Consider the following 72,089-nt stretch of genomic DNA (forward strand, 5'->3'; position numbering starts at 1 on the left):
GACCTAAATGCATGCTGGTAGAAACCGATAAATTTGATCCAAATGGAGATAAGATGATCAAAGGACCCACCGACATAAGGAAGTAATAAAGCAACGGCCGATATAGAAAAACTCACTACAAAAAGTGTTGGTTAATTAAAGTTGTTTGAATTACGGGGATCTTTATTGATAATTTAAAGCGAAATTTACAACTATTCACTCCAAAATTTATGAGAGATTCCCGACTTACGAATGAGTGGCTGATTGTCAATGATAAGGTGGTTGAAGTGGACCTCTCCTATGAAAGTTACTTCAATAGCTACACAAAAGATGAAAATGCTCGATGCCAACTTCTGCTCATCCACATATCTCATCTCGATGGATCTAGGACATGATCCACCCATATGTGGATACAGCGGAAGAAGGTACGGAGTTTTAACTACGTACAGACACAATGTGTCTTGCGAGTGAGACGGTGATGTTGTTGGTTAAACTTCAACATTAAGCCTAAGATAATCTCTAACAAGTTGGTTAGGATAAGAAAAGGCAATTGATGTAATCCTAAGGGAATTAGAAGTCATCTAGTTCTAAGAAAAGGAAAGACACGTAATAAGGTAATAGGACTAGGAAAAGGAATTCATAGTTCTATATATATGCTCACCAAAGTTGTGGTTGATCATATGAGCAAAATTAGAGCTTGTGTTTAGTTTTGAGAGATTTTCTAAACATCAATAAAGAGAGTTGTCTTTATATAAGCTAAGTTTCATCTTGCAGTTGCCATTAATTGGTATCAGAGATTGTGTTCTGAGCCATGGAAAACGAAACCACCATTGTGGGTGTAAAACAGTTCACGCCACCATCAATACAAGTTCCAATCCTCAACGCCACAAACTACACAGTATGGGCCATGAGAATGAAGGTACTGATGAAAATCTACAAAGTTTGGGAAACAATTGATCCTGGTACATTGGACCCAGACAAAAATAATGTTTCCATTGGATTACTCTTTCAAGCAATACCAGAATGTCTTGTTCTACAAGTTGGTGAACAGGAAACTTCAAAGAAAATTTGGGATGCAATAAAGGCACGTAATCTCGGAGCTGATCGAGTTAAAGAAGCCCGTCTGCAAACCTTAATGTCTGAATTTGAAAGAGTGAAGATGAAAGACACTGATACTATTGATAGCTTTGCAGGAAAGCTATCAGAGATAGCCTCAAAAGCTGCGTCACTTGGACAATCCATTGATGAAGATAAACTGGTAAAGAAGTTTCTTAATAGTTTACCAAGATCCAAGTATATTCATATCATAGCCTCTCTCGAACAAGTCTTAGATTTAAATAAGACTAGCTATGAAGATATAATTGGAAGATTGAAAGCATATGAAGAGAGAATCCTTGATGAAGAAAAAAATGGAGAAACTCAAGGAAAACTCTTGTACACAAACTCTTACCAACAAAACTCTGCGACAAGAGGAAGAGGTCGTGGAAGAGGTGGTAGAGTAAACAGAGGCCGAGGAAGGGGAGGAAGGTTTAACTCACAAGATAGAACAACAAGTCAGAATGATCAAAACCAAGGGAAAGAAAAGAAGGATAGATCAAACATTATTTGTTACAGATGTGATAAACCAGGACACTTCTCCTCTGTATGCCCTGAAAGAATACAAAAGATGGAAGAAACAAACAAGAATGAAACAAGGGAAGCAGATACAGCTCTTTTCATGCACGAAGTTGTATTCTTAAACGAAGGGAAACTAATACCAAAGAACTACGAATCAAAGGAAGGAGAAGGACCCATAACCATCAACACTGAAGAGAATCACTATGATAATCAAGAAGAAGAAGAGAATATTGAAAACACTGAGAATAACGTAGAAGAAGAAGAAGAAGAAAACCAAGAAGCTCAAGCTATCCTACCACTGTGAAAATCAACAAGACAGATACAAAAGCCACAGTATCTGAAGGATTATGTTCTTCAAGCTACAGAAGAATGTGAGATTATGCTACTTTCTGTTAATGATGAACCAAGGAATTTTCAGGAAGCAAAGGTCTCGACTAAATGGACACAAGCATGTAGAGAAGAAATTATTTCAATCAACAGAAACAAGACTTGGTTTCTAGTTGATAAGCCAGGTGGGGTAAAAGTGATTGGTCTTAAGTGGATCTTCAAAATAAAACGGAATGTTGATGGTACTGTCAACAAATATAAGGCAAGACTTGTAGCTAAGGGATACGTTCAAGAATCAGGCATAGACTTTGATGAAGTTTTCGCACCAGTTGCTAGACTAGAGACAATTCGTCTCTTAATAGCAGAAGCAGCATCAAACTCATGGGAAATTCACCACTTAGACGTTAAGACAGCATTCTTACATGGTGAATTGCGAGAAAATGTGTATGTTGAACAACCAGAAGGTTTTGAAGTAAAAGGACAAGAGCATAAGGTTTATAAGTTATCAAAAGCTCTATATGGTCTAAGACAAGCTCCTCGATCCTGGAATACAAAGTTAGATCAAATCTTAAGAGAAATCAGATTTGTTAAGTGCTCTAAAGAAACATCAGTATACAGAAGAGAAGAAAGGGGAACGCTTCTTATGATTGCAGTCTATGTAGATGATCTATTTTTGACTGGAAACTCCCTTAAGGTGATCAATGAGTTCAAGAGAGAAATGTCATCAAAGTTTGAGATGTCAGACCTCGGAAAACTCACTTATTACCTTGGCATAGAAGTCCATCAAGGAGTAGATGGGATTCAGATTAAACAAGAAGCTTATGCAAGGAGAATTCTGGAAGAAGCAGGACTTGAAACTTGTAATCCAACTAAGATACCAATGTAGTTTGGACTTAAAGTTTCAAAGGCACAAGAAGAAGCAGAGATTGATTCAACGAGTTATAGAAGAAATGTTGGATGCCTAAGATACTTATTACACACAAGACCAGATTTGGCTTTCTCTGTGGGAGTAGCAAGCCGTTATATGCAGAGTCCATGCAAGTCTCATGGTGATGTAATAAAGCAGATATTGAGATATGTAAGAGGAACAATCAGCTGTGGATTGAAGTATGGTCGAGGAGGATCAAAAGGAATTGTTGGGTATAGTGACAACAGTCATAATATTGACCAAGATGATAGAAAAGGTACAACTGGTCATATATTTTATCTAGGTGAAGCACCTATAACATGGTGTTCACAGAAGCAAGACATTGTATCCCTCTCATCCTGTGAAGCTGAGTTTATGGCTGCAACAGAAGCAGCTAAACAATCAATATGGCTTCAAGAACTTTTGGGTGAAATCAAAGGAAGAGAACCTGAAAAAGTTCTCATCGAGATTGATAATAAGTCTGCAATTGCACTCACTAAAAATCCAGTGTTTCATGGGAAGACGAAACACATTCACAAAAGGTATCATTTCATACGAGAATGCATCGAGAAGGAGGTCATTAACGTAGAACACATACCGGGAACTGAGCAGAAAGCAGATATATTGACAAAGGCATTAACTCGGATCAAGTTTGAAGAAATAAGACAACTGATTGGAGTACAAGATATGTCACAGGTAAGGTTGAAGCTTAACGGGGAGAATGTTGGTTAAATTTCAACATTAAGCCTAAGATAATCTCTAACAAGTTGGTTAGGATAAGAAAAGGCAATTGATGTAATCCTAAGGGAATTAGAAGTCATCTAGTTCTAAGAAAAGGAAAGACATGTAATAAGGTAATAGGACTAGGAAAAGGAATTCATAGTTCTATATATATATGCTCACCAAAGTTGTGGTTGATCATATGAGCAAAATTAGAGCTTGTGTTTACTTTTGAGAGATTTTCTAAACATCAATAAAGAGAGTTGTCTTTATATAAGCTAAGTTTCATCTTGCAGTTGCCATTAGATGTATTAGTAGGGGGAGGGCCAACTATTTTGGATTGGAATAACCAAATTATAATGAGTAAGGTACTGCAGTTGCCATTAGATGTATTAGTAGGGGGAGGGCCAACTATTTTGGATTGGAATAACCAAATTATAATGAGTAAGGTACACATTATGCACGTACAGTGGTTGCTCTATCTTGGAGTTGTCATGAAAAGAACACTAAAGTAAAGTCTGGAGATTTCTAGACTTGGTTAAAAACACTTTTGCCGTCCGGACAGCGATGGTTGTTTCTTCCTGTTACCCGCGCTCCGTCATTGCCTTGTAAAATGTACATGGCTAAATTAAACCCAATCGGAAATACTAATAATTCATCCGTCCAACATCCAGATTTACGTCTTTTTTGCGTGACTTTTTTTTAGTATTAAATGTATTTGAACTGATCAAACACTTGCCACGAGCACTGCAGACACGTGTGCGATAGACTGTTTTCTGTTTGTGGTTAATCTTGGTAACCTAATGGGTCTAGCTGCTAGATACACGATATCTGCAACCGGAAAAATGAAAGTAGAATACTGAATCATGGGCCATCATCGTTGTAGACTTTTTTAGTCAACGAACGTGCATACCGCTAGTTGATTGTTAATTCAACATTTTACAGAAAAAATAATAATGGTGAGAAAAAATAATAGAATCTCATTTTCTTTTACAAGGTTGTATGACGTTGCGCATGATTAATGCCGCTGCTCATGCATGTATAACAATATACTACTAAGCCTAGTTAGTAAGTTCGCGAATGATTCGCGAATCATTCGCGAATTTTTCCGTATCACGAATTTTACCGTCTTATTCGCGTACGTTTGCAACTCCGAACCCAAGTCGCGTATTATGTGGCATTCCCGGATTATTCGCGAACCGTTCACGAATTTTACGTATTCCGAATGATACGTCCGCTTAATTCGCCATAAATTCTTTAGCTTTTACTTTTCAAAGACTCCACTTTTTGGGCTTTACTGCCTTCCGAGCATACACGACCGAATATTAGACGTGTTGTAATTTTTATGAAACAAAAACGACTGAAGAGATTTGAAGGTGAAGGTGAGAGAGATCTCAAACTCACTAACCAAGCATCTAAACCACCATACGACGTCCTCTTGGATAACTAATGTTGTATATATTATTAATATCATCATATTAAGTTTATTTTTTCTTTAAATAACTCACACATATGCATAAAAATTGGTCTATGACCTTATAAATACAAATTATTTGTTATATATAGATACCGAATTTTCAGAGCCGAACTCACATTTATAAATCGAATTATACACGTACGTATGCCGTTCCGAATTACTGACGAATCACGTCCCGTTGACCGAATTTTGGACCGAATCTGGATTTTACAAAACCGTATAATACTCGTACGTTTGCCGTTCCGTACGTTTACCGAATCCCGAATTGCTAACTAGGCTACTAAGTATAAATGCTCTCGAGGTGCAACGTTTTCCCCCCAGAACTATCTCTGTCACTTCACCTTGAATATTGTTGGTGGTTTTTTATCGAAAATGATATACACCCCGCACGTCCAATTCTACGGATTATCCCGATTTTTGTTTTTGTGAGAAAGAGGTGTTGGGACCCACCTTAACCAATCCCTGCAAGACCACCGAGCCATGAGGGAATTTGATTTTTTTTCCTTTTTCGAGACATTGCGGGACCAGCCCGCGGTGAGTATAGCATTTCCCGTTTTTTATTGATTTTTGCCTCTTTTCTTTTCTTTATTTCAAATCATGAGGTACCCTTTTTATTATGATAATCCCCTAATTTGGTAAAATTTATTATGATAATCCCCTAATTCGGTAAAAAAGATAGTTTAGGTCGCCACATTCCTCACAAAGACAATAACCATAACGTTGAACTTCTTCACCATTTTTTTAACAAAATCAAATGTAGACGTAAATGAATACATTCATGCAGTATTGTTACTGTCTCCGTCAACCCATAATCTTGAATGCGTTCTAAAAATTTGATAATAAACTAAGTAAGTATTCCAGATCAGCTTGCTTCCACCTTGACGAGAAAGAGTTTCCATGGGCATTTTCTACATTACATCCGATCCTCTTGCTTTTTTTTGATCGGTCAATAGAAAAAGATTCATTGAAAAAAAAGTACTTAAAAAGGTACCTCAACCCAATAAATATAGCCGACACGAAAAAAAAGGTGATCGATTTTTGGGATCGATCAACCAAAGAAAAGGAAAAAGAACAAAGAGCCAAGTGAGAACAATAAAAAAGAAAACACCAAACGACTCATATCCAACTCAAAGCGGCCGATAGAAATACGAGTCCCATAAAGCTATCACCATGTTAACCGTCAAGCCCAACATTTTAGTGTTTGACTCCGCCCAAAAATAAGCTTGAATCTTAATATCTCGAATTAGACTTTCCAAATTTCTCTTTTTGTGATTGAAAGTTCTAGAATTCCTTTCTTTCCAAATGCACCACCATATTGCAATCGATAAGTTGTTCCATATATGGTCGAGTCTTTCATCACCCCAATCATGACTCCAAGTTTTTGTAGTTGCCGAAATATTACCATCGTAGCTTCAATTGAAGTTGTATCCTTCGGTTCTGATAAAAAAAAAAGTTGTATCCTTCGACAAGACCATATCAGCTTGCTAGACCGTGATATCAAAGAGTCTGATTTTATAGACACTCACAGTTTCTAATGAGAACTCAAGTTACGTCTCAATTTATATCATCTGATTTAATCTTTATTAATTATCAAATAGAGTGAGGTTGTTAATATGTGTGGTAGTACGTTCGTGTTGTGGATTGATTAAAAAAGTTTTGTGCGTTAAAACGGTTAAATCGATTTTCGCCGGGAATTATTTTTATACCCCTATTTGTAAAAGTATTCCTAAATGGCATATTTTAAGTGAATAGTGAAATGAGCTAGTACTTTTTTAAAATAATGAAGATGAACTAGTATGTTTTTGATGCGTAAAAGGGTCAACTAAACTTCCTTCGGTTATTGAATTGCTTAAATAGAATTTTAGATGGGTCAAAAACTAGACCCTAGAAACTTAGAATATACCTCTTAAGGGCATTTCTAATCTTGATAACACGAGCTATTTATTCTATTTCCACTTTTTCACCACTCCTCAAGGCTTTCTCGTCACCCGATTATCACACCAACAAGCACAGAACCACAGGTGATTAAGTTACAGTCGTCATCAAAATTAGGATCAGAGAAGCATGGCAGTCAAGAAATTCAAACACGTGCGAGCATACATTAGACTATCCTAATTTTCAAAAGACAAAAAATTTACAAGAAAAAGATGTAATAAAGCATAGCCTGTGCCGGGTCAATTTTTTCAACCTTAACAACACAACAATTGTGATTAATTAAAGAGTAGGTCCACTCACAGTTATTCTTACTCAATCTTATGCATTGGATTTCATTATTTTATTTTTCTTATTTCCATACAAAAAAAAAAGTAACATATTTGAAGCTATATCTTAGGGACGTGTTCTTCCTACAAAATTTTAGGGAGCTACTAAAAATGAGTAAACCCAAAAATATCAAACACCTCTCACTATCAATCGAGTTTAACTGTCATAATTTGTTGATTTATGATATTTAATTTTTAAAGTAATAGATGGAGATGTTATACGTTTCGGAACGTGCTCATCTTATCATGAGGTGGAGCCGGTGAGTATAAATAACAAAAAAAAAAAAAAAATCAGCCAACGTAACTAAGGAGAATGAAAATGTAAGTAACAATCCGGTCTAAAGTGTGATGGCGCCACAAGATAGGTATTTATGGGATATTTATCGGGAAGGAGGAACAAAGTGAATGAGAGGTTCTCGAGGAAGAGAGCTATTGTTCCCACAAGACCTCATGGTCGTGGTGGTTCACAGGTCATGGAGACGGCTCCAAATAATTTGTTTAGTTTGTTTCTTGTCGAAAACTTTTTCAGTTTGTTTTTCTCCAGAACACATGACGAATGCGTTATGGTCTTTGTATTAAATGGAAAAGAGAATCCAAGAAAAAAATCCTTCTATAGGGACAAAGTGTTTCAACTTTTTCTGTAATTTCCAAGTAATAATATGCAAGTGTTAATTTGTGGTGGTGATGCGAAAGATTGTCACAATGCATGTCACTGTGCAAACATCGACGAAACGAACAAAAAGGTTGAGGAGTAGGCATCTCGAGAGTAACTAGACTGCCTATATACGACGAGATATATGTAACTCTTCCCTGCGGCATTGTAGTGTTGGTGCTTCCTACACACTGTTATGAATGCTCTTGTTTCCCCAAAGGAAAAAAACATAAATCCTATAATGAACGAAGGCTTTACTGTTGTACTTTTGATGAAATGTATAACGTGCACCTTTGAGGATAATAGTTACTGTTTCAGAACTTCTTCATGGCAGAAAATTCTTGTCAGATCGTTCATATCTGGAATCAGGACATTCGTAGCTAATGTAACATTCATCTTTTCATTTCCCGACCAAATTTATAAATTTTGTAAGTACATGCATAGTAAAAACTAAGAACGAAATATTACTAGTAGTAGTTTCACAGCGACTTAAACAAACCGGGACTAGTACGTACTACTTATTTGACGAAGCCACGATAATTTTGTTGGGTGCTTAATGATCTGCTTTTGGTTTGGACTATTATCTGGGAGCTGGGGCCATGCTTAGCTTTTCTCAAGTATGACATTTATATTGTTTTTATCAAATAATTCAAAATTAAGGCAGCTGGTGAATTCTGTCCGTCCGACTATACTGACTACCTGACCACCAAATTGCCCATCAAAACATCCTATCAACAGAAGATGCCACTTTCGTGTGATCTGTGAATGTCAAGGTGGGCCAGTATTTCATAGGGTGAATGGCTCGTGGCTGAATGCCATTCCAAACCCAAGTTGCAGCTTCTCTGAAACAGTAAATTAGGGAAGGATACATATGATATGACTTTGGAACTCAAATCATATGTATTTCAATACCTTGCCCTTGCAGCTTTTACCTCATATCCCTCGTAAGGATAATCACCCACTCGAGGTCTTACGCTATTGTGATGGATTCTCAATTTGTCGATATCTATTCCAAAGAAACCTCTCTAGTTTGAGACCTGTACCTCTTGTTTCAGGCCTATCAAATTCTTTTCCCAATTTATGCGAATGCTAGGGGTGGGAAAAAAAGACCAATCTAGCTTCATATTACCCATAATTCCCACTCATATAAATACAAATCATTTCTATTTTTAGTTAAACATGGGAAACTTAAATTATCAAATAAAAATAAAAACTTCCCATATTCTTCTAATCCTATAAACTCTAATTAAAAAAATGATCTTTTTATCCAGTTATCACATATCCAACAAAAATAAGGTAAATTTCCATCAACTTGTTCGGATAAAGTTATTTATTCATAAATTTATGCATCTATAACCCATTTTAGAAAATCAAAATCTTTGATTTCTACTCAAAGTCGGTTTTTAGGGATCCATCGTATCCACCGATTCTGGGTTATTTCTTCGCGTCCATGAAGAACATGCAGCAGAATCGGTTTATAAGTTGATTATCATCGGCCGATTCTGGGTAGAAATCAGAATATATAAAGACATCACCAGAATCGATTTATAAGTGCATGAACATAAACTGATTCTGTGAACTAATATTTGTTGAACTTTGTAGTCTTACAATAGGTTTTTATGTACGTGGTTCATGTGCCGATTATGTCACTTGTCTGTTGAGATTCCGATACAAGAATCACTTTTATTTATTTGTCTTATCCAGCGATTCCTAGGGTTTCATTTTCATGTTTATTTTTCTAGACAGAATCGGATTACATGTACAGTCTTATGCACCGATTGTCTAACTAGACTTTTGTTTTGATTGTACTTTTTATAGTTATGGACTTCAATCCTTGAAATTTTACAACCGAAAAATCCAAGTAAGTGAGCTTAAGAGGGAGCCAGAGAAAATCTTTGTCAACAAGTAAAATGTTGCATTTTATCGAGAGACCGAGCCAGAGAAGGCTTTGGAAATTTCATATCAGCTTTCATACGAGGAACTTGGAGTGCTCGACAGGTTTGCAGATAGGAGGAGACCAGAAATTATAGATCGGCTGGATCTTGAGGAGCAGTTAGAAAAATGGATGAAGCTTTAGCAGAAGTTGTTTCTGCCGATGGTGTTGTTGCTGATGGTGATCCTGCTACTCCTAATGTTGTGCTCCAAATACTGCAGCTCCATGATGTTGATGCTCCCCCGTTCTAGCTAATTAAGATATAATAAGTTTACGTTTTTAAAGATTTTTAGTGGTTTTTAATTATCGTAAGACTTGTTTGGACAATTATGGATTTTAGTTTAACTATTGTAAAATGGGTTTATGAACTTAATACACTTACGGTTTTAATTATAATTATGGTATGTTATGGATTTATGGTACAACGAGTTTATGCATGCTTTAAACTTTGTATTTGAAGCACACAATCGTGTATATGACTACACGTTTCACCGCAAAATCGGTTCATATATATCGGTATCCATATGATCTGATTCCTAAAGCCTTTGAAATGTCAGTTTTCTATATCTTTTTCTGGTTAGAATCGGATTACGTGTGCAATAATATGAACCGATTATGGTCGGTGGAAAGTTCAATTTTTATTTATTTTTTGATTTTCAGACGTACAATCGGTGAATGTTGACATCTATAAAGAACGATTCTCTTTGGCGCAAAAAGGCAATCGGTTTACATGGGAATTTACAAGGGTCGATTGTACTCAATTATTTCACTTTTTTCGGAAAAAACTAGTCGTTAGGGTCTTTTTCTAGATAGATATGACTTATTCCCAGATCCAATTTGCCTCAAACTTGCTTATTCAATTCACTCGTACTCAATATACTCTACAAACACACATTCCGTAACTCCAGATACAATCATGGCATCATTTGACTCCGTCGAGGATTTGGCCATAATCAAAACATGGTACGCCGAAAGTCGAGTTGTAGACCTCTCCCCTGTAAAAGTCGAACCCGAAACCTTTAGAGCGAAGATATATAACCAATAAAGGAGAGATTATGGGAATCCAAAGAGGAGAGGTGTTCAAAAAATTCATGATAGGTTAACCAAAATGCGATAGTTGCATTTGTAGCTATCCAACAACGGATCTTTAACAGAATCCATTTAGGCTTGTCCCTTCAGAAATTTGTAAGTATTTTTATGGTTTATTTTACATAGCTAAGTTCTTTGACCTTTAAATCAAACTACACTAACAAACTAAGTTTGTGCTGCGTTTCTATAGAAGGAAGTCGTAAAAGCGCATTACTTGGAGGAAAAGGGAGAAGTATTCACATTTTTTAAAAGCTGAAATAGCGGGGGTATAACAACCACACCCAATAATTTGTTTGGAAATCTGTGTAGACTAAACTCCAATATAATTCCGAGAGCACCAACTTAAAAGCGGGCTCAATCAAGAGATATATATATATATATCCAAGAGATTTATCTTTACTTCTCAATGCAATCAGCAAATCGAACAGAGAAGTTCGTGAGCCTGATTGATATGAAAAATAACTTGGACGTCACCAAAGACCAATGCCCAAGTGTCAATCAAGTTATATCCAACAATCAAGGTCGGATTTATCAACTGATTGAACTAAGCACAACCTGTAATATTTCAATTATATAAACAAATATAATGCGGAAAAGAAATAACACAAACACCAGAAATTTTGTTAAAGAGGAAACCACAAATGCAGAAAAACCCCGGGACCTAGTCCAGCTTTGAACATCATATTTTATTAAGCCGCTACAGACACCAGCCTACTACAAGTTAACTTAGGATTGGAATGTAGTTGAGCCCTAACCAAGTATCACACCGATTAAGGTACAAGCACGTTCCTTACGCCTCTAGAACCAAAGTCGAAGACTTATAAACAAATATGTCTCCCACAGATATGTTTATTCTTTATTCGGTTTTTGTTCCGTCTTTTGATAGATCAAGGTGAACAAGAACCAATTGATAATCCGTTCTTATACTCCTGAAGAGTATCCTAGAAATATCAATCACCTCACAATAACCCAATTATAAAAAGTTATTGCAGATTCACAAGAGTCTGAGACGAAGAACTTTGTGATTACTTTTTATATCTTACCTATCAGAGATAAATCTCGAGTAAATCTTAGAGAAGATAAAAGTCAAATGATAGAACAAGTACGATCAGAATACGCAACTACAGAGAAAATAGTTGGATCTGGCTTCACGAATCCCAAATGAAGTCTTCAAGTCGTTAACCTAATATGGTTTTGGAAAAACTTAGGTTGAAGGAGAATCGACTCTAGTACGCAACTAGGACACGGGAAAGTGTCGGGATTAGGTTTTCCAGTTGCTAGAGTTCTCCATTATATAGTCTTTCAAATTAGTGTTGGTTACAATCAAAGCTAAGATAGATTAGTAACAAAGCATTCAATATTCATCGTTAGATGAAATCCTGATTTACGATTCAAGCTAAGTCTGCTTAGAAACAAAGCAGTCGGTATCCACCGTTATATGGTCTTAGCTTGTTACACACAAAGAAATATACCCTCATTTAGATATGAGTAACCGTACCTAAACGTGTATATTGAGTTGGCTCAATAACAATTAACTGAAGTTAACCATATGAACACTTTTGTCTTAACCACATTCATCTAACACTTCCAGATCAAATATGATGATCAATCAATCATGAAAGATAATCAAATGAATCTAATTTTTTTTCTCATAGAGTTGTCCAATTGTTCACTATCTCATAGAAATATATATAAACAAATTGAAACAAAAATGGATTGATTCGTAATCGTACAAAGTACTTATACAAGAATGAATTCATGAACATTAAGACACGGTTTGAAAATATTGAATTCCTTTAATTCATAAATATTTTAGTTCATGAGTATGAGAATCATACTTGACCGATTTTAGAACTTAACTACTATACTCGCAAACCAGGTACGCGAACAGCAGCTCCGGACCTTGGCCTGTCAATCCGTTCGCAAAAAGCCATCCCAGACCCAACTCAGGTAAAATCGTTCACATACTAGGTACGCAAATAAGGTTCCGGGACCTTCTCAGGTAAAACCGTTCACATACTAGGTACGCAAACAAGGTTCCCGAACCTGAATTATACCAATACAGTTCGCATACTAGGTATGTTTACCGTGTTATATCCAGACATGGCTAATTGTTCTAAACTCTCATTTCAATTACTGAAACATCCTTATAATACGACAATGCTAATCTCACACATACCATTAGCTTTAAGTAATTTTCAAGTGATCGAAAGATCAATACGAAACTTCCCAAGTTAACATCAAATGACTGTCTCACACAAATCATATAAGATGTTCAAGGTAATTTCACATGATCAACTTTTGACTTAATATTTAGTCTCCAGCAAATGAATTGTCTCCAACTAAACTCGTCAAGAATATGATGAACATAGTTAAAGCAAAAAGCTTCCAAAACATATTTCGAGAAATAGATAAGCGGAATAAACTCAGCTCGAAATATCAAACATGTATAATATAAATGTCTATATAGCTATACGACTTAGTCTCATTACAAGATAGAATAGAATATACTTCTAAGTGATAGATAAGTTTTAGTCTCCACATACCTTTTGTTGATAAAGTTCCTTCAAGATCCTTAGTAGATCACCATCTTCAATTGGTGAACGTCGTGAAGTCTAAAGCTCAACTACACATTATATCCTAATCCGAGACATAGCTATAAGTAGATTAGAAATCAAGTATATAGTTTTGATCAACTAAACTTGACAAACAAGCTTAAGATAGCAACGCTTGCGAGTTCGACCGAGCAGTGCTCTAACAATCTCCTCATTTGTCAATTTTAGTGACAAAACTATTAATATATATGGATTACAAAATAAATATTGTAGATTCTCATACATCATGCTTGGTTTCCTTGGATCTTCATTATGATTGAATTCTTCATTACTCCAAGTACTCCAGCGATTCTGAACGTGTTCAAATCAACATCATTATTGTTGAAGATCCGTAGCCATAACAATAAGAAAACATATGTTCTCAATCATTGTTATACAATGTCATGGTATTATTATATAGAATCAAAGTCCAATTGCATCACAACTTTCAAATAATACTATGGTGATATGTATCTCTCCCCCTTAGTCAATACTTCCATCTCACAATGAAAACCACTCCCACTTATATAGTGATCCGTAAACCATATGTATGTAGTGTGAACTACCAAATAATTCTCCCCCTTTTGTCAATATAAATTGGCAAAGGTACGAAAACTACAGGATCATAATGAATTTCTCAATGAGATAATTCATGACTAAAAGAGAACATATCAACTTTGTTTCTATGATTTCACATGGTCGAAACTTAGTGAATTTATCAAGGAGTTTATAAAGATGCAAGATAACTCCTACAATATTCTACAATCGCACTCCCCACAAAGATGTGGCAATTAAGTACAAGTTCAGTTAAGAAATCTCCCCCATTTTATGTTATTCCCGAAAGAACAACATGAGCGACCTTACTTTTACGAGAAAAGAATGATTTCTTTGGACATTAACAAATCACATGGATTTATGTCCAGTAAACTCGAATAAATTAAGCACAAGAGACCTTATTGATTAATTTAATCGGAAACGCTCAACATAAGAAAACTTGCGGAGCCATACAGTACTTTCACATAAGAGTGGATCAGGCAAACATCAATACTGCGGAATTTATCGAAAGTTCATTCTATTTTTATCAATATTTTCGTAAAGACATAATAAACTTAACTTTTGAGCATATATGAGATAATCATAGTTCAAGAACGTAAACACAACATATCTCATAAAATATTTTTGCAATATGTAAAACCAATAAATATTAATACTGCAAAATCATCTTCCAAATAACTTAGAATTTAAATAAATAAATCTAAAAACATTACAAGATGAAAATCGTTGAAATGGCTATGTGTAATCACAATATTTGCTATTCCAAACCCTAGTTATCCTTCTTAAAACATAAGAATAAATTGTTATGAGAAGTTTCCTAGGCAAAATAAAATCAACTCCTAAGAACCAAAAACAAACTCAAATTAAATCAAAGGACACTTTCGGAACCCTCACGAGTTTTATGACCTTTGAGCTTGTGATTGACATCATCAATTGTTTCTTCGGAGAAGGTATCCTCATTAATAATATCTTTAACATGCGTCTTCATGAGAATAAAGTCATAATTAACCTTTTTCAACTCAGTTCGTAACACATCGATACCTTTCATAGTATCAACGAGCTGTAGTTTTGCTTCCTCAAAGTATTTAATAAAATCATGAACAACTTCAGCAGAAACCATCTCATCATGCTCTACATCTTGATGAGTATATGCATAATAGCATGAGACATCAGGATAATCTTCAGAGTTTTGAGATTTGACAGTGTCATCTTCTACTAGGGTTATTTTCTTCTTCCCATTGGATCTGTAACCGATATCCTTGTCAAGAAATCCTTTCATAAAGTTGCAAGTGTGATAAAGAGATGACATTCTTGACAAATAAAAAATAACCTAGAGTGAGAAAACTCAACTCAATAGGATAGGTATATAAATGGTTTTACCGGAAATATAGTTTTAGGGTTTTTTAGAGTCGGTTCGTGACATGTAACAACTGGGTACCCGTACGAACACCAACTTAACACACAAGAGAAAACTTTAGAAATGTTGTAGAGACCCATCCACAAGTAAAATCGTTATACAGAAAAATTTTGCTAAGTGAAAATTTTCTTTCACAAATCTTAGCTCAATAAACTTTATATTCTCACAAGAGAAAAATTTTGGAGCACAAAGGTAACACAAACAACCAAAAATAAATAAAAGAGTAGCTCAACCAAACAGAGAACATTTTTTCCATCAAGTATACCTGACCAATAGCACATCTTACTCAGCAGGATTTTACATGAGTAAGATTTCAATCATTGTCATTAATTAACACAAGTATGAGAATTATGCTCATCAAATGAACAACGTTCTTGGTTAAACCTCTTTTTCCTTCTGATTTTTTGAGGAAACTCTTTTTGATGTGAAAAAGTATCATAAAACTTACTTTCATCAAAATATTAAACCAAGTTTGAATCCTTACCGGAAGAAGTTTTTCTGGAGGAATTTGACAGCCTGTTGATAAGATCTTTGTACCCTTCAATTATCAGATTTAAGTTGTCCTGGCCATCTCCATTGCTGTTTACACCTTCTGGTACCTTTGAACAACATCCCCTTCATTAGTTTGAGGAGGCTCTTTTTGAAATCTTCTTGACCGATTTGCGTTAACGCTCCTATTACAGGTTCAAATGTTAGAAGAGAAGATTGAACTGACTTTCCTGGAAAGTTTCACGGGGTGAGTACTAAAACCGATTGGTTTAGACATACGAATGTCAGATACACCTTTGAGTATTAGGTCTAAGGTGTGTTGACCAATATAGTTGCCATTCAACCTTAATTTGAACTTCTGTCGAACACGTCCTTTTGAATCACAAAAGAGACACACTTTCTGACCACAACATCGTTAGAAGATTTCTTCCTTCCGTGAGATGTGGTGATTCCCCGTTCAGAGGAAGTTACATTTTTAGCAATAGGAAGGGTTTGCAGTTTAGCTTCTGAAACTGAATTCATTAGAGAAACATGTTTACAAGTAGTCGCATTTTCTAACAACTCAGTTGTGACAGAAGCAATTGGTATAGTGGACTCTTTAAAACAAACCTCACATTGAATAAGAGATTTACTCAACGGGTGTTTGATTTCTAAAGTATTCTTCTCAAGTTTGGCCTCGACTAAGGTTTTTTATAGAGTTACTTTGGCTTTTTCTTCACGGAGAATCTTTATTTGAGAGTCACGATCATTAACCATACCAATTAGCATATTGACCTTGTGTTTCAGCCTATTGACCTTAGCGGACTGGATTCTAACTTGTCTTAGAATCATTGCACTTTCTTGGGCTGCTTCCCTTTCTACTTCAGAGTCAAACTCGTCAGTAAGGTAAACAAGGTAACACTTATCAATATTTTCCTATTTCATGGGAATAATATGTTCATCTATATTTGAGAGATAAAAGTGTTTCTCTTTAATAGATTTCATAGAAACAGAATTTTTATTTATGGTGATGCGTTTTTCATAGATAACACTTCTGTCCATAGAGTCGGATTGCTACAAACACAGACTTATGAGGTTTTAGCGTGTTTGCCTGCTCTGATACCAATTGAAAAAGCGGGGGTATAACAACCACACCCAATAATTCGTTCGACAATCTGTATGGACTAAACTCCAATATAATTCTGAGAGCACTAACTTAAAAGCGAGCTCAATCAAGAGATATATCAAAGAGCTTTATCTATATTTCTCAATGCAATCAACAAATCCAACAGATAGAAATCTGTGAGCCTGATTGATATGATAAATAACTTGGATGGTACCTAAGACCAATGCCCAAGTGTCAATCAAGTTATATCCAACAATCAAGGTTGGATTTATCAACTGATTGAACTACGCACAACCTGTGATATTTCAATTATATAACCAAATATAATGCGGAAAAGAAATAATACAAACACCAGAAATTTTGTTAAGGAGGAAACCGCAAATGCAGAAAAACCCCGGGACCTAGTACAGCTTCGAACACCACACTGTATTAAGCCGCTAGAGACACTAGCCTACTACAAGTTATCTTCAGACTGGAATGTAGTTGATCCCTAACCAAGTCTCACACTGATTAAGGTACAGTCGCGTTCCTTACGCCTCTAGAACCACGCCGGATTCTACGCACTTGATTCCCTTAGCTGATCTCAATCACCTCACAATAACCCAACTGATTAACAGAAAACGTTATTATGGAATCACAAGAATCTGAGATGATGAACTTGGGAATCAAGACTGATGGTTTCTTAGTATTCAAGCTAAGATAACTTGGGAATCAAGCAAACACTTTAGGTATTAAAAATATAATAGAATAATATACACTGTGGACCGGTTCTGGAACTGTGTATAATGACTTGTTCGTTTTGGAAAATATGCCATGTGAACAATAAGCAATATGATGTTTATAAAAACACTAAGAGTTTAATCATGATGCACACACATAAGTGTTTAAGTGATCAATGAAGTCTGAAATAAATCTGTTTAAGAGAGTCATAGAAATGTTAAACATATTTAAAAAAATCAGTCTTTGAGCATCTGATAAGTTTAACGGGACAGTTGGTGAGACGGTTCGTGAACTTCAAGGCTAGTTCACGAGTCAAGTTTCTACGGTTCGTGAACCGGGTTCGCCAACCTTTACTCAGATGAAGAACTCACATGGACACGGTTTGCGAACTGGGTTCTCCAACCGTTATTGGCTTATGAACTCAAATGGACACAGTTTACCAACCGGATTCGCCAACCTTAAGCCCTTCATATCAGCATTAAAAAAATCAGTTCACCACGTTTTACCAACCGGGTTCGTGAACTGTTCCCAACTGAACTTGTGATTTTCGAACAGTTCACCAACCTTCCTATAATTCTGAAATTCAGATATATATGGTCTGCAAACGGGTTTGCCAAACTACCCTGAACAGAAATATCTAAAGTTCATGAGACTCTCTCTTACGATGTTTGAAACATTCCCAAATGATAAATCAATTGTATAGGCTATTTTTAATTGATCCAAGGAATTTTAACATTTATGCTAGAATCATATTTTGATATTTTTAACAAGAGAATAAGCTTGACTCAAAATTCATTTTTTTTGTGAACCTATTAGAAGTCATAAGACATGGTATCAATAGATAGAATGGTGAGATACTGAGTAAAATAGAATCAGTCTTCACATACCTGATATAAAAGTTATTCAAATATCTTCGTCGATCTTCAGTCTTCGAGGGTGATGTCTAACACTCAACAACCAAATTCTAACCTAGTCCGAGTCTTGACTTGTAGACTAGAAATCAAGAAATAGTTTTGATCTAACATTGATAACAATCTTGAGATAGCAAAACTTGTAGGTTCAACCGAGCATTGCTCTAAATCATACGTTAACAGAATCTATATGTCCTTCATGAATGAAGATTACTAACCCAGAATCGGTCCAGGTGTACATGAACATAAACTGATTCTAGTTGATGTTTTGCACACAAAAAAAATATAAAAAAATAATCATTTTTTCGATGTTTTGAAGTTCGATTAACATTAGCTAATTTCACACCTAAATTAATTAACCTTAATTAATCAGGGGTAAACTATGTATTAAGAAAAATAGATGGCTAATGGGTTTTGCGAAATTACTTCCAAATGACCTTTTTTTGTCTTTTGGTGATAGGGCTAAAAAAAGGCATAAGCCTCTGTTTGTGGGCAAAAACGGTTTGCTAGTTTTTGGTAAAAAAAAGTGGTGAAGTACGCAAATGCTCGATGAACCTTTAAACAAATATATTGCACGGGAGTACTTTGAGTTCGAAAGACTAATCTGTAGGACTATGGCCTAAACCAAGATAGTGGTTGTACCAGATTCAACTCGGTCACAAGGAATGAGAAGGGTCAGTCTTAGGGAGGGAAGCTAAGAATGTGCGGATATCAATGGAGATTGATCAATTGTGAGTGATGTGTTGAACTTCTTTGAAGATGATTTCCTTATGTAAGACGAGAGAAAACTTCTGTGTGTTTGATATGGTTGTTAGACGACTCATGTCTGGTGAGATGAATTCATTTCTTGCTAAATTGTGTTAAGTCATCCATATCGATCGTTGATTAAGGAACCTATTTATTGCAACATAGATTTTTTGTAATTTGTGACAATTGAAGGGAGTGGAAGAATGGGGAAGTGGGAAATCGTGTGTGAACCAGTTCCGGTTTACGTGAGAGACTTGGTTGATTGAACATCCACTCATTTACTCCTTCAACTTCCAGTACGACTTACTCACATTTCTTATCGTTGATGTATTGCACATTGCACGTGTTGTAGGCCGCCATACCAAAACCCTAATGAGTATCTCCTCATGTGATATGAATTGATGTCTCATGTGAAAGTCTGCCTTGTAGACGTATTTTATGTGGTCAATCATTGACCTAGTTAGACTATGAGTCCTAACTGATGAATTAAACATAGTTCGTAGTTCAAGGTTATGATGGGTGAAGCATGAAGTGTTTGCTGGAACAACAACATGCTTTGTGGACCATAGAGTTGAGTCTGATGGGTTACTGATGATTGTGGTATGTCATTGCACTAGTTGAAGCAACAATGATAGTTGAATGACTTGGATTGACAAGTGTAGGTTTAATGAGATTGGTGGATCGATCATAAACCATTATGTTGATGCATCAAGCATTTAACAGGAAGTCATATAAAGATGATCGTATAAGGTTCATCTCGATTCACATATCATGAGTCATCGAGTGACAATGAGAGATTATAATATTAAAATAATGGTCGAACCAGGTTGGTGAACCAACTGAGTGTTGATTGATGGAACAATAAAATACTGATAGCTGGATCAATATTCAAATATTGATAGTTGAATCAATATTGCTTTGCAGGGAGATTGATAGTTGAATCAACAAATATTAATAGAATACTGGTAGCTGGACCGAACATCAAATTATTAAGTAAAATATTGATTGTTGGATCAACATAAAAATTATTGGTGCTTGAACCTGTTCAGAATTATGTTCTGCAGAGCATTAGGTTCAAAATCCTAATTTTGATCGATGTATGATCTACCAATGATAGAATGAGGATCAGCAAATGGATGAGAGAGCGAGCGACCATTATGGTGATGAGTCGACCATGTGGGGCTCAGGTGCTCGGTTGAGCATTCACCAATGTCATTTGCAGAGTAGTTGGTGAAAGAATGGTTAATTGATGTTTAATACTAATTAAACTAGTGCTTTGTTGAGCATTAGGCAGTAAAACCTAATTATGGAAGAGGGAGGACTGACCAAGGGTGTAGAAACTGGCTATTGGTCGTCGTGGGACCAATTGATGGTGTATGGATGATGGTCCAAGTTGTTGGAGAGAGTTTAACCAAATATGGACTGTAAATGATTAATCACGTCATTAATCATTGATGGAGATGGGACTGACTTTTGGAAGTCGAGGAGCCGACCAAGTCCGTCCATGGTGGCATCCCTGTATTGCCATGTCATCCGCATATCATTTCTGAGAATTTTAGTATTTTCAGATGGTCCATCGAGCATTAAGGAAGAATTTGAGTTTGATTGAAACTCTTAATTTTGGTCGAAAGACCACCATTTGGATATATTAAAAAATATTTTTTATGCTAGAAAGTCATAATGGTTGCAGGACCACTTGCTTTGCAAACCATATAATCCATGGAGCAAGATTTGAGAAGATATGGAAATAAGAAGTTTTGATCAAAAGAGGAAGTCCTTGAAAGAGGAAACCAAAATAATAATAAATTAATATTATAATAATAATAACGGGTACCTAGCTCAGCCGGTCATCCCCGTTCCCCAAAATTTCATGCGTTCCAGGAGGTCCCAGGTTCGAGCCCTCAATGGCGTAATATTGCAGAAATTAACATGAAAGGTAGAGTTAGTTTGCCCCTCCTGTAACACAATCTCAACCCCCAATCCGCTTAGGCTCCCTTGGCTAGGTTATCCATGAGACTCGCTGGTAGGCTAGCACAGTAACCTGTTCAATTAATGTAGTAGTATGTTGTTGCTGCTTGGCTTGTTAGGCTTCCAACTAGTTAATGTAATTCTCTTTATCCAATAATAAAATTAAAAGGAAAAAAAGAGTGGGGAACGGCCAGCCGGCCATGTGGGGCCCACCGCACGGTTTTTTTTATTTTATTATTATTCTCTCTTCCTTTTTCTTATTCTTTAAATTATTGGATATGAAACAATAAATTATCAAATACAAAATTCATCTAAAGGATTTACATCAGACAAGAAGCTTGTTGGGAGCCTAGCCACAAGCTGGACTCCAACCCTTTATATACTACCACACTTAACTTATGGAAAATGAACTCTCCCATACGCATCGAGGGTGTGGAGACAAAAAGAAGAGATCAAGGAGAGATGATTTGATCAGATGAAAACCACTAATCCAGAGATCGCATTCTATCGCCTGGAAACCCCGATTAAGTGTGAACATCATTTCTTATTTGATCCAGCTTTCATGTCCTAGTTCTTCCATATATCCAGATGCTCCTTTGAACATCAATACTAAATATAGCCGTGCATTTTACTCGAGGCGTCCCTTATGCCTGAAGGTGAATTGTTCAGAAAAAACTGGACGAAAATGGTTAAGCATTGTCCATTACTTGCCTCACAGGAGCCCTCCGGTTATTAAATATAACTATACCGCTACTAGGCTTGTAAAACAATAATTAGGTGGTTTGGTTAAATACATGTGCAAGAAGACAAGTTGACAGGTATAGGACGTTATTTCTTTCATCGTTTTCACATTGATTTTTCATTCGTTGCAGATTACACATTGCACATAACATATGGCTGTAGTTTGGTAATGATATCTTATCTTGTTTGCTCTTGATTTTCCCTTGTTTTTGTTTTTCTCTTTCCTTTTTAGGGCAGCAGCAAAATAAATAAAAGTGAATTACAATTTATTTACGTTCCGCTCAAACAAACTTTATTATCGGAACACTTGACCACATACAAAAATATCGTACAAATATAAGGGAAAAAATCCTTACTACACGTGGATACATAGTAAGTGTATTAATACATCCGGAAGTGTTCAAGCTTATGGCTCCATTGGTTTCCCATCAATTTTAATAAGAAGGAAGTCAAGGATTCCATAATTTATATGGGGTGGTACCAAGTCTACTAGAGGTTGGTACCTTTCCATTGATCCAATGATCAGGATCGTCAGAATCTTTTTGTCTTATATGGAATGGTATCTAGTAGGGATGATATCATCCCATATAAATCATGAAGGTTTCAATCCCCATCATAAAAGTTTGTGTAGTTTAAATGTACGGGAACATTATTTGAATACCTTCAAAATCTATCCTTTAAAATATACTTTTATTCAACTTAAAAAATACCAAAAAAGTGATAGTAACTAGCACGAGTTGTTTCCAAAAGTGAAAACAAATTTCTCAAGTTGACTCCAAAATTGGAAGCAACTTTCTCAAGTTGACTCCAACTTTTTTATCTTTTTACCCCTCGAGGGTATTTGTATAAGGTCGGTCAAAATGGACAGTGTTTATAACAATCTTTTTACCCCTCGAGGGTATTTGTATAAGGTCGGTCAAAATGGACAGTGTTTATAACATTCCCACTAACTGTATAGTTGGGTTTGACGGGTTAAATCTGACAGTGGAGCCCGATCGACTAGCTAGGTTGGGCTAAGGATCTGGATCCGGATTTTGTGTAGAAGAAAATGAATAAATAAATAAATAAAAATACACCCCCAAAAATAAAAGTCTCTAACTAAATTTCTGACATGAGGTAAAAAGTGTACCGAAGTTTGCTGAAATAAATTATCCTAACGATGGAGAGCGTTGCTATTGCATAAAAACATACTAAACCAACGTGTGAGGAATTAACAACATTTTCATAACCAATGAGTTCAGTTCACTAGTATGAAAATGCCATTTTAAAAACCGTACTAGTGGTCATTTTATGGGACCCAAATAAAAGCCAGTAGAAGCAAAAAGAAAGGGGAAAGTTTCTACAACTAGCTAGCAAATCTGGTTGATCGGTGCTGCTTGAGCAACACTATAAGTAGACATATCAGAGATGGTCAGAAACGTAAGAGAAACCCTAGCTAATTCATATACAACTAGCTAGATTATAAGCAAAGCACATTTGGTCAGCTAAGTATTTGAAGACTAATGGCTGACAACAGTGGAGTTCATCTTCTTCCTCCACCGAGTCCATTAGGTTCTTATACGGGGATTTTAATAAAGTGCCACACTTCCTATTTCATGTTTAAGAAAATGCCACCGTTCTTTTCAAAGTTTATTAAGTGCCACACTCTTGAATTTTCTCGTCACGTTTTTTTGAGAAAACAGTTAATTGGCGTTAGTATCCGTTAGTGCATATGTGGCATTAAATCAGCAGCGTAAAATGACATTGAAGTCCCTGAATCAGTAACTGGAACGAGTTAGCCAGTGATTGAGCAGAGAGTTAACTCGCGACTCGGTGCAGTGAAGAAAACGAGTTAACCTGAATCCTATTCCTATTTCTCCTTACTTTTTTGCCATTGATCCACTCAAATCCAAGATCATCAAGCTACTTAAAGAGAACTGTTGCTGCGCTTTTGAAGAGGAGAGCCATTGCTACAATGAATGCCCACTGCAAAACCAAGAATCCTACAAAGAACAATGCAAATCAGAAATGCATCTGAGAATATGTAAAAATTAACTTGAAAAGACAATTAACATGTAATCTGAAAATTAGTTCTAACTAATATTATTTTCATTCATAAAGCAAGATTATCCCATCAAAATAAAACTGATTTCTGGTACATATACATGTCCAGACCAGAATCAGTGTCTAAAGCAACCAAAAAAACTAACCATCAGTTAGATACTTGTCCACAACATATCTAAAACAAACAATAAAGCACACACACTTCTACTTCCTAGTCTTCTTAGCCTTGGTTTGCTTTCCCTTTGTGACAGAAAGATGTTGACTGACAGATCCAATACCAGCAAAATTCTGACTGAAATTTTGATTATCTTGTGTAGATCCATGAGTGTTAGGTCCTGCTACTGGTCTTCCTTGAGTGCTAGGTCCTGCAGATGACTCACCAACAAAAAATGATGTACCTCTGGATCTGTTCACCTTGGCTTTACCCCTTGCAGTGATACTTTCAGGCTGATCTCTCTGTGTGAAGGTGCAGTTTGTAGCATCATACTCAGTGCTTGGCTTGAATCCAGTTTGGTTTTTACCAACATCACCACCAGCACAGGTTCTCTTGTTGTGGCCAGCAATAGATCCACATTTTCCACACTTCCTTTTCTTCACCACAGTTTCAGGTTCATCATAACTTCTCTTCCTCTTCTTTGCTGGTCTTCCAGTTTTTCTCTGATAAGGAGGAGGGTTTACGTTGACGTTCATGGTTGCCTGCCAGAAGAAGAGAAAACAAATGAGAAAGTTAAAGTAATGAAACCCTAAAGGGTTTGATTCTTAAATAGGGAAAAGAGAAAAATAAATAACTAATATCTTGAAAACTAAATGCACCATATTCAATAAAGTTTATAAATATACCTTATCTTCCCATACCCATTCAGTTATGTCTTCTAAGGGTGTGACAGCATTTGCATATGTGGTCCTATAATACTCCACAGAATAGTAAGGAGCACAATATGTGGTCCTAAAGAAAGGGGAAATAGACAATAAGTTATAAACATCAAAGGGTTTATACTTCAATACCTTCTTCATCATCTTCTTCACCGCTGCTTGAATCACTACTTTCATCTCCAACTTTATATGTCTTGACAATATCTTCATAATCAATATCATCCTCTTCATCACTGTCATATATTGGCGGAGCATTTGGGTCTTCAATGGGGTGACATTCATCCACAATAGTGTTCTCTAACACCACATTATCCTCATCATCATCACTGCTAACCCCTGCATCATTGTTGTTCACTGCATCAATCTGGTTCACTGCATCAGTATTCTTGACCGCATCAACCCAGTAATCATGGTTAAAGTTTTCAGTCACTTGAATTGGTACACCGCTAGAACCCACAACACTGGCTTGACTAACGCAAGAATAACCCTGAGATTCCATTTCATTTAACAGATCCACAAACAATTTCCTAGATACTCCTCCATTTTAGTTTTCAAACTTTGACTGAGCTTGCAACCTTGGTGATCTCCTTACAGTTTTCTGGTGATCTCCTTACAGACTTTTCCTTTGAAACTGGCTTTTTAGCAATCCTCTTATGGGACTTCTTTGGAGTCTCATCAATTACTGTCACTGGTTGTTCCATTGCAGCCTCAATGAAGTCATTGCCATTACCGAATTCAGAATTTAATATCTTCAAATGCAAACATATAAATCTTTTATCATCAGGTACTGCATGCTCCCAGAACTTAAACAAGTCCTCATTACTATCCATAATCTCAGGCAAACATGGTTCTATCATCCAATATAAACTAGGAATTTCATTTTCAGTTAGGCGCAACTTAACACGCAACATCTGCTCAAATTCCTTGAGGTCAATTTTTTCTCTATCCATGTGAGGGAAGAACAAAGTCATATTACTTTCCATAACCAACACGCTGATGTCTCTATATCGATAATATGTTTCATCACTGCATCATAAGTAAACAAATGAACTTCAGAAATTGAACTCATGCTTCGATTCACTATGAACTTTACTGAAACAATCAAACCCTAATTAAAAATTACAAGAAAATTTCAGAGAAAATTTAACCCTAACTAAATCAGAAAACAAACCAAACATCAAGTCATGCTTAGATTCAAAACCGTAACATGCAACAACATCGATTTAAGTAACAAAATGAAAAGAAGACAAAAAAATATGAAAAAAGAGATGGGTTTCTTCAGAAATTGAAAAAAAACGAAGTTAGGGTTTTAGTAAAACATACAACTGGTTGTTCTTCCCGTTCTTTTTCTTCTTCATCTTGAACTTTACAAAACCCTTCACTCAGATTCACAAACTAAACCAAATCCCTATGTAGAACCCTAGTTTTCTTTAACCTAAGTTTCTCCGCTGGAAAAGAGAGACACGGAGAGAACGAAATGAATGAGAAAGTAAAAGCCTTGTTGTGGTTTCATTCCGTGAAGGATAGGATAGTAAATTAACACACTGCCACGTGTAATAATCTCGTGATGTTATTCTTGAGCCGTCGATATATAGAGAGGTGTAAGAATCTTGACCTGGTCAGCGAACTTTTGACCAATTAGGTGGGTCCGGACGGAAACACTAACAGTTGTGGCATTTAATAAACTTTGAAAAAACGGTGGCAGTTTTTGAAACATGAAATTGGAAGTGTGGCAGTTTGTTAAAATTCCCTTCTTATATCAATACTGAAAAACTTCAGTTCTATGAAACAATAAACACGGAAACTCCAAGTCGAAAACCCGTGGTCTGTCCCTCCTCTCGCATGAAAGCATGACCCAACACCATAAACACCCTCTTATTAATCCACGCTTTGGGAGAAGGTTTTGTGAAGGTCGAGATTATCCACGAGACTCGACCGTCTATGATTATAGCAGGATTGAACAGTAAATTAGAATACTTATGACTTTCGGAAGTAAATCATACGTGTTTCAATACCCTGCAGCTTTTACTCCTACTAGGATTTTGGTGCCCCTCGTAAGGATAATCAGTTAATCAACCGATGCGAGGTCTATTTTATAGTACTACCTTCGTTTCTGGAAAAAAGTGTTACTTTCACTTTTTCAATTTGATCTAATTTTATACTAAAATGAAAAAGTAAAAGTAACATTTTTCCAGAAACGGAGGGAGTATTACACAATATCTTACCAGAAAAATGTCAACTCTTCAAATAACTGATTTTTTTTCATTTTGGGTTTTTTATTTATAGTTTTTGGAGTTTTTGTTAGTTATTTTCCTAAACAGGTATACGACATTATTTCTTTCATCAATTTCACTTTGAGTTTTCATTTATTGCAGGTTACACATGCAGATAACATCCGGCTGTAGTTTCCTAATGATATCTTATCTTGTTTACTTTGCTCTTGATCTATTTTTTTACTTTTTGAGCAGCTAAATAAATAAACTTCAATGTTTTCTTTCTCGATCAAACAAAATTCGATATTAAAAAAATTCGAAAACAAGACTCCTTAAAGCCAAATCAGAATACAATGTAAAAAATTTAAACAACTCACTACGTATCGAAATAAATAGTAACTATACTGTCTCATTAACACCCCAAAAAAGGTCCCTTACACTCTCACCGTAACATTCCTGACATGAGCCTAGCAGTGTTTCAGAAGTGTGCTAAAATAAATTATCCAAGTGAGAGAGAGCACTGCTGGCTGCTGCTATATGGATGATTATCGATTGCTTAAAAACACACTAAACCAACGTACGAGGAAATTACAAACATCTTCGTAATAAATGAGTTCAGTTCACTACTATGAAGCTGCCTATTTTGAAAACCGTTCGAGTGGTCATATATGGGACCCAAATAAAAGCCAGTAGAAGCAAAAAGAAATATAATAAACGGAAAATTTCTACTACTAGCTAGATAATCTGGTTGATCGGTGCTGCTTGAGCAACACTATAAGTAGACATATCAGAGGTGGTCAGGAACGTAAGAGAAACCCTAGCTAGTTCATATACAACTAGCTAGATTATAAGCAAAGCACATTTGATTAGCTGTATTTCAACACTAATGGCTGACAACAGTGGAGTTCATCTTCTTCCTCCACTGAGTCCATTAGGTTCTTACATCAATACTGAAAAACTTCAGTTCTATATTATGGGTGTGCTTGAATTAGAAAACCCATTTTCAGAATCTCAAACTCTCGATTTCCTCAGAGATGTCTTCATACCTATTAACACTAGATTTTCTTCCATGATTCTCACTGATGAGAAAGGTGTTCAGAGATGGAAAAAGATTGATACCATTCCTGAAAATCATCTCATCATTCCAACCCTTTCACCATCATCAGAAGATCAACAACTATATGATGAACAAGTCCATGATTATCTTGCGAAAATTAATTTGAAACCATTTCCTGAACACCTTTCTCCATGGGATGTTCATCTTATTACTTATCCCACTACAAATGCAAAAACAACCTTAGTTTTCAACCTACACCATGCACTTGGTGATGGTTATTCAATTATGGGTGCACTGTTCTCTATCTTTAAAAGTTCAGCAAATCCTAAACATCCTCTTAGATTTCCAACTGCTTCTTCAAGAATGAACGAAGTTAAGACAAACTATTCTAAGATTTCTGGTTTGGTTACAAAAGCCAAAAACACTCTTACAGATTTTACCAAGAATGTTTTAGGTGCTTATATATTGAAAGACGGTGAGACAGTTCTCAGATCGACCACCCCAAGAGTTGAGTATGAACCTATTTCAATCACCTCAGTCACAACTTCCATGGATTATATCAGAGATATTAGGTCCAAAGTTGGAGGGGTACGTATAAATTTGTTTTTATTGATGATTCATTTATTATTTATTTTTATCTTTTTTGGTTTTACATGATATATGTTGATAATTCGATGATGTGGTTGACAGACAGTGAATGATATCACAACTGGTTGGATATCATATGGGCTTCATTTATACATGAAGAAACTGGGAGAATCTGGTGACGGAAGTTCAAGATGTACTGCTTTAGTGGTCATGAACATGAGAATGTATAGGGGTTTTAAAAGTATCGAAGAGATGTTAAAGGCAAATATTTGGGGAAATCACTTTGGACTCTTGAGTGTATCACTTCCATCTTTTGTTAGTGATGATATGGAAAGTGTAGATCCTCTGGATTACATAGTTCAAGCAAAAGAAGAGATGCTGAGAAAGGCCAATTCTTTTGGTGCTTTTTTCACTAGTAAACTACTCCATTATATGGGAAAGGTTACTGGCCCTGAGGTGAGAAACCCATCCCAAAATTTTTGTATTTGAGATACTTTTTTGTAGCATATACTGGATAAAAAATTTACCAATAAAAAAATTTGAGTCCCCCTCAGACCTGCCTTCTGTCAAAGGTTACTGAACCTTTGGTAAGGGAGACACAAATCAAGTCATAATTTTGGCCTCTAACTCAATGTTTCCCAAGCTTACTTCATGGATGTGTATGCAGGGACCAGCCAATTTCATTTATTCAAATGTGAGGAACAAGAGTATTATGATCTCAAATATGTGCGGTCCAGTAGAGAAAGCAGCTGTAGCAGGCAATCCACTCAAGGGTTTCTATTTCATTATACCAGGGATGCCTCAGGTATTTAAGAATTTAGAAATCTCATGATTCAAGCTTTTTTCACGGGATTCAAAAATAGATACTACTTATTTACTTTATACCTTGGCTCCAAATAGATTGGTCGTACTCCATTAGCCATCACGGACAGATTTTTATCATTGGTCGTAATCCATTAGCCATCACGGACAGGTTTTTATTATTATGTGTAGAAAATATTAATTCGTCTCGACTCTTAACAAATTTGTTAAACTGTAATTTGACAAAACTTCATTTGTTGGTGCAGAGTCTTACATTTACTATTGTAAGTTACATGGGAAAGCTAAGACTGGTGACAACTTCAGAGAAAGGATTCATCGATGCTAAATTAATGAACTCGTGCCTGAAAGAAGCATTTCAAAAAATGTACTCTGCTGCATGTGGCGAAATTCCAGTGATGGAGTAATCTAAGATAGCCATCCTTCCAATTAAAAGGTTATCAAGTCAAACAACTAAATTCCTGAGCCTCAATATTTGTTGCTGTCAAATATGCCAATAATTTATATGTACCAAAAGTCGGGTAGACGAATATTGTATTTCTTTTGATGCATTGTGTAAGCTTTTCATCTTTTCAGTGAATCTAAATTGTCAATACATCTGTGCTATCTGTGTCAAGCTTACCTCCCTGCTCTTCAACACACAATTTGTAGCAAAACCCAACACCTTCTGGTGCTTTAGAAAAACTCCCTGCTCAAAAATATTAATATAGCAGGCAGCACAAGAATATTAATAGATACAAGAGAGAATAACTTGCAGCAAAATCAAGTCATCCTAAGTTGATAATATTTTGAATCCTCGACTACTACATATACTGAAGAACTTACAAACAGCAATGTACAACACTAAACAGAAACAGTTAGCTCCTCTAAAATCCATGAAGCTTAGACACAAGTTTCTTCTACATGATTGACGGCAAGAAAATTAGTCAACCTCAAAGGAGGACAGACTGTAAGATATACAGTGTGCTTAGAGTAAGATGGAACATGCCAGTAAAAATAATATGTTAAGCTCTTTAGGTGTTTTACTTGTAAATATTTGATCACCTCATGTAACCAGCCTAATTACTCAACTGGACCAAGTTAACTGAGCATCAGTTTAATGATAGTTTCATGGTAGTTAAATATTCACTCAATACAGCCGAGCTTTCCCAGGGTTAAGCAATGATTCTGACATCATCCACCCCTGCATGAAACAGAATGGTCATAGTGAGCACCATCTTCAGATACACATAAATATCAGGGGGTCTACATAAACACATTTATGACCATGTTTTATTATTTGCTATTATGAACGGATTTGCTTTTCGTGAAATTCTCGAATAACAAGTAGTTGAGCAAATCATAACAAGTAGTTGAGAAAATCAATAGCTGCATGAAAATAACATTTTAAGGTACTAACTCTAGTTAAGCTATGATGTAACATTAAAAAAATCCATTACAAACATTTTAACGGGTTTTAAGTATTTTAACCATACATTTCGAATACCCTTTTACTGTTTTAATAGGTATCTAGGTAGCCTAGTTAGATACATTAAAAGCAATTATCTTCTCTGCAGACATCACATTACTAAGCCAATTGCAGACTCAGAATTTTGTACTACGTGACTAATGCAACAAAAAAGATAAACGAACCGTGAAAAAAACAACCAAAAAAACCACCCTCTCACAGACACGTGGGACCCAAACCCACCCCCTTATCAATCCACTGAATCATGGCCCACTTGTCTGTGAGAGGGACGGTTTTTTTGGTTGTTTTTGTCGCGGTTCGTATAGAACCACTGCTTATACAATCACTCGTCTAAAAAGTTGAGCTGCTGGAGGAGCCTATCACTTTTCCATGTATCAAACATTGGTATGAAGCAGCAGACATTTTGACCATCAGAAACTCAATGCTGATGAGGAATACAGTTTCCTTGGATTGAATATAAGGTTCTTAATATGTTATCTGTGTCACTAGGAGAGGGTAAAATTCACGGACCCATACTCATAGACTACTCCCACATAATTATACTAACCTAAATTTAGGTGTGTTCACTTTACAAAACTTCACAGAAAAGCAAACTATCTCTTTCTCCTCAATTCTTGGTGTTAACCATCTTTTCACTTTATATTCAACACACTGCTTAAAGGCTCTTTCCGGAGTTCTGGTCAAGCTCTCTAGCAACAAAATGTCTCGGCTCTATGTACTCAACTTAGTAATCTACAAGGTGAAACATAGTATGCATATTGTAGATATGTGAGTATGAAATTGCAACATCTAAGGAAATCCTATATTCTAGTGATTACTTCATCCCTTCCATGCATGATTTCATATACTTGTAAACACTATATAGAAGAAATGCTGCTGTCTTCTTACCTGTTCGGCAGCTTTTCTCTTAAATAATCCATATGATGCTGAGACAACCTTGCAAGACTCGGCAATTTGGTCTAGGTCAAAAGTTGTGGGCAGAGGATGTTGTGTAGAGAAGTGCCCAAGAAAGTTTGTACTTTCAGATGCAGCATGCTTCACAGAAGACTGCTCGCTTGATGAACGGATAAAATGCAGAAGAACGTGAGCCTGTAACACCACATAAGGTTATATTTAAAATTTTCTTGAGGATAAAAAATACCATGATAACTTCAAAAACTGCCCAGACACATACATGGAAAGCTGCTTTCAGAACGTCATCTGACTCTGCCTGATCCTTAAGCAACGCACAAACATTACCCTTTGAAGGATTGTATGTGACTATATACCTCTCTTTCTGTCATAACAGTAAATAACATGTTCCCATAAGAAACAAAAAATAAATACTGTTTGATTCCAAACAAGATATGAGGAAGGGCTATATGAAAAAAAAAAAAAAAAAAAAAAAAAAAAAAAAAAAAAAGAAAGAAAGAAAGAAAAGAGGGCTTCATAAATGGTACCTCGAATAGAGGCACTAGTGCAAGGTATGAGGCTGGCTCTTGGAAAGCATCCTTAAACCTCGATCCTGCCATAACGTTAGTAATAAACTCCTATCATAAATTAAAATACTAAAATGAACATCTAGACCTACTTGAATTCAACAGATTCAAATCTAGTTTAAATGCATACCTAGAAGAATTGGCTTATCTTTTATCCATGGCAAGGTAAACACGTTTTCCTTCAGATTTCCTTCCTGCAATGATGGTACATGTCCTACAAACAGATAATTAGAAGAAAAACAAAAGATTTCATCAGATACTAGGAAAGATATTTGCCTATGTATAAACACACTTCAGAGTGGAAAAACAAGTAACCTGTTTTAAGGAAGGACTCCACAGCCACAGAAAATCTTGTTCGATTCAGAGTACGCAAAACAACAGACTTTACCTGGCCAAGATTATGTACCAATAGCAATGAGCATCCTTGAATGTTAAGAGGAAAGGAGAAGATTATGAATATCGTAAGCCATACCTCTTGATATGAACTAAGAACATATCCACATGAGAGAAGGGAAAATGTGGCCACCAAAGATGGATTTCTTTTTGATATGATGATGCTCAGCCCTGTTCCCAACTTCAGAAAACAAAGTTCAAAACAGGATTAGTTATAATTCAAAATATTTTTCATAGAATATTAGAGCAAGTACGCATTGTTACTAAGAGGACGAAAAAACCCTGTCTGGTCAGAAACCTAGACAAGGATATTTCAGCAGAATCACAGGGAAGTATGACATGCAACAATACTAAGGAATATCGTGTATATGATCTCGGAAAAATTTGGCCATGGTGAAGAGGGAGAGCATTCACACGGAGATCTCATTGAATAAACTAAGTGGAGTATGGCTCTGGGTGTGCAGCATTAATAAATCGGGGTGTTTCAAGGGCCCAGCACCGGAAAATAGAATATCGTAATATAGCATTACCAGGTCTGCAATATTTCCAACACATTCTCCTTTGGCCGTTACATCCCCAATGTTCTCCCCTTTAGCAAAAGCTTTATAGATTGGAGTCCGAGTTGATGTTGAAGTCACGGCAGCAACGTTCTATTAAAAATTCAGGGAAGGATTAGAATGATAAATTAATTTATTAAAAGCAAACATCGAGTGAAGGAAACCAAAGGTAAAATCATACAAAAGTTCAGCCGAGTTCAACCTTAGCAACATTAGCAGCACAAGCCAGTGGAAGGAAAAGATGTGGCACAGCTGCAGTTGCTAACTCTATCCCAGCCCCTAACTCCATTAAGAGATCCCCAGCAAAACGAAGCTGCAAAAAACATGTCCCTTAATCCACTTAAGACAAATGTGTATAATTCGCTTTTACATTTCGGTGCCTTTCATAAGGAAAAGCATGTGACCTAAAATATATGGAACATAAGTTCAAGGAGCAGTGACCACCGAGAGACCGGATGAGGTGGAAATTTTACCTGTTTCAGATCATTGTCAAATTTCTTCCCTTGCCTTGCAAAAAGCATTTTTCCAACACGGCCTGCTCCATCCTACAAATCCACCAGTAAAACTATTAAAAAAGATTAGATGATAGTCTCATGTTGACATTATTTAGCAAAAGGGAAGAACTTTAATTCAATTTAAGTTTAAGAAATTGAAGGGAAATTGATTTTATACTCCTTGTTGGAAGTGACATCTGAAGGAACGCAATCAATGTTATATCTTTCACTGGCTAAAGCTTGGCACAATCTTACCATGACCAGAATTTAAGAAAATCCCGTCTCACATAGGTGACAGAACACAACTTGTTGATTAATACAATCCACTTCCTCCTTTGCATTCACAAACATCCAGTCCCACGCCATTAGGGGATAGAGGTTTTCCAACTCTGAACACCTAATCCGTAGAAAGTAACTCTTGATTCAGAGTGTGCCTCGATTTGGTACCACTCTTGCAGCCTCCTGCAACCTTTTTCTTTCTTTTCTTCTTGGTAATTTACCTTCCCCTCACTAAGACATGTGAGTCTCCATTCTCACTACATGTAAACTTATATTCTAAATTTCCTCTCTTCACCTCATTAGAAGACGAGTAACAAAGTATCAGTTGCAAATCTTGACGGGTACATATTTCAGTTCCTCTGGATTGGAAGAGGAGATGAGGGATGAATTCTAGCTATCTAACATTTTAGCACACTTTTGTCAAATATGTTCTAAATTTCCTTTCTTCACCTCATTGGAAGACAAGTGACAAAGTATCAGTTACAAAAACTGATGGATGCATATTTCAGTTCCTCTGGATTGGAAGAGGAGATGAGGGATGAGGTCTAGCTATCTAGCATTTTAGTGCACTTTTGAAAATTATATTCTAAATTTCCTTTCTTCACCTCATTGAAAGACAAGTAATAAAGTATCAGTTGCAGAACTTGACAGATACATATTTCAATTCCTCTGGATTGGAAAAAGAGATGAGGGATGAACTCTAGCTATCTAGCATTTTCAGCACACTTTTATGTTAACTCGAGAATCTGAAGAAGCTAAAATTTCATAACAAGGAAAACAATGCATTCCCAAAACACGGAAGCATAACAAATCTTCTTAACAAACTTTAACTGAGTTTTACGTCTTAATGTGTGAGTAGTTGTTTACCTTGAGAATCCAGTTAATAGAAACAGCACCTGATGCCGCGGTATTTCTAGAAACTCCAACAGAACTCAACAATGATTGTGTCGTAAAAACACCCATTGCTCCACCAAAGAAATGCTAAAGAGATCAATGTAACAAATTTACAATTAGAAAATTGTAACAAAACCTTGAAGCACTAGATGCTAAAGTAGCAAATCAACAGATGATCATAATAATCAAAAGCTCATAATTCTAGAGAATTGGACTTTTATTATCGACAAAATGAATCATCGTAAAGTAGTACTCATACAGAAGATATTATGAATACCTTTAAAGCTCTCCATGTCATATATGGTACATAAGATGGGGTAACACTGTCTGGAAATCCTTCAGGCACCACATAAGATCTTACAAACGACATCATTTCCTGAATCAAAAATTCGATTTAAGAGTCCATGACATAGTATCTTCTTCCTACTTAAACAAGAAAGCCACAAAATATAATTCTCTTGTGAATTTGTTATGGGAAGATGAAAACAGCAACAATCTGCAAGGGCACTGCGAATTCTCCACCATATCATGCAACCGATATCCCTTCGGAAAGCCTTCTTAAGAATTACATTGACCATTTAGAATTAATAACCATACCCTAAACCCAATTAAATCTACCATTTTGTGACAATTTCCAATCATCAATTCACCCAACGCCTAACTCAAGAAGTTTCCAATTTTCAATTCCTAACATGCATATATCTAACTCTAAGACAAACAAATAAATAAGAAGGCTTGAATGCATAGGAAAACAGAAACTACAAGTGAAATTGCAACAGGATAATACATAAGTACTTTCAATTGGCAGTTTAAAATGAAGCCTAGTTCTATAAATCAATGGTAATTAAGAATAATTGGGGGCCACAACAGAACAACATAATCTATGACCTAATTTTTGTTTTACATTAGACCTTCCCTTTTCCAAATTTCAAACAATCAGACACCAATTAAGTGAAATTCAATTACAAAATAAATTTAAAAAAAAAAATAATAAGTAAGAATCTACTCACAACAAAAGGATCTTGAGGAGTAGTTTCCAAGCTAAAAGAACGCAATGAAGCTTTCTTAAACCTTCCAGAAGATCCATCAGTTTCTGCAACATATTTCCATCGCCTACCATTTATTTGTTCACGACAAATAACTCTTAAACTCGAATTAACAAATTCATCTTCAACAACAACATAATTACTACTACTCTCTTTCTCTGAGACAACCAATTTCTGAGGTGAAGGTGAAGAAGCAAGATTAGCACTTATCCGAAGTGTTTCACGAACAAGTAATCTAGTTTCTTGTGAATTCGTTATGGTTTGTGTAGAAGATCGAGGAATTGGTGCCATTCGATGATTTCAATCGATTCAGAAGAAAAAAAAATCAAAATGTTTCTTCTATAGATGCTGGATCAGGAAATATAAATAATATATGTAGAGGCAAAAGTGGAAGGAAATTTGACATTGGAATCATCGAATACGTAGCATTTTCTAGGGTTTAGCAGGTGGCTGTTGAGGAGAGTAATGGTGGACGGAGATTTATATGTTTAGAAAGAGAAAAAGTGTGGATGACTGGATGGGAAGGAAGATGAAAACTGAAATTTAGAAAGAAAGAGAAAAATGAGGAAATATTTCAGCTTATACGGACAAAAGATCTCGCCAACTTGGCTATATTGTGTGGGTCCCTGTCATGTAAGATGTACGTGAGACGTATTTTTAACTATGGTGGCCCAACACGGTGGAAGGCTTAGGTTTTGTGTTTGAAGATTGGGATTTGGGAACAACTGTCCACATGCGTGGTTGAGGAGTTGAAAAAAGTCGATGAAGTAGCTGATTCGTTCTAACCCTAATGCTGACGAGGATGGGGGATCTTCTGGTTGTATCACATTCTGTGACGTCTGAATTGCGGGCAGAACCTGGCGAATATGGGACAATTTTATTTTATTTTGGTTTTGGCACGATCCAAAGTCGTTAACGGGAACCCAAATAATCATGTTACAGGGGCTAAAGAAAATATTTGAGAAGCTGATATGGATAAAAAGGGTCATTAGATGGTAATTTCAAAAGCTCCTTATCAAATTTTTTTATAATGACTAATTAACCGTTACATAGTTTAGTATTGATAATCAAGTTTCTATTATATTTATTCTAAAACAAAATCAGTTTAGTTTTAATCTTTTAGAGGGAAAAAAAGTGTAGAGGAGAAAAAAAAAGAAAAAAATTTGTGATATTTTTGGAATCCTAGGTTTTTATTCACTCAACCAAAATGAGTGATTCAAGTGACAAATTTGAGATGGGTGAATGTCTATATGACCATGTATACCTCTAACTTAGAGATCCAATTAGCTTTTTGTTGCTCAAAATTGTCTAAAATACATAAAAAGATCAAAACTTTTAGATTTTCAGAGAGACTTAGAGTTGGTGTTTTTCACATAACCAACCGTAAGTGTTAGTTACGGTTCGTAATTGATGAACTACCAACCGTAACCGGTTGAATTTGGGAAAAATCCAATCGAAAAACCAGTTACGGTTGGTGTTTGTCTCTGTCTCCTCGAGATGAACCATAATTTAGTTACGGTTGATTTGTTCGTAACCTTCATTCCAACTGTAACCAATTACGGTTTATAGATAGAGTATCGATACCAACCGTAACTAGTTTACGGTTGGTATATCAACTAGAATTTTGACCCGTAAAATGTTTTTTGAGAACAAAGTTCAGGAAAATTCTATTGTTGGTAATGGTGGTAAACCTACAAACCTTAATTAATTTACTATTGATAGGTATTAGCCGTAGAATTTTTGTGAGACATAAAGGAAAATTTAGGGTTCTTAATGGTGGTGTCCTCACCAACCGTAAGTGAAGTTACGGTTGCAAATACAAATCGTAACTGGACATTCTTTCTTAAATTTTCTCGTCTACGGTTCGTAGTTCATCATTTACAAACCGTAACCGCATCAAAAACTAAACTTACGGATGGTAATTGAACTATAACCAATCGTAACACACATGAACCCTAGTTTTGAACTTCAATTTTCATCTTCAACACTAATTTGCAATTGAAATTTAAAATTTCTAGCCTAAATTGAACACAAAATAAACAAAACCCTAAGTGGGATTCTCAAAACATATCTTATATAAGTCATTCTTGTTAATTTGTTTGATGGATTAGGGCTTTGAAATTGTTGTTCTTCAACTACTGGAGGATGTGGTTGATTATACTCACTACAATCATTGAAGTAATGCCGATCTCCTTTGGCTCATGGAGAAGAGAAGAAGAAAGAAAACAAATTTTCAATTTAGCTTTGATTTAGGTTAAAAACTGGAGAGGGTAATCAAGACAATTTACAGTACCATTTGGACACTCTCTAACCAACTAGATAGACATTATTATCATGGTTCAGACCCTCTAATGATTTCATCAGCCCCTATAACGGGTTACAACCCAAAACCTTGTGATTACATACTAAACCAGAAAACAAAAGAAAAAAAGAAGGTTTAGTCTAACTCATTCGACTAGGTACAAATTAGTTTTTTTATAAATTACATTTCTTTGCGCTAACATCAAACCTAGACAAATGATTGTGCAACCTCCTCAACAGATCCACAAAATCTTCACCAAGTTCCCCAAATGTCATGAAAGCTAAGGTGCCAAAATCAAAACCTTGAGCCAAGCATTTATCAAAGTATTTTTTATGTTTACGCGAAATGGCATTCCTCAAAGCTAAACCTGGATGAAAATCACGAATTCCTCCTCCAGTGAAGTCAGATACCCCAGTCACATCTAAACAGACGTCACGAACCCTATCCCAGTTGTAAACCAGAATATCCGCAGGTCTCAGCGCCTCACCCTCATTAGATAAGAAACCCAAAGCGACTTCCTTCCTAGCAGGCATCCCAGCACGATAACACATATCAGCAGCAGTGTCTCCGACTAGGTCATGCCAAAATTTGATCCTCACCTTATGAGCACAGTGCAAAGCGTGATCTCCAAAATAATCCATGTCCCGATCACAAAATGTACAAAGACTAACCACCGTAAAAAGGGAAATACCCAAAGGATAACAAAGAACTGCACTAAGTTGGCGCGCCCCAAGCCTTTGGTTGAGCCCCTCAATGGGTAGAGCTTTGAGAAAATCTGAAGCATGATTGGACTTGTTATATTGCCAGAGGGCACAGTCGCGAACAGTTATGGAGAAATTCTTGGGAATCTCTTTTATGACAACCTCAAAATACTTAACCGCTCGAAATTTCATGGGATGAGCGACAGTAAGATCGATGTTGACACCAGGACATACTCGTGAAAATAATTCCATAGACCGTTGAAGACCAAGGTCAAAACCCGGTAGAGAAGTGTTGCGCAAAATAACATATTGAAGGGGATGTGTCTGGATCATCGAAGTTAAATAACACTAATGGATCGCATCATCCATAAAAAATAAGCCCAAACCAACATGCCTGAGAAGTAAAGAGATAAGTCGAAGTTGTAACAACCCCATACCAGGTCCATCATTCGTAATAGTATGACGCACATGTTGATCCAAGTGTGAATCAAAGATCGCATAAAAAAATATAGCCTAGAAGCCCCTACACAGCTTCTCAACAAATGTAGTCCACACTGAGGACCCTCCAACTTCTTCACCGCATCCATCAACTCCATAGTCTTGAGAACCTTGGCCTTGACTAAATCGTTACAATACCCATGATCAAGGCTCACCGGACCACCCAGTAATTTAACCTCATTTGCAGGTCTTCCAATCTGAGAAGGAAAGACATCAAGACTATGTGGATTAAATGAGGGCCAGAAAACTTTTGTCTTAGTGATATTTAGATGGAGGCTGAGCGCCCCTCCCTCAAATTGGATAATGTTCAGTCAGTCATTCATAGCATCACTGATTCAACATCGAAGAAATGAAAAAAGGTTGTTCACTAAAATTTGATCAAGAGTCCTAGAGTGCGCTATTATGCACACATGTAATTTATGTCACATGTGTAAAACAATGTACACTTATATCAAAGGTGTACCAATATGTACACATCTAATTTATGTCATAACCAACAGTCATCTTCAATAACAGTTTAGCACTATTCCAACTATACATGATTTGCTATACCAATTCAAGTGACCCTTTATTTTTTTTATTTTTTTTAATGCAAAAAAACAATTCATTGATTAAGTAGAAGTATTACAGCTGATAATATATCACCATTAACCCATTCCAGGATATCTTGGGGATAATTTTCTGTGAAATAAAAATCCATTCTACTGATTCTAACTTTCTTAGTTATTTTATCATCTACTCCATTCTTAAGCCTATTAACTGACCGACACTTAAAATTTTCATGACTTTCTAACATAAATTTAATGTCAAGGATCGCTCCTTGATTCATCCAATGAACATAAAGAGTTTGTTCATGTATTGACTTAACTAAGACCTCGCTATCATACTCAAAAATGGCATTCATGTAATCTCTTTCAATTGCCAGCTCCACTGCAGCTTTCATTGCTAGACATTCCAGATATTCCACCTCTTGATCAGGTATCATTCCTCCATTGATGAATGTTCCTTTTGCACCAAAACTGTTTCCTGCAAAATTCCGCACTATTAGCCCAATTCCTCCTGTAAGATTTTTCTTTAAGAAAGAAGCATCAATGTTAGTTTTCATGTAATTTATGTCTAGAGGATCCCAGTTATGAACCTGCAGTTGCAAATTATCACTATCCACAACAATATTTGAATTAGATAGTGTACAACTATCAAGCATAGTATGTATTCTACTAATTGTTAACATTTTGTTGGGTTTAAAGTTCTGAAAGACAAGATCATATATGTCCTTTCATATGCCATAAAGTTATCATAAGAAAATTTTGTCTATAAATCTTGTCAGTTTGTGAACTCTTGCCTGGGTAATTACCTGCATCAAACTAGCTTATGATCTAGTGCATTAGATCACCATAAGTAGTTAAAACATTACTTACATTGATGTTTACTCCAAGTCAAATAGATGTAGCATAGGGACACTCTAAAAAAAATGCTCAACTGATTCTATTCTAGCTTTACATATGCTACAATGAATATCTATGTCCTTCTTATATCTATAAATTTTGTCTCTAGTTGGGAAAATAATCTTGAGGCATTTCCAGACCAGCAATTTAACCTTATGTGGGGACTTGTTATTCCATAGAGCTTTCCATATAGCATTAGGAACCGACTAAGGAGGAATATTACCGGAGTTGTGACTACAAGGGACATTGTTAGCACTTTTAACAGAAAAATTACCATTTTTATCTGGTAGCCAGATTAAAGCATCTGAGCCATACCTAGGAACCTGCATTGCTAAAATTTTAGTAGCAATATCATGAGAAAAAGTAGTAAGAATGGGTTGAGCATTCCAAATTCTAGTTCCAGACAGAAATAAATCACACAGAAGAGTTGACGTAGAAACATCTTTTGTACTAACAGCAGGAACAGGGGGTTGGTCAAGACCAATAACCCATTTTTCCAGCCAAATATTAGCTTTAGTACCAAATCTGACTGACCATAAACTGTTTTCCTTAATGATCTCTAAACATCTGTTCAAACCTTTCCAAATCCAAGAGTTATTGTCATTAAGCTTGTTCAAATGAAGAAAATTACTATTCCTAAAGTACTTAGCTTCAAGAATTAATCCACAGTTCTTCTTCCTTAGAGCTAATCTTCCAAGCAAGTTTCATATTAAAGCCTTGTTGAAATTTTCTAAATTTTTAAAACTAAGTCCCCCCAATTCCTTGGGTTTGTTCATACTTGTCCAAGCTAAAAAATTTATACCTTTATTACCTTTGTGACCCCACCAAAAGTTCATCTGGAAAGTGTCTAACTTATCAATAATGGTTGTAGGTATTTTAAAATAACCCATCTGATAGGTGGGTAAAGAGTTAAGAACAAATTTTACTAAAGTAGACCTACCTACTTGATTAAGAGAGATACTAACCCATTTCTTGAGCCTAGCTTCAAATGACTGAGATATATGATCAAAAGATTTAACTTTTGAATGACTAAAGATGAGGGGGCACCAAGGTAAGTTTCTGAATCATCAACAAGAGTCATGTTGAGCTTCTGAGCCAAATCCTCACATTCACCTGGACTGAGATTATTACTGAAATAGACACAAGACTTGTCAAAATTTACAGTCTGACCAAAAACACTACCAAATTTATGCAAAATGCTTAAAATACTATTAATATTGTGAATGTCAGCTTTTACAAAAATAAGGATATCATCAACAAATAAGAGATGAGATATAGAGGGAGCTCTTCTAGCCACTTTGATACCTGCAATATCCTTGTTAGTCTCAACAACCAATAAACTTCTAGATTAGAATTGCATTCATAAAATAAACAAATACGGAGACAAAAGGGTCACCTTGTCTAACCCCCCTAGATGGCACATATTGACAAGGAGATCCATTAAGAAAAACATTTATACTAGTAGTTGAGAGACACTGATGGGTTAAACCACGCAAAGATTCACTAAACCCAGAATGAGATAGGACTTTCAAGAGAAAAGTCTATTCAAGCTTGTCAAAATCCTTGGATAAGTCCAATTTCAAAGCCATAGTACCACTTACACCCTCCTTATGCTTTATTGAATGAATGACTTCATGAGATATTATGATGTTATCATGAATAGCTCTTCCAGGAACAAATGTTGTTTGATAAGGAGAAATTAGTTTCCTAAGAAAATGTTTTATTCTATTAGCTAAATTTTTTGAGATTATCTTGTAAGAAACATTACACAGACCTATTGGTCTAAAGTCAGCTGTCTTTTGGGGTTCTTGTACTTTAGGGATAAGACAAATATATGTTTTATTCAAACATTTTGGCATATAACCAGATTCAAAAAAAAAAATGTACCACATTAATAACATCCTTACCAATAATGTGCCGTTGTGTTTGGTAAAAACCAGCTTGGAATTCATCAGGTCCAGAAGAACTTCAAGATGGCATAGACTTAACAACATGAATAATTTCCTCAGCAGTTGGAACGAAAACAAGAGAAATGTTGTCAGCATCAGATATAACACGAGGTATAATATCAAAATCATATTCAGAGAAAACAGGGTTACTAGTGCATGCATACTAAAATGGTTTGTAGGAAGATTTGAGATGTCCTACCTATCAGTATACCAGTTACCATTAGCATCAAAAATAGTAGCAATGTTATTCCTATGAAGTCTCTTTTTCACCATAGAGTGAAATACCTTGTGTTGTTATCCATATCAAGAACATGTTTATCTCTAGACTTTTCTCTGTAGAAACTAGTCTGAATATTGTACCAGTTTTCTAGGTCTTTAGTTAGAAATTTAACTCTCATAAATTGACCTTCTGAACTAACTTTTTTTTGGGAAATATAAAGATGATTTTGAATGTTATTGGTGTCTTTTTGGATATCATCAAATTCCAACCTATTTCATTGAGAAAGAGATAACCTATTACTTTGAAGTTTGTACTTAAATTTGTCAGCAGGACTTCCATTTACATTAACATTCCAAGCACTTTTATTGACCCTTAAAGGTGTCATGCTGCATCCAAGTTCCAAAAAACTTAAAATGTCTCCAAAGTTTCCTAGGAATGGGGTCAGTAATCAGCAATATTGGACAGTGGTTAAGCAACATGATTTAGGTGAATAATTTTAGCCTGTGAAATGCAAATACCAATCATTATTTCTTAAGTCCATATCTAGCCTAGCCTTCTTGGGTCCAGTATCATAACCGTTGCTAGTCCAAGTAAAATCTTTACCTTCATACCCTAAGTCCATTAAAAAAAAATTGCTAAGAAAAGACATTGTATTAGACCAAAAAGAATTACAAATGAGTTGTCAGGAAATCAGGGGTGATTTCCCACCACTCATTACTAGACTTTGAACTTCTAAAATGTTTAGCAGCTTTATCTGCTTTAGAGTTGAAATCTCTACTAAGATGACTAGATTGAATGAAAGAAAAGGAGTTTCAAAGTAAAAAACAATCATCTAGAATAGTAGTACTGAACCAACATAAGTTGTTGGTCTTATTTTTTAAGTAATCCATGACTTTTTTTTGCATCGCTGTAGAGGAAAATGGAGTAGAGATTTTTGATTTTCGCCCATTTTATGGCTTCAAGTACAGCCAGACACTCCGCCTCTTCTGGATTCCTTGCTAAGCAATGGACAGTTTTGCATCCCTTGTAGCTCCCTGAACCTGTAGTTACATAAATACCAATACCAGTATTATTAGTATTTTTATCATATGAAGCATCACAGTAAACTAACCAACAATCAGCAGGTAATTGGTGGGTAGATAACGGAAAAGAAATACTACTATCATTAGTTGAAGAACTACTAGTAGAATGGGTAGATTGAGCATTCACAGAAGAGATAGAACCAATAGTATCATTGGACAGTTTTAGAGCTAGTCTAGCCGTAGTTGTTGGCTGAGACATCTTTTGCTGAAAGATTTTATAGCACTTATCCCTCCAAATACTCCATGCTATAGTAAGGACCTCTATATGAGTGTTCACAGATCTATTATCAAACCACTTACCTATCCAGTCCTTGATATTAGTAGTAGTACCTGCACTCTGCAAAACTAGATGCCCATTTGGAATAACAAACCAAACAGACTGTGCATATTGACAATGAAGTAAGAGATGCTCAGCTGTTTCATTAGTGGAATTACCAGACATACTACAAGTAATATCATCATTATTCCTGTATTGAGATAATCTAACCTTGATGGGAAGAATATTACTAATGCACTTCCATAGGAAGAGTTGTACTTTTGGAAAAAGATGAGATTTCCATAATGTTTTAAAGATAGGATCAGGGTTTGAAATCACAGCATAATTTGTATAAGTTCTGGTCAAAGCTCTATATGATGATTTACAGAGAACTTACCATCTTGGGTACAAGACCAAATTAATATATCTTCACCTGATAAGGGGATCCTAATTTACCTAATCTTTTCAGCATTCTCCCTAGTGAAAAAGTCATTAACTAGGTTAACATTCCATTGTTTAGTGTCTTAATCTATAAAGTCAGCAACCATCAGATTAGGATTAGGATATTGTTTGCAAATCAGAACTGAAGCATTAGGTATCCAAGTATCATCAAAGGCTCTAGTATTCTTACCATTCCTAATTTGACAAAAAGAATGTTGTCTCACAATTTCTATGCCCGTGGAAAATGCCTTTCCATACTCAAGAAGAATTTTTGTTGAACTTATAGTGTAATGGATGATTATTAGTAAAATACTTGCATTACAAAATCTTAAACCATAATTCATCTTTAGCATGCATAAGTCTCCAAGCCATCTTAGAAAGTAAAGCTAGATTAAACTTTTTTAAATCACGAAAGCCTAGACCTCCTAAATGCTTATGAGTACACACATTTTTCCATTTTTTAATATAAATGCCCCCTTGTTGTTTTTTACCCCACCAAAAGTCCCTCTGGGATTTTTCCATTTGATAAATGATGCTATCAGGAATAAGAAAACAATTCATATGATAAACTGACGAGGATTTCAGAACATTTTGTACCATTACCGACCTACTTGCCTGGGTAAAGTGTTTTACTTTCCAGTTTTCTACACTCTTATCAAAATGATCAGCTAAATAAGCAAAGGATTCAGTTTTATTTCTGTTAATGAAAAGAGGTATACCTAAATACTTGTCATTTAGGTCAATTTTCTTAGCATTAAGAGTTCTGATAAGAGAAACACATTTATCCGGGTGGATTTTTTACTAAAAAAACACCCAGATTTATCAAAAATCACCATTTGACCAGAGACTGCACTAAAACATTAATGGCTTCAACTAGGTTTTGGGCTTCATAGTGAGTAGCTTTGGTAAATAGTAAACAGTCATCGGCGAATAAGAGATGGGATACACTAGGTGCATCACTAGTGAATTTAGCACCATGAATCCAGTGCTTATGTTCATAGTACATAAGATACCTGTAAAATGACTCCATGCATAAAATAAAAAGGTATGGAGACAAGGGGTCACCTTGTCTCAGACTCCTAGTTGGTCTATATGCATTGCAGGGGGAGCCATTTAGGAGTATGGAGACACTAGTAGTGCTAACACATTGGAAGATCAACTCACACCAATGACTAGAAAAACCAAAACTTTTCAGCACATATATCAAAAAAGACCATTCCACTCTATCAAAGGCCTTAGACATGTCAAGTTTAAGGCCCATGATACCACTCTTAGCTTTAGTTTTTTTCATTGTGTGAACAATTTCATGGGCAATAATAAAATTGTCATGAATGTTCCTATTAGGCATATAAGCTGCCTGAAAGGGAGAAATAATTTTGCTAAGTAGTGGTTTGATCCTGTTAACTATCACCTTAGGAATGGTTTTGTAATTAGTATTACACAAAGAAATGGGTCTAAAGTCTACAGGGGATGTAGGGTTGGTTTTTTTAGGAATAAGAGATAAAAAAAGTATGGTTCATTTCTTTTAAAATGTGTTTCTTTTCAAAAAAAATCTGTGGTAGTATTCCAAACATCTTGCTCAAGTAAATCAATATTTTATTTATAAAACCCTGGTGGAAATCCGTCCGGACCTGGGGCAGACCAAGAATTCATATGCTTGATTGTATCCCTGATTTCATCAATAGATATAGGTCTTAATAAAATGGCATTGTCTTCCTCAGTGATGCATGGGTATATGCAATTAAGGAATTCTCTATTGCAAAATGGATTGGTGGTAGTACCAATATTACTAAAATGACTAACCAATAGGTCTTCGAGTTGATGTCTGTCATTAGACCATTGACCATCACTTAGTTGTAGGGATTCAATATGATTAAAATGTCTTTTCCTGTGTTATAGAAGTATGGTAGAAACTAGTGTTCCTATCATAGCTTTTAATGTAATCAGATCTAGACTTTTGGGCATAGAAATCTTCCTGCACTTTTGCCAATGCTCAAGATCATGTTCAACTTGTTTGATTGCATCCATATTTTGAGTATATGGAGGATGATTATTCAGAATATGAAGTTGTTCAGTAAGTTGATGAACTTTATGATCTATGTTTCCAAAATGTGAAATATTTCATTGTTTAAGGCCATATTTCACATTTCGGAGTTTAGTTGTCATTTGAAAAGAATTGGAGCCTCTAACAGGTATAGAATAAGCATTCTTAATTAAGTATTTGCAAGATGGGTCACTACCCCAGCATTTGAAGTATCTATAGGGTTTGAAACTATTTTGTGACTGAGGATTAGTCACCAAAATAATTGGGATATGGTCCAAGCCTATAATATCAATATGATATACCTTGGCATTTCCATAATGATGTAGCCACAACCCATTCCCTAAAACCCATGTCTAATCTAGCTCTTATGATGTTATCATCAGGTTGTCTGTTAGACCATGTGAAAGGCGTACCAAAAAAACCTAAATCATTTAAATCTGAGCTAGTAATGGCTTCATGAATGAAAGGAAATTCAGCAGTGCTAGGCCTGGAATTGGTTGATCTTTCATGGGCATACATTGTAATATTCAAGTCACCCATGAGTATCCAGGGCTGATTCACCCTACTACCAATTTCTTTAATGTACTTCCATTGTTATTTTCTCTCATTATAGTATACAGAACCATAGAGGAAAGTAAATAGGAACTCAGGTCTACTAGCATCATAAGAAATTAAAACATTTATCATTTTATCATTTGATTGTACCAAGTCACATTGGAAACCACTCTTCTATAGAAGTGCAATACCCCCAGAGAGGCCTGCGGAAGAGTGACACCAAGTATTTGGGTAATTAAACCTTTTAAGATATTGACACATCTTACTCTCAATGTTTTTAGTCTCACAGAGGAATAAGACATCCGGATTTTGTGCTCTAATTAAGTTCCATAAGCTAGTTCTGGTATTAGGGTTGCCGAAACCCTGGCAATTCCACGACAAGATTCTCATATTTGAGAGACACAGAGCAAACAAGTACACATAATTAGGCCCAAAATCTAAAATTTTAAACTGGATACGAATCAAATCAAGGGGTGATTACTATGAAAATAAAGGGATGATAAATCCAAATTTGAATACACAGAATTATGAATTAATAACCCTAATTGACTAGAAAACCAATTACCAAGATTGATGTGTAAGGAATGATCGAAAGTAAAATTAAAATTAGGGTTTTGGATAAAAACCTGATTGGAGATTGCAGGGTTTCCAAGTGTCAGAGCTACTGTTTCTAGATAGATAAAAATTAAGGTCTCTTATAACTATCCAGGGTTGGAAAACCTATTGACTCAAATCACGCAAGAAATTCCATTGTTTATTTTTAGGGTCATTATAAGTGGACCCGTACATAAAAGAGACCAATACTTCTGGTTTACTAGTATCTAACTTAATTAGGGCATGAATGACATCATAAGTAGTAGAAACAATGTTACATGTGATACCATCCTTCCACATAAGTATGATACTTCCCCCACGACCAACTCTATCAATGTAATCAAAGTTGTGATAATGGACAGTTTGAGTAATAAAAACCATCCTAAGAACATCAATTTTAGTTTCACAAAGAAAGACAAAATCAGGAATTTGGGATCTAACAAGATTTTCAAGTTGTTGTTTTGTAAAACTATTGTTTATACCTTGAACATTCCAAGAAAATATTTTCAATTTTGTGAAAATACAAAGAACTGCAGATAATAAAATGAGAAGAGTCTGGAAAAAACGTTTCCAATCCCAATGATGTTATTGATTTCCTTTCATTGCTGAGTGGCATGTGAGATTATTTGTGAAGCAATATGCTTGTCATTGAGATTGGCTTCCAAAGGCTGAGCAGTCTGGGTTCCATAGATAATTTTACTTTGGTTGTTTCTCTGATGTTTTCCTAGTCTAGCAGAATCATATGCATCATCTTCATCAACATCCACAATTCTTCCAACAACCTTAATACCATCTTGGGGAGGAACAAACATTGGATTCTTAGTTTTAGCTTTCTGAATTCTAACCGGAACTTGTCCTATAGCCTTTGGTTATGATATTTTGCTTTCTCCTTTGAGATTCTTAACACCAAAATAGTGAGCTTTCTTGTGCACTGCTTCCAGGTATTCAGTTGCAGCTTTGCAAACACCCTTGATATGATTAAGAAAAAAACAATTTGGACATAACTTCTTTGGTTGTTTTTCATAAAAATGCATTATCCATCTTGTGCATCCAGCTTCAGTCGTAGCCAAAACTCATCTTCTCGTTGGATTTTTTATATCCAAAATTACACAAACTTTGACTGGATCACCTGCTTTAGGAATAACATTTGGAGGATCAATAGCAATAACTTCTTCACCCATGAGTGAACCCATCTTTCTAACTACATCAACATTCATGTGCTCTGGAAGAAGTTTCTTCAATTGGATCCAGAAACATTGATGAGTCCAATCTAGCTCTTGATAAATCATATCAGCACTATAGTGATGCAGGATTACAAGCCACCCATTGATGCTCCACGGTCTTGTATCAAGGATTTTTTTCACAGTATCGCATTCCTTAAAATTGAAAATCATGAAATTAGTATTTATCTCCACCTTCTGCACTTCATCTTCATCAAGGAAAGGCCAAGCAAAGCCTATGTTGTTTTCAACTGTCTTCAAACCCATATTTCCTTCAATAATTATCTTACCAACTAGACAAAACTCCCATTCGGAGTTTTCTTTAGCTACTTCTTGTTCTTGGTTATGGACTATTATCTCAGAAGACTCTCCCTTTTCTAGAGCAGCAGTTTTAAACTTTTGAACCAAATTTGTGATGTTCTAAACATTTTCCTCGGCTATCTTTTGAGAGATTTTATAATAATGAACAAAGCTTGGAGACACAATATTATTATGAAAGTTTCCAAGCATATATAACGAGAGCTATCCTGATTTAGGGTTAGAAAATATTCTTGAGAATAATCTATTAAAACAAGGAACATTTTGGATATGGAAATATCTTATTGGAAAGGAAACTGCGAGATCAACACTTGACCAGATGATTGATAGAAAGGGTCAGCACCAAATTAGGTAACTGATTTGATGAAATTTGAAATTTTGAAATTTGAATTCGCGAGAATTACGATAGTACCGATTTGTTGACTGAGTTGGGACGAAACCATTGAGAGCAACTATGGAGAATTTCATATCAACAATGACAAACGTCTTGAACACTATAGCTTCATCGAGCTTTAGAGTAATCTCTGCAAACGCCTTAACCACATCAGATAAACTGGACAACACCATCAGGAAAAGGGAAATATGTAAACATTGTTAGAACACTGCTCGGTCGAACTTGTAAGCGTTGTTATCTCAAGTTTTTTTTGTCAAGTTTAGGTGATCAAAATTATAAGTCTTGATTTCTAGTCTACTTATAGCTATGTCTTGAATTAGGATACAATGTGTAGTTGAGCTTTAGACTTCACGACGTTCATCGATTGAAGACGAATATCTACTGAGGACAGCTTGGAGGAACTTCATCAACAAAAGGTATGCGGAGACTAAAACTTATCTATCATTTATAAGTTTATTCTATTTTATCTCTTAATGAGACTAAGTCGTATAGCTATATAGACTATACACATTTGATATTTCAAGCTGAGTTTAACTCGCTTATATCTTCCTCGAAATATGTGTCGGGAAGCTTTTTGGTTTAACTACGTTCATCATTATTCGTGACGAGTTTAGTTGGAAAATAATTTATTTATTGGAAACAAAATAATGAGTCAAAAGATGATCATGTGAAAATTATCTTGAAACATCTTACATGATTTGTGTGAGACAGTTATTTGATGTAGACTCGGAATGTTATGTATTGATCATTCGATCACTTGAAAATTACTTATAAGCTAATAGTTTGTGTGAGACAGCTATTGTCGTCTTCTAATGATGTTTCAATGATTTAAATGGGAGTTTAGAACAAATAACCATTGTCTAGACATAGCACAGTATGCATACCAATATGCAAACTGTTGTAGCATGATTCGGGGTCCGGGAACCAAGTTTGCATACCAGTATGCAAACGGTTTTAACTGTTAAAGTTCGGGAACCAAGTTTACGTACCAGTATGTGAACGGTTTCACCTGAGTTAGGTCCGGTACGACAGTATGCATACCCGTTTGCGAACTGTCAGGCGTGACCAAAGTCCGGAACTCTAGTTTGCATACCCGTTTGCAAACTGAGTTGGTTTAAGTTCTAAAATCGGTTAAGTATGATTTCATACTCATGAAAAAATACATCTATATATAAAGGAATGCAATCTTTGCAAACTGGTAGGTTTATAAACAGTGCCTACAATGATAACTACAAGTGCACTATGTCCTAATGTAACACATGGCAAGACAGGTCGATCCACAGGGACAAGGTGGGTGTAAATTTGAAGCTATGGTCTTACTATAACTGACTTATAACAAGAGTAACAAAAAAGAGGGGTTTTGTTTGCCCATACGGCTAGATATTGGTTATGTAACACAAAATAGAAAAAAAGAATGAAAATTAAAGAGCACTAGGGCAGTCGAATCCACCACATAATCTCAGCTAAGTAAGTCCAATTTCAATAATGTTCTTGTCCCTTGTAATGGACACCGGACAAGATGCAAGTCTGCCGTTTATCCAGGGTCTCAATGGATGGCTTAATGTCAATTAAGGAAACTAACTAACCCCTAGTATTAGATGTCTTCTCACAGTAGAACTAATCACATATCATTTTTGTCACTTAGATGATCAAACCATTCCTAAGAAAGACATTATAATCGCAACTAGGGTGTCCCTCCGAAATACTAACTGTCTAGTTAAAGCACAACTAGTCAAGGGATTGAACAACAATCTGTTAAGCACGAGCTGCAACACATTCAACATAGAAGTAATCTGACTACAATGGATACATGGCATACACTGTGAAAGTAAAATTATAAAGTGCTCAGATTATATTTATCCTAAACATTACAGCACAACAAGAACAATATCAATACATGAACCAAACTTAGCAGTAGATTATGGGTTTCATCTAAACCCTAGCAAAAGTATTTAGAACATGATGAAGAAAATACACAAAATAAATTTATATTACTGCTTGGTGCACCGGCTAATCCGGGCATGAGTTTTACATCAAAACTTCTCCTCTATTTATACATCAACTTCTTCTCAATCACTTAAATTCAAAAATTAGAGAGTACCCACTCACCCAAAACATGTTTTCTGACAAACTCCTTCTGCAATTCAGACCTGCAACTCTTGATTTGATGTTTGCTTTTAGCTATTTAAGATAACCCTAACTTTATATCTCTCTCAATCCTAGCTTCTAGGGTTATTTTTTTGGAGAAGAATATAAGATAGAGATGGATAGAGACTAGGAGGTTGATTGATGGCTATTGAGAAGGTGGCTGAGATCAGAAACGGTCGGGGATGGAAGTGATGGAGGGATGATTTATGCTGAGCTTGGAGAGAAGAAGAAACTGACGTGAAGGAGTGTTTGGCTTCTGCTCGACTAAGGAGATGAATAGCAGGTGCTCTGGTGTTGGGCGGAAGCAGCAAATTTCGATGTACCACATGGATATGTTGTTGGATGCTTAGCAGCTACATTGAATCTGACGTCTCAGGCAGGAGATAGATTTGGGTCTTTGCTTTTACTTCTTCTAAGCCCAATTCCTCTTGAAAGTTAATATCTCAATCCCATTTCTAGTTTTAGCTCTTGCAAACAACATTCTTCACTTGCGTATGGGGTGCAACAACATTCTTCACTTGCCTTCTAGTGGGAGCTTTGTCGTCTCTCTTCCATCGTCACCACTTTTCTGCTCCTTAATTCGTCCAAGATTTATTTACTAGATAAAAACACAAAATAAATTAGTAAAAGTAATTATTCTTCAAAACAATAAAAATACAGAATTTGAGATAATATATGATTTTGAGGCACAAAAGATGAGATAATTGCCAATAAAAGGTGTAGAAATATGCAATATTTGGCACTCATCACAAACCGTGGATAAAATGTTAATGAACTGATTCTCTTGAATCAATCCGATTTTATTTCAATTATGTCTTGTATACTTCTATGAGAATATAAACAATTGAACAACTCTATGAGTAACACAATTAGATTCATTTGATCTAGAAGTGTTAGATGAATGTGGTTAATACAAAAGTGTTCATATGGCTAACTTCGGTTAACTGTTGTTGAGCCAACTCAATATACACGTTTAGGTACGGTTAAGGAATAAGGAAAGATTTACAATAACAAAAGAACTATGCAATCCGACTGAGTGGGCAAGAAAAAGAATACATACCCGAACGTTGAAAGAACTGAAAGTCACAAGGGACGGTGAATCTGATCGAAGACCACCCGCGCGATCTTTCGACCTTCGCTCCTTCTTTTGGGGACTGTTCTTGTCCGTGTTAGGAGATTTCCGTTTGGGCGAGGAAGGATCCCTTGACAATAGATGTCTTGCTAAAGTTGCATCAGAAGGCTTACCACAAGTATTCTTCATTACGTCATTCATGAATCTATGAATGGCAAGGAACTCGTCCTGCCAGAATATGTTATACTTAGAAGTTGTTGTCGGATTCTGTGCCGAGAGCAAGAAGGGAAGACTTATACCCGGTGCAAGAGCACTAGCATCAAGAGCAGCTGGAAACAAGTTTTCTAGAACAACCGACTGACGAGAGAGCGGGACCCCTTGGTCAACTCTCATATGTCGAGCCACCCTATCAATGTTGTAAGAGACTGCCTGGCAAGATCCTCGAAAGAAAGACGGTATATAACCAGGCGTGCAACTTCGCATGAACAAAACCTCCCCAATGATCGTATTCTTTTCAGAAAACAAAGATGTATTCGGAATAGAGGCAAAAGTGTCTATTTGAAATATGGAGCCATGCACCAGATCCCATGGACAAAAGTTGATTGTGAAGGAGTTGTCAAGGAAGTCAACCAGGTTGAGCCAGATCTTGGGCTCCTGTTCACCCAAAGAAGTATCCTAGAACCATCCCAAGACTCGGGAAGTAAAGCCAGCGGTTTGGGAGCGCACTTCTCGAAATTCTCCCACAACCACGCTTGAAAAAAAAGCAGCATGGACGTACGAGTCCACTTTCATGTATCCGTTTGAAGTACGCACGTCCGCAACAAGATGATCCAAATGTATGTACAGAGAACCTAGAAACAAGCCGCCAATGGGGAGAACAACACCTTTCGCTAATATGATGGAAAACTTAATGAGACCTTGTCTTATTTACTTCTTACCAGAGCCGTCATCAAAAATGTCCCTGGATAACCAAAGAACCAAGGATGCCGCGACATGAAGCGTACTATTCTTTTGATCTGGCTCCGACTCATCTGAGAACCATTGAGACATCCACCAGCTGTAGAAACACCTCGTCTCGTTTTCCTTCCGGACAAAGCCTTTTGACTTCACAACGAGAGCAGCGTGCATTTGTTCTTCATCTTCAGACAAGGTGATATCAATATTCCCTGTTATGGGAAGGTTCAGCAAGACAGCCACACTTTCCAAAGAGACGGTCATTTCATCCCACCCGCATATGGCCGTGTGAGTGTCTGGCCACCATCGGGAGATGAAAGCAACTAATCTCGGGATATATTTTATGATTTGAAGAGTCGCAGAAGCTGTGACAGCGCCAATAATTTGCGCTTTGATCAAATTTACTTTTACGCAATACTGACTTATCATGAATTGCATCCACTTGTCGAAAGAATGCAACGGGCTCTGACAGATTTTGAAGTCAATAGAAGAAGCAGGATACTCTTACCTCTGAAAGAAAAATCGTATTATAAAACCTGGTCGAACCGACTGGGCGTCTCCTTCACCCTCTGAATCGGTCAGAAGAACGGGCACAAACTTAGGATGATTTCTCCTATCTATGGCGGACGTTGTGAAAAATCCATCATCCATGTTTGGCTTAGATCTGTCAATATTTTTCAAAGCCGCGGTAGGTATTTTCTCAGCTGACATCCTAACGAAACCTTCTTAAGCTGCTTACACTTTCAACTACAACAAAGAAAGGGGTACGAAGAAAAGTTAATACAAAGTGCATGAAAACTATTTTATCAACAACGGATAATCCATTTTGGATGCGGATCAATTTGTTTTAAGTTGCAAGCCATAACTCTCATAACCGAATAAATGGGGACTGGAAAACCCTATGTTGTCGCGGAAAGCACGCTCCTTGCCAAAGTCGTACCTTGCAGCGGAAAGTACGCACCCGTCCAAGAAAGCGCGCCCCACCGCGGAAACTATGCACACAGTCACCCCAAGGAAAAGAAGGAAACCCTAAAAACTATGTTTTCGTGGGAAAGAAATTGGTGGCAGTCACCTGCCCGTGCATGCCTGTTTTGCATAATAACTGAGGTGGCTAACATTAATGCGGTGTTCACGCTGAAATATTTCTACAAGTTCATGGAAGATACACCTATGGCTAGGGTTTGCACCAATACAAACAAAAAAGATTGAAAGAGAAACGCTGGAATACATACCTGGAATATGCTTGCCCGCTTTATTGCTACCACTCTACCGCTAGCGCAAGGACGTGAGAACAGAGATACGAGATAAAAAGGAGAGCTAACCCTTTTATAGGCGTGACACTTTTGGAATTTGAATAAGGAACGGATTTCCTATTTGAGATATGCATGGAAAAAGGAAATTGGTCCCGCAAAAACAAGCTTCACGGTGCCAACAATCTGCGCCACGCCAAGCCAGCGTCGTACCAAGCCAACGTCGTTCCATGCCAGCGCCCACACCGTGTCGTGCCAGTGCCCACACCGTGTCGTGCCAGCACCCACGCTACACCAAGCCAACACCCAAGCCCATGCCAACGCTCACGCCATGCCAAGACCAAGCCAGCGCCCACGCCAAGTTTACACTAACAACCCCGTTCCAAGCCAATACTACGCTGGCGGCTCCATTCCAAGCCAATACAGTGCCTGCGGCTCCATTCCAAGACGCACAATACCTGCGGCTCCCATTCCAAGATGACTAATGCCAGCGACTCCGTTTTAAGCCACACCATGCCAACGGATTGCCAAGCCAAGCCAGCAACGCCAACAACTCCACAGTTTAGCTAGCAACACCACGAGCAAAATCTACGCAAAGCCACCAACACAGGAATCAAGAATTCTTCTTACCTCTCTAAAAGGTTAGACGGATCTTCCTGACCATCTTTTCATGACTTGCCATTTCGTTTTGTCCTTGTCTGTCACCATGTTATGCTTACCTCGCAATAATGCCCCTATTCCGAGATAATCAGGGGACTTAATGTTGATAGTGGTTTTTAGTTTAGGGTTAAAATCGTAAAACCTTAGTCAAACAGTGACGTCACACTTGAGCATCATCTCTACACATGCCAGCCGCGCATGCTAGCCAAACGTGCCAATCACGCGTGCCGCATATTTTAAACTAGAGTTTCGACACGCTAAACCCTAACAGCCATATCTCCTCGCCAAAGGCATGCCAGCCGCACCATCGTGCCAATGGCATGCCATGTCAGCCACATCTCCGCGCCAAAGGCATACCAACCATGCCAGTCGCACCACCATGCCAATGGCATGCCATGCCAGCCGCACCACTGTGCCAATGGCATGCCATGCCAGCCACATCTCCGCGCCAAAGGCATACCAACCATGCCAGCCGCACTATAGTTCCAATGGCATGCCATGCCAGCCACACCTCTGCACCAAAGCCATGAAGGCCGTGCCGCCAAGCCGCTGGCTACCAAACGAAGGGTTGCAACAATCAACGACCACCCTTCCTTCTAAGATGCAAATCTCAGCCGTCCAAGTTCGCCACCAAACGCGTGGCAACTTTTGGCCCAATTCCAAGCCCTAATTTTGGCCGTGCCTAAGCTATGCCAAAACCCTAATTTTGGCCGCGCCTAAAACTATGCCAAAATCCTAGATTGGCCGTGCCTAAACCATGCCAAAGCCATGCCGCTGGCTGCCAAACGGAGGGTTGCAACAATCAAAGGCTACCCCTTCTTCTGAGACGCAAATCTCAGCCGTACAAGCTTGCACCAAACCAAATGATTTGTGGAAACCTCTTGGCTGCGACGCCAAAGTTCCACGGTTCGTGCCAAACCCTAATTTGGGTCGTGCCAAGAGCATGCACGAGCCGTGCTGGCCATGCCTCCATGCCGCTGGCCGCCAAAAGGAGGGTTGCAATAATCAACGGCTACCCCTCCTTCTGAGACACAAATCTTACCCGTACAAGCTTTCCACCAAACCAAACGATTTGTGGCAACCTCTTGGTTGCGATGCCAAAGTTCCACGGTTTGTGCCAAACCCTAATTTGGTCCGCGCCAAGAGCATGCACGACCCGTGCTGGCCATGCATCCATGCCGATGGCCGCCAAGTGGAGGGTTGCAACAATCAACGGCCACCCCTTCTTCTGAGATGCAAATATCACCCGTACAAAGTTGCCACCAAACGACTTGTGGCTACGCTGCCAACTCTTTGGTCACGGCACACACTTACTGATGTGGTTGTGATAATGGTAAAAAGTGATTTGATTCTCAGACTTGCGAAGGATGATATTTAGACTTAAGTTCTAAAACTAAAATAGAAAACACACTAAAAGTTGTAGCAATCTCAATCAAAGATGATATCAATATTAAAATAACACTGCGGCTAAGATTCCACTATTTTCCAAGTTCAAAGTGATTAAGCCAATATTTATATTTATGCAATTTTCTCGTTTTATTTGATTCTAAAATATTGCAACAAGTAGATTTTGAAAAGCAATTATTGTAAATACCAAGTATGAAGCATCAAAAGTCTTAAACTAAGCATACTCCATCAAAATAGATCACAATCACTCAAATAAAAATCATATTCAATAATAGTTCAAGGCAAATAATCATAATAATAATTGCAATAATTAAATAAATAAGAGTTTACCACTTTTTGTTGGAAAAATAGCTTCCTCTATCGCCTCAGCAAAGGGGTTTAGCTCCTCATATTAATCATGTTCTCAAAATATGTTTTTATAGCTCAAAAGTGTACAAGGAGGTGAAAAGTGATAACACAACCGATTCGAAACAGGTTTAAGTTGTTGCAGAATCTCTGTTACAAAAAGGAAACAGTAGCTAAAGACCTAAGGTAATACTTGTTGATAAACGATAGATAGGTTCTGTTGTTGAATAGCGATAGTGTTCTGCGACAGGTGCGTGTGCGTCTATGTTCTTCGTGTTCTTGGTATTGTAGCAGCAGAAATAAAACTTCAACTAGTGATTTCAGCTCTCTGTTCTCCTCTAAACTTCTCCTAAGGTTACCTGACCCCTCTCTGACTTGCAACCAACCTATATATAGCCAACAGCTCGATTAAACCTCGAGACATCTTCGGTTATTCTTATTTTTCCTCCACCTCAAGTCTCGGGATTTCTTTCCCTGCCAAATCTTCTTTACGCATTTAGATGAGATGTCTACACTCCAACTAGGCTAGAACAATATTCTATCTCGAATTAAACCCAACAGAATCACGTATCTGCCATATATAAACTCATCAGAACCCGTAATATCGTCTCCTCTTCTGTTTTGATTGATTCGAAGATTTGTTGCTATTTTTCCGAATCAGTGACACATACCAATCCTGTTTTGACAAATCAAGTGAATCCAAACCCATATGCACGTCACCCTCCGACACAATCTCCACCGATATCTGTTAACAGACCCGATAAACTTCACCTCCTCTGTTTGCTTCTCCCGGCTTATCTAGCCCAATTGGTTGGTCCCAAACACAAACATATATCCTGTTAAGCTCCAGGAAGTCCAGCCCAACCGATATATGCAATTGAATCTCACCAAAAATCGCTCAAACTTCAACCCTAAATCTGCATCGCTGCTGCTACTATTTCCCGCCAAATTCTGAATTTCAAACAAAGAAGATGGCCGCCCCTATCCAGAGTAGGGGTGCAAATAACAGCTCTCTTGTGGGTGCCCCTTATCCAAACCGTGGGTGCTAAAATCAATTCCTCCGGGTGCATTAGACAACTTTTCGAGCCGATTTTTCCAAAAATGTTTATTGACCAAAAATACCTACAAACACATACAACACCAAAATTAGTACAAAAATGAGCACTATCAATATATAGAATCGAGACAAATCGGACACAAAATTGTGTCCACCAAATACCCCCAAATTTATTATTTGCTAGTCCTCGAGAAAAAATGAAATAAAATAAAATCCTAACTCACTGTCGCAGGCATCGTCGATTGCATTTAGCGTATGCAATAAGCCTTTAAACCCCTAGGTGGCCCTAGTGGCCGAGTTATAGTCTCGGGAGGGCTTACCAGAGATATACCCATAAAACCTTACTCCAGACCCTAACTATCTACACAGAGCTTTGGAAGGCACTAAAGAATCTCCTTGGTTGACATACTTATTGACTACAGGAGGAAGTACCCTGATGCGAAATTCCAATTGTTGTACACGAGTTTACACTCAAGCATACTAAAATTCATATATAAGTGACAGAGCTCTACTCATATAGTTTCTGGACATCATAACCGGAGTCAACCAATCACATGGATAGATTAAGAGATGGTATATAGAGAAAAACATAAATGGTTTTGATATTGACTAGGTGAACGGTGTTTCTCATATATGTATGATGGCCACTGCCAAAACGAACTTATCCTAATGTACTGAGATACTGGTCTGGACTAATATCAACACATTGCATATACAAGGGAACCAGTGGTCGATAATCCTAACTCTTGGTCAACTCAACTGGCATATACAAGGGTACCAATGGTCGACTTTATTGAATTTATTCCGGTTGGTCTAGTGGTCTGGTCTCAATTTTTCTTTTTCTTTTTTGAAATATTTTTTTTTCTTTCTTTTTCTTTTTCATTTTTTTTTAATCTCAATCACTCTATTTCACCCTAGCAGTGGTACGGTAAGCCCATAAGGCATCAGTAAGCCTCGAAGACCAGTCTTTCCTATTGGGATTAACTGTTTTCTCTAAAATACGTTTAATTTCCCTATTGGAAACTTCTACCTGACCCCTAGTCTGTGGGTGCTATGGGTTAGATACTTTGTGGGTAATACCATATTATTTCATTAAAAGATCAAACGGTTTATTACAAAAGTGTGAACCTCCATCACTAATTGTAGCTCGTGGCGTACCAAAACGTGTAAGTATATTCTCTTTCAAAAACTTAATTACGACCATATGGTCGTTCGTTTTACACGGAACCACCTCAACCCACTTAGACACATAGTTTACAGCAACAAGTATGTAAAGATAACCCAAAGAATTAGGAAATGGACCCATAAAATCAACCCACACATGAAAGACCTCAATCACTAAAATAGGTTTCAAAGGAATTATATTTCTACGGGAAATGGTCCCTAACTTATGGCAACGCTCACAAGAAACACAATGACTATGGGAGTCTTTAAACAACGAAGGCCAGTAAAAACCACACTGCACTATCTTAGCAGCAGTCTTCTTAGCATTAAAATGACCCCCACACGCATGTTCATGACAAAAGGAGATAATACTAGACTGGTCACCCTCGGGTAAACATCTCCTAATAATCTGGTCTGGACAATACTTAAACAGATAAGGATCGTCCCAAAAGAAATGCTTAACCTCGGCTAAAAACCTATAACGATCTTGTTTACCCCAATGTTGAGGAGTTCGACCAGTAATAAGATAATTTACTATATTTTCATACCAAGGTGATTGGGAAACAGAGAACAATTGTTCATCAGGAAAGTTATCCCTTATAGGAAGGGAATCATTACGGGAACTAACAACTAGCCTAGACAAGTGGTCTGCTACTATATTTTCTGCACCCTTTTTGTATCTAATGTCTGGAAAAAATTCTTATAACAATAGGATCCACCTAAACAATCTAGGTTTGGTATCCTTCTTAGAAAAAAGGTATTTTAAAGCAGCATGATCAGTATAGATTACGATCTTAGAACCTAATAAGTAGGATCTAAACTTATCCAAAGCAAACACGATGGCTAACATTTCTTTCTCGGTAGTTGTATAGTTCAGTTGGGCATCATTCAGAGTTTTACTAGCATAGTAAATTGATGAGCACGAAAGTCTGGTGCATTTTCACCCATAACTATATTAGCTAGGCCTCATTTTATTAATAATAAACTTGTTTTATGTCTTTTCAAGGAAATAAGCTCTTATGGATAAAGTTGCTCGAAAATTGGTTTTTGCACCCTGGAGGGCAGTTGCTAAACGGATCCCTACTTTGGATAAGGGGCAGCTTAACTACTAAGGGGCACCTTAATTACTAAGGGGCACCTTCTTTACTAATCAGCACCTATTTCTATTCAAACTCCAACACTCAGGATAAGGGGAGACCTTCTTCTTCGTTTGAATATTCAATTTTGGCGGGAAAAATGGTGGCAAAATTAAGGTTTGGCTTTTGGAGGTGTTCGAGTGAGACTTAATGGCTATCTTCCTTTTGGTTAAACAGGCTTGGGATAGCAAGTTGTTTAAACTCGAAAATCAGGAGGTTACGTGGAGTTGGAAGAAAAACAGGTTAATGCACGTGCCCGTGAGATATTTTTGGAGTATGGCTGTATTTTTGGGAAGATATTATTGCAGATTTTCATGGGATTTGAACAAATATTATATGCTCACTATGTACACACGTCTTTTACGTGTTTTGAAGAAGCAAACTCGGTTATTTTCGGTAGTTATCTAAAACAGGGAAAGGAAGATATTATCGGGTGTAATTGATTTGATTCTCTGAGTTATAATAAGAAGTTAGGATTGGAGAGAGGATATTCTCTTAGGATTTTTCTGTCGGATGGAAGTTTTGGGGATAAATCAAACAACTCAGAATCGCGTGAGAATAAAGAAAATATTCCCGAGTTTAATGTCATTACTGAGGAGATTATGAGCATTTATTCAAAATATTTCTTGACTGTTGGGTATATAAATTATTCCTAGGAGTCAGAGAGGGGATCGAGAGTTGGGGATAGGCTACAAAGAAGAATAAGAAGCTGCAGAGCAGATTTCTCTGCTGCTGCAGAGAAGGAGAAGCTGAAGAACAATAAACTGATAAGAACTGTCGTTCTTGACCGTCACATACCTAATCCATAAACGACAGCTCTTCTGCGACACCATATAACAATAGTTCTTCGCAACAGTTGTAACAGCGAGTTTTGTAACGACCTTGCAGCGTTGCAAACTCCTGGTTTATATTATTCTCCTCCCTTTTCTTCTTTGTAAAACACCATTTGAGATATAAAAATATATTTTGAGCGTGTTTTTCACTATGTGGAGCTAAACCTTTCTCTGGGACGACGGAGGAAACCAAAATTCGTCATGTGGTAAATTCATTTAATTATTTATATGACTATTTGCATTAAATTAAAATTAGAAAAAGATTTTTCTTAATTAATTGTCATTTCTTTTGATGGTTTATGCTAAGGATTAATTCTTTTGATAAGTCTTAGAGTTCGAATCTTTATTACTGCAACACTTCAAAAATCACATCATTTTGCCGCCGCCGACGCGGATTTGTTTTTAGATTAATTTTTAGGTTTATTTTTATTTTGTACAGTATTTTCATTTCATTTTAGATTTTTTTCCTTTTTATGCATTTGTTTTTGTATTTCTTTTCAGGGACTTTTTGAGGATGGTGACTTCTTCCGAGGAGATGTCACCTAAGATGACGCTGGCGGAATATAAGCGTAGAAAGTCAAATTATCAGGAAACCTCATCTAAGTTGACGCTTGTTGAATATAAGCGTAGGCAACAATATGGAGTTTATACTCCACACGTGGTAAGTGAAGAATCATCTTTAACAATATATGAGAAGTATTACAAACACACACCGCCTAGTTTGGAACAAAGATTGAGAGTTATTGAATGTCAAAAATTATATGCTGATGATGATGAATCTTGTAGTGACTCTCTGTTCCAAACAGAACATATAGATGACCATGTGGATGATTGTGTGGATGATTTGCCTAATTCCATAGATGAATCCATCCCACAAGATAATTCACCCAATTAAGAGGTTGTTTCTAGACCCCTAAACTTCCAAAAGTTGCCTAATTTAAGGTTAGAATTGTGTGCTTCTAAAGTGTTGTTGGATTACTTTGCGTCTAAGTACCCAGAGGACTTGCCTATTCCTGATATCATGCATGAGACAATTGAAAATTTCCCAGTCCCAATAATATCCCCATATTATGTTCTTTACACACTTCCTTGTGTTGTAAAAACTTGGTTTGGAGGTAAGTCTCTGTTTTTGATAGTTTCAGTGTCTCCGCATCGTGATAATATAAGTGTGAAGCTGTCATTTGTAAATGTTGTATTTTGGGTTGATCCCCAAATTTTCAGGTTGTTAATTTATGGGGATCCTTTTTGTACATTCCAGTAGATGTATTTTTATTTTTATATTTTCGTTTACTTTTTGCATTTCCCATCTTAATATTTGCGTTGGATGACTCAATTACATTGAGGAAAATGTAATGTTTAAGTGTGAGGGAGAGGTTAACTTTTTACTTTATTTTTTCAGGAAATTCCTTGCAAATCATGACCAGCTGTGTAGCGGGTATGTTCCTTTTTCTTGTATGTTATGACCAGCTGTGTAGCGGGTCTAAAATATATATATATATATATATATATATATATATATATATATATATATATATATATATATAATGAAAAATAATAATAATAATTTGATTGTTAGGGTTATAACCAGCTGTGTAGCGGGTCTTTTTTTTTTGCATTACATGACCAGCTATGTAGCGGGTCTAAAAAAATAAATATATATAAATAAAAAAATTATGACCAGCTGTGTAGCGGGTCTCTTTCTCTCTTATTATATGACCAGCTGTGTAGCGGGTCAATTTTCTGTTTTGCTCGAGGACTACCAAAATGTAAGTGTGGGGGAATTTGATGAGCACGAAAGTGCGGCGCATTTTCACCCATAACTATATTAGCTAGGCCTCATTTTATTACTAATAAACTTGTTTTATGTCTTTTCAAGGAAATAAGCTCTTATGGAGAAAGTTGCTCGAAAAGTGGTTTTTGCACCCCCGGAGGACAGTTGCTAAACGGACCCCTACTTTCGATAAAAGGCAGCTTAATTACTAAGGAGCACCTTCTTTACTAATCAGCACCTATTGCTATTCAAACTCCAGCACTCAGGATAAGGGGAGACCTTCTTTTTCGTTTGAATATTCAATTTTGGCGGAAAAAATGGTGGCAGAATTAGGGTTTGGCTTTTGGAGGTGTTCGAGTGAGACTTAATGGATGAAATTGAATGGGTATCTCCCTTTTGGTAAAACAGGCTTGGGATAGCAAGTTGTTTAAACTCGAAGAATCAGGAGGTTATGTGGAGTTGGAAGAAAAACAGGTTAATGCACGTGCCCGTGAGATATTTTTGGAGTATGGCTGTATTTTTTGGAAGATATTATTGCATATTTTCATGGGATTTGAACAAATATTATATGCTCACTATGTACACACGTCTTTAACGTGTTTTTAAGAAGCAAACTCGGTTATTTTCGGTAGTTATCTAAAACAGGGAAAGGAAGATATTATCGGGTGTAATTGATTTGATTCTCTGAGTTATAATAGGAAGTTAGGATTGAAGAGAGGATATTCTCTTAGGATTTTTCTGTCGGATGGAAGTTTTGGGGATAAATCAAACAACTCAGAATCGCGTGAGAATAAAGAAAATATTCCCGCGTTTAATGTCATTACTGAGGAGATTATGAGCATTTATTCGAAATATTTCTTGACTGTTGGGTATATAAATGATTCCTAGGAGTCAGAGAGGGGATCGAGAGTTGGGGATAGGCTATAGAAAAGAATAAGAAGCTGCAGAGCAGATTTCTCTGCTGCTGCAGAGAAGGAGAAGCTGAAGAACAATAAACTGATAAGAACTGTCGTTTTTGACCGTCACATATCCAATCCATAAACGACAGCTCTTCTGCGACACCATATAACAATAGTTCTTCGCACAGTTGTAACAGTGAGTTTTGTAACGACCTTGCAACGTTGCAAACTCCTGGTTTATATTATTCTCCTCCCTTTTCTTCATTGTAAAACACCATTTGAGCTATAAAAATATATTTTGAGCGTGTTTTTCACTATGTGGAGCTAAACCTTTCTCTGGGACGACGGAGGAAACCAAAATTCGTCATGTGGTAAATTCATTTAATTATTTGTATAACTATTTACATAAATTAAAATTAGAAAAAGATTTTTCTTAATTAATTGTCATTTCATTTGATGGTTTATGTTAAGGATTAATTCTTTTGATATGTCATGCTTAAGATTTACAATTAATATTTTAAGAATCTACCTTAGGAAAAGAAATAGAGTCAAAATTCTTATTGAACGAGCTATAATGGTTTAGAATAAATAGGTGAATCGCATGAATTTGAATATTTGGTGGAATCCTACTCCCAGTAACTCTCGCTTTTGTTTATATTTATTATTTTCATTAAATCTTTAAAATTAATCTTCACAAGTCTTAGAATTCGAATCTTTATTACTACAACACTTCAAAAAATCACGTCATTTTTGAAAGCTGCAAAATGGTGTGATTTTTTAATTTATTGTCGTAGTAAATAAGATTCGAACTCTAAGACTTGTGAAGATTAAATTTAAAGATTAAATAATAAAGGGAGAGTTGTTGGGTCTAGGATTCCATCGAATTCATATTATAAGGCTCAATTATTTATTCTCAACAATTATCGTTCAACAAGTAAACAACATAAACTCTGATTTTGCCAAGGTAGATTCTCAAAATATTAGTTATAAATCATAAGCATGGGACATCAAACATGTAAGAAAGCATGACCCATAAAATAAAATGACTAATTAATCAAAATCATAATTCTAATTCTAATTTTAATTAGTGCAAAAGTCAAATAAAGAATAAAATAAATTCACCCATTTATGATATTCGGCTTCCTCCGTCGACCCAGTGTAGGGGTCTAGCTCATCATGTTGTAGACACAATTAAAAGATAATTTTATTGCTCGAAAATTGTTTACAATGGTGGAAATGAAGAAAAATTAAACGCAACTATTTTTCTCTTCCAAAACTCCCCCCTCTCCAGATACCTGTTTGGTCCTATTATCACCCTATTTATACACAACAACCCATTACTCAAACATCTTTTCAAAATATTCTTCCATAACTCCACCAGATCTTCTCTTTAATGAAAGATATCTCAGGAATAATCTCTTTCTCCATTTATCACACATCTTCCTCTATTTGCTAGAATAAAATCCCGGGGATATTATCTTTTTTTATTTATAAATAAAACCACAGATTTTCTTTCTCCTTTTCAATAAAAACAAACTCATCAATATATTATCTCTTTTAACTTCAAGATATGAAAACTTCATGTATAATAGGAAAGAAGATATCTTTTCCTTAAATCTTTGAGATCTCCCATAAATTATGTGAATCTGTTTCAAATGAAGAAGAAGAAGAGGGTGCCTCTATCCATTTGTTGGGTGCCCGTATCTGAAATGATGGGTGCCTTTATCAGTTCCTCTGGTTGCCTTTAACACTTTTTCGAGCTATTTTTCCAAAAGAGCTTATTTCCTTGAAAAGACTTAAAACAAGATTATTAGTGATTAAATTAGTCATAGCGAATGTATTTATGGGTGCTCATCATAAATCACATGAAGTAATTTGTTTTCTCTTTGTCCTAACACAACGCCTATATCATAATCTGAAGCATCACACATAATCTCAAAGGGTAGGTTCCAGTTAGGTGCCTGGACTATCGGGGCAGTAGTGAGTAAATTCTTAAGCTTCTCAAAAGCCTCTAAACAAGCATCATCAAAGACAAACTTAACATCTTTTGCAAGCAAATTACAAAGAGGTCTAGAAATCAAGCTAAAATCCTTAATGAATCGACGATAAAAACCTGCATGACCTAGGAATGATCTAATATCTTTTACGGTTTTTGGGACCTGTAAAGTCTTAATAAGGTCAACTTTGGCTTTATCTACCTCAATACCCTTTGTGAAAACGATGTGCCCTAACACAATTGTTGATTTAACCATGAAATGGCATTTTCCCAATTAAGCACTAAATTCTTTTCCTTACACCTAGTCAACACTAATGTCAAATGATGCAAGCACTCATCAAAAGATGAACCAAATACTGAAAAATCATCCATAAAGACCTCTAAAAACCGTTATACCATATCAGAAAATATGCTCATCATACACCGCTGAAAAGTCGCAGGGGCATTACAAAGCCCAAAAGGCATGCGTCTATATGCAAAGTACCAAAGGGACATGTAAAAGTGGTTTTCTATTGGTTTTCTGGGGAAATAACAATCTGATTATATCCGGAGTAGCCATCTAAGAAGCAATAATGACTATGTCCAGCTAATCTCTCTAGCATTTGGTCGATAAAAGGAAGGGGTAAGTGATCCTTCCTTGTGACCTTGTTCAATTTCCTATAGTCAATACATACACGCTATCACGTGGTCACTCGGGTTGGGATTAATTCATTATTATCATTTTGGACTACAGTGTTACCTGATTTTTTGGGAACAACCTGAACAGGGATGAACCACTTACTGTCTGAAATTGGGTAGATGATACCCGCATCTAACAACTTAAGCACCTCTTTTCTAACTACCTCTTTCATGTTAGGGTTCAGTCGACGTTGCATCTCCCTGGAAGGTTTGGAGTCTTCCTCTAAATGAATCTGATGCATACACACAGTAGGACTTATACCCTTAATGTCTGCTATAGTCCACCCTAAAGCTTCCTTATTTCTTGAAGTACTTTACTAGCCTACTTTCCTGATCACTATCCAAATCGGAAGCTACAATCACAGGTAAAGTCTCAGATGGGCCTAAAAACACATACTTTAGAGTATATGGTAGTGGTTTAGGTCCAACTTTGGGGGCTCTTCTAAAGAAGGAATTAGGGTAGTCTCAGAAACTGGTAACGGTTCGAACCTAGCTTTCCATCTATCAGTGTCTAACACAGGGGTAGAATCTAATAGAGCATTCACTTTTCAATAGTGCTATCGTCGTCAAAATCTAAACCAAAATGGGATAGACAACTTCTAATGGGTCTTCAGACAAATGTTTGGTAATGACTCCTGAACTAAGGCTTCTATCATGTTCACCTCTTCAAACATGTGTCATCTAGCTCATAGGTAGCTTACTGACATTAAAAATGTTCATCTCCATAGTCATATTACCAAAAGATAAATCATCACACCATTTCGACAGTTAATGATCGCATTAGACGTAGCTAAAAATGGGCGACCTAAAATCACAGGTATCTGGTTCTCTGGGTCAGGGACAGGTTGGGTATCTAGGACCACGAAATCCACTGGATAAATAAACTTGTCGACCTCAATAGAACATCCTCGATAACACCTCGAGGATTTTAACAGACCTATCAGCTAACTGCAGTGTCATCTGAGTAGGTTTCATTTCACCAAGTCCTAGCTGTAAGTATACATGGTACGGCAGTAAGTTCACACTGGCTCCTAAGTCAAGTAAAGCTTTTTCTACCCGGAAGTTACCTATTGTGCAAGCAATGGTAGGGAACCTGGGTCTTTGTACTTTGGAGTTGTGGTGTTCTGAATGATTGAACTTACGTGACTAGCTAAAAAGGCTTTCTTATGGACGCTAAGTTTTCGCTTTCGCACACATATCCTTAAGGAACTTGGCATAAGAGGAATTTTCCTAATTGCATCTAATAAAGGAAGGTTTATGGTAACTTGCTTAAAAACCTCCAATATGTCATTAAAGTTCGATTCCTTCTTTGTTGGCACTAATAGCTGGGGAAATTGGGCTCTAGGCATAAAATCAGACCTCTCAGGAACCGAATTCACATCATCAGAAACTTTATCAGTCTCGTCAGTTACTGGTCCTGAGGGGTGAGATCCTGAGGGGTGAACTACAGTATGTTCACTATCGGGCATGGTTACCTTATTGTCTACAACTATACCACTCCTAAGGGTTCTTACAACATTCAATTGATTCGATGGTTTTGCACATAATTCATGAACTCCTCTAGGGTTGGGTTGTGTTTGGTTAGGAAACTTACCTTTTGCTCTCAAATATTCATTTATTTGACTAACATGGTTTTTTAACTCAAAAATAGCATGATAATTAGCCTGACCTATATTTTTACTTTCTTCTATGCCATGTGAAAGCGATAGGTGAATATTTTCAGTGTTTCGAATAAATGAGGCAAGAGTTTCTTTTAAGCTCGTGACTTTCTTATCTGGAGAATTTTGAAACTATGTTGGTCCTGAAGAATTCTTAGTATAGCCAAAACCTGGGGGAGCATTAGAATTACTAACTGACCTTGACTCTGGCCCTTAGACCACGAAAGGTTCTGATGGTTTCTACAACCAGGATTATAGGTTTTTGAATATGGGTCAAATTTATGACTGTTGTCGAATCTAGTGTTATTATACAGAGCATTGGCTTGATATTCATTATTCTGGCCTTCCCAAAAAGGCTCCATTCTACCACTAGTTTGACCAACTTCTAAAGCTTCTAACCTTTTTGCTATAGCAGCAATTTTGGCATCTGATTCAAAGCCTCCTTCTACCATATTAACGTTTCCTCTGCCTAGAAGAATTTTTTTCTGGGGTCCCCTATTATTTTCCCATTGTTGGTTCTTTCAGCTATTTCACTCAAAAATGTCATCGCATCATCAACTGTTTGGTTCTCAAACCCACCTGTACATATAGATTCTAGTGTGGTTGTAGTGGGATAATTTAAACCCTCATAAAGGGTCTGAACTAACCTAACCTTTTCTAGACCATGATGAGGACATTGAGCTAATAAATCATTGAACTTTTCCAAATACCTATATAAAGATTCTCCCTCCTGTTGAGAAAACGTGCAGATTTGCGTCCTAATATACGATGTTTTGTGCCTAGGTAAAAACTTGTTCAAAAAGGCAGATGTAAGTTGTTCATATGTTTCGATCGACCCGGAAGCCAAACTATATAGCCACGATTTAGCTTTATCTTTCACGGAAAAAGGGAATAACCTAAGTTTCAAAGCATTATCATCAAGGTTTCTGATCTTTAGGGTACTACAAATTTCCTCAAAGTCCCTAACATGGAAATAGGGGTTTTCATTTTCTTTCCCTAAAAAGATTGGGAGCATCTGTAAGGTTCCAGGTTTAAGTTCATAATTTGTTTTCGTGTCAGCTAACCTGATACATGAGGGACGAGTAGTCCTAGTCGGATTCAACAAAGCTTTCAAAGTTGCCATTTCTGGCTCTATCGGAGTAATAGGGATTCTCTCCTCAGTAAAAGACGGACGATCAAAACTGAATTTTTCAAAAATCGGACTTTCTAAATTAAGGTAATCGAGATTCTTAGAACTAACAAATCGACCTAGAGGGTCTCTTCTACGTTCAGACATACAAAAGAATTTCCTAAATTGGAATGGTAAGCAATCACAAATCAATGCCGATTCAACCAAATCAAACCTATTGATTTCTAGCAAACAAAAAGCATGATGGCTCCACTTAGATAGTTTCTAGACCATCTTCTACTCTTCCAATAAGCAACTAGGTACAATTTTAGCAAACCTCGTAGGACGATCCGAATAAATTAAGTCGAAGAGAAGTATGAGAAGCTCTGGGGAGCTTTGATACCCCCACCTCTTTGGCAAGGATTCCCTGGGTTACAAGGCGGCTCTAATCGACTTCCAGTAATCTTCCTGAACTTTGAGTTAGGCTAACAAGATACCCAATACGATCCTTTTGAACGACTTTCCTATAAGCTCGTTACCTTATCGGTCTCGTTCTAGTCAAAATTTTAAGGCTTAGATTCACGTAGGTTACGTGTTCCTAAGGCGGGGCAAGAAGAGAACGCTGATGAAATCCGAACCCTTATCTTGTATGGCAAGGCCTTTGCCCTTTACTAGGAAATTAAAGTCTGTATTCAGTCCTCAACATATATGCAACCGAAGGAATACAGTAAACCCCCTGACAGGATATTCGCGGGTGTTTAGAATCTTACCTCTCATTCCATACGGGGGATGAATCAGTTGTAGTCGACTCGGGACACCGACTCTGATGTTAGTGTACGGACCCAAGGTGCAGAGACAATATCGTAATTGTCCTCCTTCTCTGCAAACAATTATATGTAATACTACCCTTCCGTAGGGTATAAAAATAAAAATAATGTCCCAAAAGTCCAAAAGTGTCCAAAAAGAAAAGAAAAATTACAAAAAAAAATAACTAACCCTAATAAAAAATAAAAATCTAAAAAGGAAAAATAAACAAAACCCTAAAAACTAAAATAACTAAAAAAAATTGTCTTCTTTTCCATTCTTTTCGCTTTAATCTTTCGCGCCAAGACTTTACGAAATCAACAAACTCCTTGGCTCAATTTTCTTTATGATCCAAAACCTGTAGACAAAAGATAAATACCAAAAAAACGTAAAATCGAACAAAAATAATAAAAACCTATAAAATAAAAGAAAAATAAATCTAAAACCCTAAAAGCAAGTCCGCGTCGGCGGCGCCAAAAATTGATGTGGTTGTGATAATGGGAAAAAGTGGTTCGATTCTCAGACTTGCGAAGGATGATATTTAGACTTAAATTCTAAAACTAAAATAGAAAACACACTAAAATTTGTAGAAAACTCAATCAAAGATGATATCAATATTAAAAGAACATTGAGGCTAAGATTCCACTATTTCCAAGTTCAAAGTGATTAAGCCAATATTTATATTTATGCGATTTTCTCGTTTAATTTGATTCTAAAAT

General features: G+C 36.5%; 2 protein-coding genes across 3 annotated transcripts; one reads left to right on the forward strand and one right to left on the reverse strand.

Annotated features, from left to right (window-relative positions):
• The first annotated feature begins 28,122 nt into the window (after positions 1-28,122).
• LOC113347285 (O-acyltransferase WSD1-like) lies at positions 28,123-30,408 on the forward strand. 2 transcript variants are annotated; one of them, XM_026590908.1, is made up of 5 exons: positions 28,123-28,983; positions 29,086-29,439; positions 29,651-29,788; positions 29,884-29,956; positions 30,051-30,155. In XM_026590908.1, exons 1-4 carry the CDS (start codon positions 28,225-28,227, stop codon positions 29,941-29,943), a joined length of 1,311 nt encoding a protein of 436 aa, XP_026446693.1. In that variant the 5' UTR covers positions 28,123-28,224; the 3' UTR covers positions 29,944-29,956; positions 30,051-30,155. The 2 variants fall into 2 exon arrangements, with proteins under 2 accessions (XP_026446693.1, XP_026446692.1); XM_026590907.1 differs by lacking the exon at positions 29,884-29,956 and having other exon boundaries at positions 28,124-28,983; positions 30,051-30,408.
• Positions 30,409-30,518: 110 nt separating this feature from the next.
• On the reverse strand, positions 30,519-36,950 carry LOC113347284 (protein root UVB sensitive 6-like). The gene is made up of 13 exons (XM_026590906.1): positions 36,376-36,950; positions 35,643-35,741; positions 35,339-35,452; positions 34,172-34,243; positions 33,901-34,011; positions 33,672-33,791; positions 33,221-33,322; positions 33,064-33,136; positions 32,879-32,962; positions 32,710-32,774; positions 32,445-32,546; positions 32,159-32,359; positions 30,519-30,985 (listed from the first exon to the last, which is right to left on the reverse strand). The coding sequence occupies exons 1-13, from the start codon at positions 36,700-36,702 to the stop codon at positions 30,932-30,934; spliced, it is 1,524 nt and encodes a 507-aa protein (XP_026446691.1). The 5' UTR covers positions 36,703-36,950; the 3' UTR covers positions 30,519-30,931.
• Positions 36,951-72,089: the final 35,139 nt, after the last annotated feature.

This window comes from Papaver somniferum, chromosome 2 (genome assembly GCF_003573695.1).
Source record: "Papaver somniferum cultivar HN1 chromosome 2, ASM357369v1, whole genome shotgun sequence".
Lineage (NCBI taxonomy): Eukaryota > Viridiplantae > Streptophyta > Magnoliopsida > Ranunculales > Papaveraceae > Papaver > Papaver somniferum.

What these genes read in the sequence shown, in the direction of transcription:
- LOC113347285 (XM_026590907.1), top strand. Translation starts at nt 28,225, where the DNA reads ATGGCTGACAACAGTGGAGTTCATCTTCTTCCTCCACTGAGTCCATTA. An exon ending in TTAGGTCCAAAGTTGGAGGG is followed by an intron (nt 28,984 to 29,085) that starts GTACGTATAAAT and finishes TGTGGTTGACAG; the next exon opens with ACAGTGAATGATATCACAAC. An exon ending in GAAAGGTTACTGGCCCTGAG is followed by an intron (nt 29,440 to 29,650) that starts GTGAGAAACCCA and finishes ATGTGTATGCAG; the next exon opens with GGACCAGCCAATTTCATTTA.
- LOC113347284 (XM_026590906.1), bottom strand. Translation starts at nt 36,702, where the DNA reads ATGGCACCAATTCCTCGATCTTCTACACAAACCATAACGAATTCACAA. An exon ending in CTCCTCAAGATCCTTTTGTT is followed by an intron (nt 35,742 to 36,375) that starts GTGAGTAGATTC and finishes TTTTTGATTCAG; the next exon opens with GAAATGATGTCGTTTGTAAG. An exon ending in TTGGAAATATTGCAGACCTG is followed by an intron (nt 33,323 to 33,671) that starts GTAATGCTATAT and finishes TGTTTTCTGAAG; the next exon opens with TTGGGAACAGGGCTGAGCAT.